At 44.5% G+C, this 72,089-nt stretch overlaps 1 protein-coding gene across 1 annotated transcript; it reads left to right on the top strand.

The window, feature by feature from the left end:
* The first annotated feature begins 8,980 nt into the window (after positions 1-8,980).
* Positions 8,981-57,466, top strand: LOC146191422 (uncharacterized). Its single transcript, XM_084600325.1, has 4 exons — positions 8,981-9,009; positions 15,381-15,526; positions 54,413-54,674; positions 56,976-57,466. Exons 1-4 carry the CDS (start codon positions 8,981-8,983, stop codon positions 57,295-57,297), a joined length of 759 nt encoding a protein of 252 aa, XP_084456451.1. The 3' UTR covers positions 57,298-57,466.
* Positions 57,467-72,089: the final 14,623 nt, after the last annotated feature.

Below are 72,089 nucleotides of genomic sequence, written 5' to 3' on the forward strand. Positions count from 1 at the left end.
CATGGCTATTTCGCACTCGTGAGTAGTTTATCGTCGAACGGCACCAGCTAACATGCGCCGTTATGCAGCTGAATAGATCAAAATAGCCGAATATATTGGCACTTGTGCCTGCTAACAAATTTTGCAAACTCATCACATCTGATTTTTGTAATGTATCCAGGCGCGCTTACTACAGCAGCCTCAACATTTGTTGACAGATTCCTGTTATTTGTGAATTGAAAGTAATACACCAGATATTTGTACTCGTTCTCCGGCCAAGTCACATACAACCCATGCACGACTGACTTTCCTGTACTGTGCTCAGAAGTTTTCTCCTGGTATTGTTGAGCAAATTCAGGGAATGTTGACTTTTCGATTAATGGTCTTTTAGTGAGAAAGTGTTCAACAAGGGCTGAGCAAAACACTGAAGTTTGTGGTACATAATATTCGCAAGCGCAATCCCACCGACGCTACAAAATGTATAAAAGGACGAACAACGATGACCAAAAAAAAAAAAAAAAAAAAACAGCACACACACTAAGTTCAGCTGTATATTTACAATGCGACATAATGCTTTCTCACAGCCAACCAGTGATGTTTTCGTGGGTTCAGCAAGCGAAATGATATGACGGTCAGGCAGGCCACCCGAGCACTTCAAACAGTCGACAGGAGCAAAGTCAACTTTTAATATGCCCTCTCATCGTTCATTACCGAAACCTGCGACTACGCGAAATTCGAATACAACCGTTTATCGCCAGACTAACAGCGACACTCTAATGCCCCCGCATGCGTTGAGTACGGTCATATTGCACCCCATTCAACTCAAAGTCTGAGCACAACAGCGAGGCTGTCGTGCTTGATGCTGAATGCGACCGTTAAGGCCTGTCTTAATGGGCGTCCTCCCCATCGGGGCTGTTTAATCTTCCGAAAAGGGTCTAACCCATGGCAGCTCGGTAGAGCGCACCTGTATAATTCTGTGCAGCATGTTTTACCTAAAGGTCTCAAAACAGGCCTCTGGGATCTCTGCTAAAGGGAGGGGGCTCAAATAACCTTGAAACCACGCCCCCTTTTGCGCAATTATCCAAGAAACCCAAGCATGTTCGAATGTGAGACCACCACTCGTAAAGTAGCTGGAAATAATGCGGCGGGCGAAATGTGCGCCTGTTCCACTGCTTTTCTGCTTGCATTCTGGTGCACGAAACCTTCCAGAGACTGTGCATACAGCATGGTATGTCAACCTTAGTTCAACAACCGAACGCTTTTTAGGTGATTTCCCGCTAGGCTGAATTAATGCGCTCTCGATGATGCATGTAATATTTCATAAGCATGCTTTGCGCGTTTCAATTATTTTCTTCTGGCAAAAATTCGTCCCAGGCAAAAATATTACTAACAAGACAATAAGCAGAAAAAAGATCAATAAGAGCGAAATAGTTATGTTCTACGTCACTAGATTACCGCGACTGCCCAATATTTCAGATTGGTTATAACAATGTAAATGCCGACCGGCGTTGCCTTGCTTCTTGTCTGCGTATGCGATTTTTCAGGTGGCATTTGTTTTGTTTTTTTATTACTTTTTTCAGCAACAATTCCAAGCAGTATGTACTTGTCATTTCAGTTTGCAACATGTGCTGTTTCCTCATTTTTTCCGGCTTCTGGAACAAAAATCTATTGAACATGAAAGCGTTTGAAGGCTATGCGGACCATGTCGTGCGGTACAAGTTTTCACCACAGAGAAGTAAAATTCTATAGTCATCTAGATCCCCACTGGAACCGAGCAATGCTTTGAGGATAATAGTTACAGATCCTTAGAAGTTTTTGAAGCACTCAATCCATTCGACGAGCATGTGCCGAAGCGCGGCAATCGCTAAATTTATGAAACGTTTTTTGCGCAATGTATGTCTCTGTTCGACAATAGAACGTTGCGCTTAATTAGCGCCTCAGTACGCCATACACGGAATGAACTTCTAAGGAAGCTTTGAAAGCTCAATTTCAGTTCCTACTGAAAAAAAGCGTATAAACATACAAAGGGTGCACAATTCTAAGTCGTGGCTTCCTAGTCTGTCTGTGCAATCGTGCTGCTGCCACCTTTGATAATCCCTCGTGTCTCAAGGTGGCAGCAAAGTGCAAAGCAAGCCTCGCCTTACATTGAGTGTGACTCAGCTAACAGTAATAAATACGCCAGGTTTACGGCAGCTGGAGTACAAGTGGCTCTAGGCGGATCGAATCCCGCCGTTCTTTGTGTGACTGTAGAGGCTTCACTCTCCGGAAGCACTATAAAATACCTACCTCCTCAACCCATTCCTCTAGCAAGGGGGTTTTCAATCAGTCCCCTGTAGCTAGGAACAAGAAAAAAGAAGCTTGATTACGACAGGCAGATGCATACGCGATAAAAAGAAAACAATTGAAATTGAACTGAAGTGACTAACAGCGAATGCTGCTCAGCTTAAGAAATGTCAGAACGTAATTGAAAAGCTATCGTCCGCAATGGCAACAGTAAACAGGAAGCTTGAAGAATTTGAAAATCGAGGTAGGCGCAATAATAATATTAGAGGAGAAAGACGATGAAACGCCCGCATCCCTGCGGGAATATATCGCTGATATAGTGAACTAGAATATTGTTCTAGTTCACTATAATCGCTGACGACGCGATTGCCTCAGAGATGGATGCCAAGGTATCAGGCCTTGGAAGAATTTACCCTGGTGGAAGGTCAAAACTGACACGATCAGATAGGTCATTATACGATTATATAACTACAATAGAAAATAGATCTATTCAGAAATGCTCACAAATTAATGGAAACTGATCTGTCACTTAGTGGGAACTACTCGCGAGAGCTGCGTGAAAGATGGAAGCACTTATGGAAGTATAAAAAACGCATAAAAAGTTATGAAAGAACAACCCGTGAAGCTCACTGACGACAGCTGTTCATTGACCAAAAAAAAAGTACGTGGAATACGCAGATGCGAGAGGATGTAAGGGTAAACCGACAATTACAAGTTTGTAAAACAGGAAAGCTGAGCAACCTTGTTGTACCTATCGTTAACTGCAGGAGTGTAAAAATTAGGTGTGGGGACCTAGCTTCTTTAATCAATACCGTTAATGCTGTTATCATTATCGGTACAGATTCTTGGGTTGATATGGCAGCCGAAGCGTTTCCTAGTTTCTGTATATCTTAATTGAAAGATAGAACAATGCGCGGTGGAGGTATCTTTATTCTTGTCTTGGTTGCTATTGGGAGTCGTAAACTTAAAGTTGGCGAAAATACAATTGAGTCAGTCTGCCGTCTCTTATTTAGAATGATAGTTAAAGCTTTGTTGTTGGTGCATTCTACCTTCCCCGGGCTTCGGAACCAGGCGTCATGCACGATCTACGTCAAGTTGCATGTGGTTTTTTTTACGGCCTTAGTGTTTTTTGAGGTGAATGCAATTTGCTTGCTGTAACATGAGACAATGGAATCTGCGTTCTGAATTCTGGCACCAGTGCACACTGTAGGCTTAAAATCGTGTTCGATATGCTTGGTTACGTACAATACGCCTCGGCCAATTCGTAATGGCAGTATCCTTCGAATTGTGTTTTGCAACTTTCCTGACATACTGTCTCATGTACGTTTTATTTCTGGCATTAGCGCTTATCATGTAACTGCCGCACAACTTACCATGCCTGTCATAAAAAAACTAAAGTATGTGAGTCCGTGAAGGTTTTCTTTTTCGATAGAGGAGGCGATATCAGGGAAACTACAAGATCGTTTATTGTATTTTGAATGCATGGGAGAAGACGCAAGCCTTAATGATATTTGGACTTTAGTAAAAGGCCGGATTAACAGCCCCACTGATGCGTACATTCCGAGTATCGAAAGCAGTAAACTCGAATAAAGGCTGAAACCGTGGATATATTGACATCTTATGAGACTCATTCGTAGATGGCAGAGGACGTATTCACAATATTGCAGAACCAAATCACGGCATGTTTTGCAGCAAGAGCTACATTGGCCACAGTCTCAGCATTTCGCCGTGCCTGTCCGAAAAGCGAAGAAAGAAGAAGTAGAAGAAAGAAGGATAAGAAGATAGAAGAAGAAAAAGAAAGAAGAAGAAAGAAGGGTAGTTGGTAGAGACGAACGACCACAGTGAGGGGCTAGGACAGAAGGTTCGTTCGAACGTTGTGACGGCGGTGTGCTCAGGAGGTTCGACGTAGAGACGATGTCATACCACTAGCAGTCTTCTACACCCGAATGAGAATGGTCAACGGCGAGAGGCAAGGGGTGCTCATACGTGAAGTCACTCCCCTATGGCATAAATAAGGCTGGAACCATAGAATAAACTACTATGTGCAAAGGCCATTACTTTCAAGCCGAATCTAAGCGCAGTCATAAAGGTTGCTCTCGCGTAACTCCAGGTTTAACCACAAGCTAAGCCACAGCTATGGATGGATGGATGGATGGCTGGATGGAATATACCAGCGTCCCCTTTGAAACGAGGTGGTAGCAATTGCTATCATGGTCATTTTCCCCCTATACCTTAATTATTATTTTAGATTGGTTAACTATACCATAATTCTATTTATTGAATTTTTCTTTCTGCATTACTAGCATTATGTCTCTTTTCTGCTTTTAAGCCGCCAATCTTCCAATCGTTTTTTGCTAGTTTCCACCGCAGGTTCATTCACCCGGCCACTAGTACCTCTAAACCCCAGAGCTTCGGGAAGAGTGACTGCGCCGGCAAATTTTTTTTTATAGTGTCACGTAGTGGTGACAATGCCGTCGGCAACAAATGAGAAGACTTGATCTTCACAGGAATCAACTCTTTAGTGGGCTGACTTGCGCCCGCAAAATATCTTAACTCGGCGGCGGCGATAGCAACAATCGGGCTCAGCGGTCTTGGATCTATTAACTCCGTCATACAGACAAACGCTCAATTTATAGGCAGCGAGAAAACATCTAGATAAAGCCGCAAACGCTGACTAGCACAACCTGGAACAGTACAGGAACGTACGCAAGTGGCCGGAATCTTCGAGACCCATCTAGGGAAAGTGATAAAGCTGCGTCTCGTGACAACGAGTATGAACAAACAAAGAATACAGAATTGATCAGCGTGTCAGAATCAGAGTGATCTGGCCGCATGCCGGCGACTGTCGAAAAAAAAAAAATATTCGAATGGTTTGCGGCATCAGACTAAAAAATAAAAATGAGAGAAGCTCGGAATATATACTTCGAATGGTGATGTCTAACTTTCGGTGCCATAAGAGAAAAGGTTTTTATATAATCATGAAGCGCTGTAGTAGTGACAAGGCCAGCATTCCACACACACTTCATGATGGCGTGATCGTAGAGAAGACAGTTAATAAGCTACGATATTTAACAACTTCTTCAGATCCGGTTTCCGCTCTCCAAAACAGTTCAGACCCAACCGTGTAAATTGATTACAAACTTATTCCCTATTTTGTTCTTTCACATGAAGGAATACTTCAGTTTCTCAACAACATAGATGAGTCCAAGGGTACAATATCACAAAGAGTTCAAAGCATTTCTCTATAGCGGTGTCTCAGTACCTTTATGTAATTTACAGCAAATCTCTTGCGCAGCTAGGGCAAGCTTGCAGAATTATGGAAAGTAGCTAATGTAGTGCCCCTATTTAAAAGCGGGGTAAAATGTGACATGCCTCCCAACTGCCTATTTCCCTCATGCTGATATGCTGTAAAATATTTGAAAACGTATTATATACGGCATTAATGCACCACCTGTCTTCAAATCAATTTGTAAATTCTTTCTATGATGGATTTATAAGAGGGCATTCACGTACTCTTCAATTATTGGGATTTTACTATGCGATAGTTTCAGTAATTGACGGAAATGGTCAGTTAGACTGCTTGTTTATAGATTTTCAGAAGGCTTTCAATACTGTCTCCTGCGCGGTTTTAATACAGAAACTATAAAACCTTAACACTGATGATGATGAGTCTACTACCGTATGGATTGCAGACTGCTTAACATCACGGAAAAAGAAGGTAGTAATAAATGGCACCAGCACGAGTCTGGGCTCTGTAACATGTGGTGATTCCCAGGGGTCTTTTCTGGGTCCTCCGCTTTTGCTTGTTTTTATTAATTATATCTCAGCTGGAATAATATCCAAAATGCGATTTCATGCCGATGATTGCGTCGCGTATCCTGTTGTCACAAATGTGACGGGTTCCACACTGCTCCAGGACGATATCTTACGTATATAACAGCGGTGTTGGGTAAATTATTTGCTTTTAAACAGCAAGAAGTGTTTTCAAGTTCGCTTCACAAATAAACGTAAGAAGCACTTAATAGATGTATCTTGGATATTCAAATATTAATGATACAGGTGAATTACAAATATCTGAGTGTAATGTTTTCTTAAGAAGTAACGTGGGCCACACATATAGATAGTATAGTTAGTAAGGGTGGAATAGCTCTGAGCTTTTTGCAACGGAATATAAAGAATGTTTTTACGGACGTAAAGCAGGCTGCGTATCAGGCATATGTGCGGCCGATACTAGAGTATGCCCGCCTTATGTAGGACCCTTTTCATCGGATGCATGTTGGCGCAATTGAGCGCACACAATCTGTTGCTCCTCGGTTTGTTAAGGGGAATTTTGATCAATCTCTCAGTGCTTTCAGTATGAAACGAAAACTCTGTTGATACCCTTTAAATGAACAACGCAACATCGAAGACTCAAATTTGCTATTTTTAAACTTTTTCACTATCAAACACAAATCAGTGCTTCCAATTACTTACAGCAACCACACTATCTTTCGTCTAAATATGACCATATATTGGAGGTTCGTCGATGTCAATGCCACGCAAATTTTTTGAAACAGTCACTTTTCCTGCGTACTATAAACGACTGTCAACGCATTACCAGACCATGCAGTTTGCCGCTAAAGTGTGGATTTGTTTTATGATGTTTTGTGCCCCCGGCTATAATGCCCTAGTCGGGCTGCTGGTATTGTACGAATAAAAAAAAAAATAAAGAAGTCACTCCACTCCTTGTCACCCCTTGTCCCACCTTGTCACCCTACTCCAGTCCGCCTTCACTTTCCAAAAGCATCACTCTCAAGCATCCAAACAAACCCCACAACATCACCTCTCTCCCATTTCCAAAAAAGCGCAGAAAACAGTGAAAAAATTAAAGCGCACTGCAGAATCTGCATGGGAGTAATGCGAAAGCACGGATACTGCTGTTGGCTGCTTATGGTTGCTTCTAATTGCTTAATTCCCTTCTTAATTGCCCATTTTAGACTTTGGTACTCTCAAATTGCGCGCCAATCACTTCCTATGCCCTTTTTCGGCTCTACTTCCGGCTTCGTGACGTCACATTATCTACACCTCATTGATCCCCTTCTTGTTTTCCCATTTTAGTCCTCGGTACTTTCAAATTGCGCGCCAATCTCTTCCTATGCCTTTTTTTCGGCTCTATTTCCGGTTGCGTGACGTCACATTCTTGACGTCATATCTACTACGGCGCCCCTTTCTCTCTTTCTGCTTTCACTCCCACCTTCCTCCCTTTCCTTACGCGCGGTTAAGGGGTCAACAGAACAAGTGTGGCAGATACTGCGCCTTTCCTTTCCTGTGAGCCAGTTATTCTAATTACCTAATTAACTTATCGACCAAATTTTTTTTCGGCAACAACATTACGTCACCCTCTATACGTTGCCACAACTCATCAACCTATACCACTTCTCAATTACTCACAACTGCTACGGACACGATTTTACGGACACGTTCTGCGGACACGGTCTGCGGACACAGCCTGCGGACACTGTCTGCGGACACTGTCTGCGGACACTGTCTGCGGACACTGTCTGCGGACACAACCTGCGGACACTGTCTGCGGACATAAATTTGTGAACATAGCGAAGTAATGCTTTCGCATTAATAAAACATTTGGAAGACACTTAAGCTCCGTCTTTAAGGGGACGATGCGACATTGTTAATTCCCGACTGCAGCTCCTTGTTGGCGTGGATGAATTTTTCTCATGAAAGTCTGTAATCCCTCAATATGTTCCCCTGTTAAATCATTAGCGAATAGACGTAAGCCACCACTTTATGCCAAAGACCCCGCCGAGGTTGATACGAAGCCCCGATTTAACCTGTAGCTGTAAGCGGGCACAGTGATGTGATTCGGGATCCAGCTGTGAATGACGATTTCAATTCCCCTTTCACAAGAGCTTTTACAATTTGTAGTTCCTGCGAAGTAGGCCATGACACGTGGTCTCTTGACGTCACACAAACGAATCACTAATCAGGGCTCAGCCATGTCACCTACCAACAGGGACACGAAAGAACTGCACATGATAAAACAGCACACACAAAAAACGGTATTGAGACAAAACAGCACACGAAAAGAAGCACAGAAATAAAACAGCGCACGCACAAAACCGCAATGTGACAGAAGCAGCACGCGAAACAAACAACATGACAACAAAAAAGCGCAGCGCAGTAATGTGCAGCACTGCGGAAGAGGCGAATTGTTATAGTTATAACAGCGGAGGATAAAGGACAAAGCATACCGCAGCAGAATGTGGAGTTAGCGATTGTTGTTTCTGTTTATTAATTAAAAGAAAAGGGTATGATTTAATGTCTCAACAGAATTGAAAGCTTGGCGAGCGGGGGGTGGGTACAAAAACTTTGCTCTTTCCGCTTCTTAATAAGACGTCTGAATAGAATTGAACCATGGGCGGGATGGGGCTGTTCGAGACGCGGCGATGGCGCAGCTCTAATGCAGTAGCCAGCGAAGGTTATCTGTTCCAGTCGGCCAAAATCCAATTAAGGCCGGAACGTTTTCTTTTTTTTTTTTCAGCTCATTTCATTTCGGTGACACTGGCTGACGGAGGAAAATTACAAGGTCTACAATATGAACTGTCTTAGAAAAGGGACTCCAATAGATATCCCGTTTAAGAGCTGTTTAAGAACGGCTTGATATGTGGGCGATAAATAACTATAATTAAGTATCATTTTCATTTTTGGGTGGCATAAAATAATGCGACATTTAGGCAGTCAACATCAAAGGTGAGGCCCCTTTCTATAATTTCTTATTTGACAGTGTGGTTCGAAATATCGAAGGTTAGAAATACCCATTTGAAAGCTCGTTGGAGTGTCATTCCGGCATAGCGAAACGAAAGCAGCTATCTCTGATTCCAAACGTCACTGGCATATAGCTTGTCATTTAGCGTTCGCTGTTTTCTCGTGTGATGTTCTTTTATGGCGCCGGTATGCCAACTACCACTTGACAAAGGCTTACTCGAGATTTTTAGCGCAGGAGGGTGACGATGACAGCCCGAAGCCAGCCGGATTTTCTGGTGATTGTGACCTTTAACGCTACCGCAAGAAAGAGACAGCAAAATCGAATTAAAAAGAAACTAACAAATTTTCGAGGTTCTCAGGGTGACTTAAAAAGCCGCATAAACCTATGAAGAAGCTAATAACAACCGTCTTTCATAACTTTCCAGCCGAGAGTCCACTGTGCAGGGGAGCGGTGTCTGCCAAATTTCTAAAACCTCTCATCTTGCATAATTGTGTCAAGTCAAAATGGCGCATAATTTTTTACCCCTGCGGTTACTGCTTCATCATTCAACAAATCGCTGCTAAAACATCCCCCGACAACACTCGAGTATTTTCAATGTTAGATATTCTATTTCAGGCAGCGTGTTATCCGAAGAGATGCAATATACATATGTTAGCTTATACGGAGCATTAAGACAGCAATATACATCTGGTCATTATTCTAGTTTCTCGGTTTAACATTTTACTCGCATTTTGGTATTTAGGCAAAGTGATCTCCACAAAATGCATTTAATATTACTTAAACTTGCCTAGGCATTCATTACTACTCATTTTGTCTATTATAGTAGAATGTGAAATTCCTTCTAAACTATCCCCCCCTTCAATAAACGTCTGCTGGCTAACTGGATAGAGGATGTGCTGGGTGTCATCGTATTGCTAGATAATATCGCGTGAGTTTTCTGGTGGGAGCAATACAGAGAGAGCAGGGGAACCAAAAGCTGTCTCGGTTTAGCGGAACGCTGCAAGAAAAATTACAGCCCACGTTCTTATCACGCATCTAGGGTACATTTATAAGGTGATGATTTGACTGGCTTACGAAGGATTTCTAAAAAAAAAGAAGAGGCGTTGTTTTTTTAAATATCGATCACTGAGCATATGACTAATAGGCACGTTTCAAACACTATGAATTTATGCGTCTATCAGTCTGTTAACTGCGGGACTTATTGGCGTTTGCGTATGATGACAAGACGCATTGTAATTAATAAATATAATTAAATGCATTAATATTTCACAGGAATTCTAATTCATTCTGGCTTTCTATTTGAGTATTGGATTATCCTGAGACGTTACTGTCGCAAGAACCGGTGAGACAGACGGACGGATTAAAATATAGACCGAAAATAATTATATCATAGTGGTCTTGCATTCATTCCATGCGTGCATCCACTGCTTATGAACCGATCTCAGCGCACAAGGCATAATTAAATGGCAGTGCGCGGTAACGGCAGCCTTATTAGTGTACTAGAACCGAATGCCGCGTTCTACGATACGCCGATCTTCCATTCTTTGTCTTGCCCTAACTATGTTTGACACTTTAGTTGAGGCTGAATAAATTATAAATATATTATGGCCGCGAGTTGGTTTGGACGCCGCCGCAGCGCGAAACGATTAGCTTGGCATTATTATTTGCAGATTTGATAAGCTAGCATTGCCTTAAACAACTACGCCATCGGCGCAACCGACCACCCGGTGAGTGTAACTGTGCTTGCTACGACTACTGACCTAACAACAGATGGCATATACGCACATAAGAGAGTCAGCCATGTATTGGAGTGGAGGAGGGCGCGGGGGAGGGGCAAATATAGATTTTTATGTGTGCATTTGCTTGGCCGAAAACAAAATAATTTGAAGGACATAGAAAGTAAAACAAAATGTGAAAATCTGGAATAAAACCTAGAAGTCAAAACGCATTCGAGAGCGACACTGTGGGATTTGTAGCCAAATAAGCCTTTCAAACTGCCGGAAATGCACGCCACGGAACAGTTCCCAGCGGGTAAGCAGGAGCATGGAACAATTAATATTCGTTTTATATATTCCTTTCTGAAAACACCTTTTACAGACTATTGCCATTGTTTCAAAAACCCCATTTATAAGAAAGCAAGCATAACGTTATACTGCAAAGAAAAAAAAAAAGAAAAAAAAAACGAGCGGCGTATACATCAATTCTCTGTTTAGAGTGTAATCACCACATTCCCATCGAAAGAGAGTAAACCATCCAACAGTAAACTATCTGCACAGTACACAATGAAGACATCGTACAACCCTTATCAATGTTCTCGCCCGAGTCTTATCGCTCATCGTTATTGTTTTCTTATCCCGTGCAGCTTCAAAGTGTGTAAGATTTTTTAAGATTCACTGCTCTTTGTCGATACCTATAAATCGACAAGGGGGGGGGGGGGGGGGGGGGGGGGGCAAACATAGCACAAACTGCGAATCTCCAACTCTTGTGGTTTATTTTAAACATGCCACTTAAAGTCAACAATAAACGCAATACAAATAGTACATATCATGAATCACGCCGAGCAGTTAACGTCAGTTTGAATGGTGTAGATATAGCCTTTTCGCCGCATACGTTCACGACGCAGTGTGTGCGCTATACCGCTAAAGAGGCCTTCATTAATTACGCTCGGCGGAGAACACAATCTGCCACTGCTGGGAACACCCGCCTTGTGATGAAGACGAAAGGACTCTTCACTGCATCAAGTCAAGTGTCTCCAACGACATCCGCTGTTTAGGTTAGCTGCTGAACCACACAAGGAGAAGCCAGCAAGCCACGAGGAAGGAGCTGTAGGTGTAGATTCATTTGTCCACACCCGGAAAGAGGGCAAAAGAAGAAAAAGTGAAGGCGCGCACTGAAACAAGCACTTAGACTGAACGAAGAAAAATCGCGATTAGCTCGACCAGCTGCAGACGCGGCTTGTTCTTCGAGTCACGCAGGCCATTGGTTGGAGTTGTCTGGCTCAGCAATGCCTTCTGGCGCGGTTGCAGTATACACGGCGGCGTTAACTCTGCACAGCCTCCCGAGGGGGCTATGAAGCGTCAAATGAAAATTAATAGTTCCCGACAACTCCGCTGTGCGCCTGCAAGGGCTGTCAGAGAAGGGCTAAATGCAAGTCGACGGGCATACATCACGCCGCCATCCCAACGGCAGTCAAATTGAAAACCGCCGAGGCAGCGGCGAAAGCGAAGTGAGGCACGCGGTGCCTAGGCGCCGGCCGCTTATTGAGGCTGCCCGAAGACCTAAGTTCCAATGGCGAAGGAAACGTTAAGCTTTGTTTTTTTTTTACCTTTATAATAATTTCATAAACGATTTAAAATTTTCAGGACGTCTTAACGTCATCATACCTAGTCCCAAAAGCATGCTTAACAAAATGAAATAAAAAAAAAGGACTAAAAGCTCTGAACCCACACTGAATATTCAAAACAGGCATCAGAATAAGCATGATAAGCACTCTTGTTTTCATGCAGTTTTTTTTTTTTTATTGCTCTCGGTTCAGAATAAAGACATCAAGTTCAGTACCGGCGGATGGTAGCGCCACAGACGTACAGTAGTCTATTGTCACGCCACCCGATTGCACTACCAGTTATCATCAACATTCAACACATTAAAGCTGCTAACATTCAGCGGAATTTGTTGCGACTGCTGGGTGCGTTTTAATTCCGTGCCCAATAACCACATAACCCTCTGAGTTCATGGAATAAAATAAACAGTTCGCAAACAGTGATAAAGGTTTGTGTGCATTACTCGACTGAGCACTTCTGAGTGGGTGGCCTCATGAAATTCCGGTCAGCCTTCAAGCCGATGTCTACAATCCCTAAACCCTGATCTGAAGCTCCAGTTTTCACCCGGCCTACCACGACATGAAGGAACTTTGCCGTGTTTCTTGTGTCTTGGTGCTGCCTGTACAAACCACTACAAATTTGTTATCGGCATGGCTGATAACTCTACGTGCGACATCTACGGCAGAGGAGCCCATCTCACATATTCTTCTTGACTGTCTTTAATACAGTGCCTCAAGATAACCTTTAACCGAATGAACTCGAGAACATTGGCCCACGCCCGATGAGGGAAAGGAAGATGATCGGATAGTGGCCACGGCGATCATCCGCAGGAAGGTCTGCCAGGCACTGCTCCGTTTCCTGAGAGCGTATGGCTTGCACGACAAGCTGTGACATTTAAGTGCGCTTTTCGCCTCTGGACTTCTCTCTTCTTACTCTTTCTCTACTCCTTCACCTTTATATGCCTTCTTTCTTTACCCCGCCGGTGTGGCGCAGTGGTTACGGCGCTCGACTACTGCTCCCAAGAATGCGGGATCGATTCCGGCCTCGGCGGCCGCTTTTCGATGGAGGCGAAAAGCAAGGCGTCCGTGTGCTGTGCGATGTCAGTGCACGTTAAAGAATTCCAGGTGGTCGAAATTTGCGGATGGTCGAAATTTGCGGATGGTCGAAATTTGCGCCGTAGTGGCGGACGAAATTGGAGGACGGCGTCTCTCATAGCCTGAGTCGCTTTCGGACGTTAACCTCCCCCCCCCCCAAAAAAAAAAAAACAAAAAAAAAAAAAACATTCTTTCTTTTTTCGCCCAGTGGAGAGGAGCGAACCTGTTTCTTCCCATGTTTACCTTCCCTATCTATCTTCCTTTCCTAATTTCTTTCTTTCTCTCCTCTTCCTCCTCCTTCTGAATGAGTTCGGCCATAATTCAGCGTAGTTTTGTTATATTACAGTTCAAACTGGTTTTTGGACGAGTTTATCATCGGACCTCTTCCATCCCCTCAGGTACCTTACTCCCACAATTGCGAGGAGTGAAATTGTGCTTTTAGCCACTAACGTCGGAAGCATTTTTAATGGCACCGACCATCAGACTACATAATGAAATTCCTCTCCTACAAAGGAACTCTTTGAAAGGACACTTTTTGGTTGGCATATTTACGTTATTCAAAACGTCTATGACAGCAGGGGGATGCATTTTGTAAAAATTCAATATCAGTTTTGTATTTCGGATTCAGATGACCCTCTGGTATTAACCACTACTGTTCGGTGACGTAGCTGCAGATTTCTAGCGACCTTGGGAAGAGACCGGACCATTGGCAGTGAGCAGACCTCGGCACTGACTGCATACCTCAGCCGGTGGTTAACCAGTGCTTGGGGCGAGTGGCGAAAGCTTTATAGTACCAAAGCGGGCACTCTTCCTTGTGATTTCCGTGATTGGCTGCTTGCTGCTTTCGTGTGATGGTCCTGTCAACCTTGCAGCACGTATAATGCAACGTATCTTTAAGGTAGCAAACCCTGAATTTTTTTCCTTAAGCTATATCGGAGAAACCTGTCTTAGCACTGTTGAAACATATGTTCTCCTATGGTGCTTGAACACACGCGTGTTTATTAACAGCTAACACTAATCATATCCTCGCCTAAATTCATCTTCACTTGATCACTATAGGCTGGGACATTTATTTTCCACTGGTACTTATTTTAGCCTTCCTAACGACAGCTCCGGGGAGCCACCTTATCGCATCGTGTGGGTAGTTGAGAAAAAAAAGCCGCTGACAAGAAACCGACCTGTTTTCATTTTGTAGCTTTTGTACCCCCCATGGCATGATAAACCGGATTTCAGCGCTGCCAACTTGCTGTCGTCAAAAATACTATGCAAAGACTGTTACCAGCTGAAATTGCTCCCATCGGCTTCTGAAGAGAACGGCATTCTGAAAATATATCGTTCTCGTTTACCCCCTTTAGCCCTTGCTTAGACGAAACCGTGCGCATTGCATACCTTCATTCGACTGAACCAACCAGAGCCATAGCTGGACGACTCAGTCAGTCACATGCATGTGCTTCACAGATGGCAGTGAATCCGCGGAGACAAACTTCGTTCCCTACTTCATTAACTTGGCCGGCTTCCTTTAACGAAGGCGATTCAGGGAAATCTCGTTCAGTGCAGAATTCTCAGCAAGGCCATGTATGACTGCCAGCCAGAGTCGATGGCAAATTGAGAAAATGGCGACGGATCCTTTCGTCTAAGGCCCGGATATTTAGGTTCCCATCAAGCTATTCTCTCGAACTCCTGTGGCTCTAATTGCAGCTGAACATTCACTGTGAGTGCAATTATAAAAACCCTCTGCTTTTCCCCGTTCCACCCGAATGTCGCTGAGCCGCTGAATAAAAAAAAAAAACATAGTGGGAAAACTTAAGCTCCTCCTTTACAGGTATGACTAGACAGCGATAATGACTTCCGCCTGTGGCTTCCCTTGAGAATTCTCTTTCGCCTACATGCTGCTCGATTAATCAGTGACTCAATAATTGGTTCTTTTATTTTGTGGTGTAGACTGATCAGCACAGAGTCGCAAGATCCCACATTATGTAAAAGTCAGCACGAGGTATACATATTAATTCCCACTTTAACAAAGCCGTATACGAACGCTCCTGCGCGACTTAGCATTAGCGTGTCTGTTTCGGAATGCAAGGTATCCGGTGAGTTGGATTTCCATCTCATCTTCCCTTCTCGAAGGAGCTGAATTGGGGTGGCAGCTCCTGCCAGCTCTATCATAAAGTGTCGTCTCATCACTTCATACAACTCGCCAACTAATCCCAGGAATGCTACCTGCCACATGAAGTAAGGCTAACCGGCCAAGAAGACGCACACAGGAAAAATCGACACAGAAAGAAAGAGGCCTCTTTCTTTCTCCTCTTTCTTTCTGTGTCGATTTTTCCTGTGTGCGTCTTCTTGGCCGGTTAGTCTTACTTCATGCAATGCACCAACTAGCCCAACAACGTGTTTTACTGAACTACCTGCCACCTACCACCTGGGCGTGATGCACCGACTCCAACAACACATACTCTGTCGACAGAAGTTTTGATGAACATGGCCTTTAATGCATGCTCTCGAGTTAATGTTCAACGCTTCAGAAAATTATGTAAATAAAGTTCACGCGCATATATTTGTATAAAAAAAAAACAGACGAGGACAGAAAAACAGTAAGTACGCATATTGCCGGCATCGTGTTAGTGCAATAGGATAACGAGCACATTAATTATTCATTATTTTAAATACTTTCACGTACATGCGGAACTACACAGGAGAGTGGTTACACGAAGGGTACAATAGAACGGCAATATGAGCCAAATTTTAAGTAAGTTTGCTGGTTATCTAGTGTTGTCTAGCCCATTATTGAAATATCATTAATTAGTACCAGTGGTGAAGCAGGTTGATACCATCCGTCATATGCCCAGGGTAAAAAAGGCTTAAAGCAGGTTTCCTTTCTCAAAAAGAATTCCGACCTTGTGATCCTTGCACGACGACATGTACTGTGCAGGTGAAATAAGTTCTTCCCAGTGGTAAGAATGAAGAAACATTAGATACACTTAGTATAGCGTAAACAAACACACGCAGAGAAATAGTGCACGCCAAAAATATCGTGATGTACACTGCGCATGCCCTATACGATAGCCGAGAACGAGCTCTCGCTTACGATTGGTCACCGTACACGACATTTTGAGTTTACGGTTTCAGGCTCACACGTACGATGGGGAACTAGCGTTGAAAAGTTTGCTGCGTCGAGGTCACCCGCTTCAATGTGACTGTCTTTGTTAGCATGTTTTTGGGCATGCTCATGCCTATAAATGGTACACGGAGCTTTCGCTTTGCGTCATCTAACCTTCAGCACAAACAGTTGATGATGTATACGTTGTTTTCTTTTCGTTTGGCTCGGTGACTGAGCAGTCTCTATGCCTGACAACTGGCGTTGTTTCGCTGGCATGGCAACGCCACAAAGTGGATCGTCTTGGCTTGATTGCTTACACGTTTGTTTTCGTGAGCAAAAGTCGTGAACGGTACTCACCATAATAACAATACAAAGCTTGACGCTAAGTAAAATCGGTAGTTTGTAATGTGTTATCCAGCTGGCTCAGCATTCAACACAGCAGCAAAATAACTGGCAAAAGTCCCCAAGCGACTTGGCTAGTTTTGGCTTCCGAGTAAATTTCTGGTTTCAAACTTTTAAATACGGTGTTTCAAAACTAGATGTCACCCCTGCAACTTGGGTAGGTATGAGTGTACAAAGTTTAGAAAAATGTAATTAAGTTAGTGCGAAGACAGCTTATTAGTCACTCGACAAATACGCCTCAATTTCCATTTGTTAACATTGAAGTGCTTTAGCTTTGACTTACATCAGTTTCAGGTGAGATTGAAGGTCCGATTGAGGTCAGATTGAAGAATAGGTGTATCACTATCGCTTTTATTTTCATAAAGAGAATCGCGGTCGTCTGCGAATAGGTGAATGTGAGGAGAAACCTAGAAAGCTAGGTCGTTAAAGTATGTCAAGAAAATAGCTGGGCGGACCAAGCAAGGAGCCTTAAAGGGGTTATGAAATGCCTAAAATGAGGTAAAATAAATCGGTCGAGAGATAGGTAATCCCTCACAAGTCAATTCACCACAAGAATTTTTCAGCTCGCTTCAATGACACCGGAGATACCGGCGATTAAAAATGGCGCTCCTCCTCTCTCCCCTCCACATACCTCCACTCAGCACTCGAAGACACCAGAAAAAAAAAGAAGAGAACAGCTCGGGAACTCCACCCCGCTAGCCCCGCCCACGAAGCGTCATCGGGTGACGCTCGGTAGTCAAACTTCCGGTTGCCGCGCCTGTTTTCACGAGTCGCCCACGCATTATGATTCACCTTTCACGTCCCGTCTGCGTTTGCGTGGCTTTCAAATTTGTCTGGTGTCTTCCTCGGCCGCTGCTTTGTTCAGTTTCTTGACCTCTGGGAATTGTATGCGACAGTAGTCGGAACGACTCGGGTCGTTCGCGAGCGCATACCCGCAGGTGGGCAGGCCGCTGTCCACACACACACCGGCGGCCGCCGCGGAGGAGCGCTTTACTTCTTATCCCTGTCCCATTCAGCGTAAATTAGCTTGCACTCCTGCCGAGCATGGCTTTCTACAAGACCACTTTCCTCTCTGGCGCTGCCGGGGTCAGTCTCCGATGTCAATAGGTTTGGTACCGTCTTCTGCGGTTTGACCAACGGCGGCCGGTGACCCCTCGTGCAGTTGAACGCCATAGCATTGACTCTGCATGGATTCTGGCAGATGATTGAGCGTGCGAGTTGCCCGCGTGCAAACATGTCGTCGTCGTTTTAAGCCAGTAGTGCTTTCATTATGGTCGGCGAGAGGAATCTCTTCTGGTGCAATACGAATAGAATGTATACGCGTATCACCGACGAGAGTACGGAGTGATGATCGATGCAGAGTTTGGATATCAGATTACAGGTGAGCACGGATTATTCGTCCGTGAATCTTAAGAATTGAGATTAACAAAAAAGGTAGTGTAGTGTTGTTGTTTTGTTGTTGTTTTTTTCGAAGTCCTTTCGCACATCATTTAGGAAGTGCCAATGCGTAACGTGCACGCGTGTTTTATCTCATGTGTACGCATCGTCCGAGTTAAAACTGACGGCGCAAAACATCAGCAAAGCAGCTCACCACGTGCTGTTCGGCAGAGCGTGTCGTCGCCAACTTCCACAGCTACAGGCAAGAATCGCGCACAGAAGCATGCGAGCCGCTACGCTAGAGACGCAGCGAAGCGGGCTATTCCAAAACGCCGTCCGCCGTGGCTTCGATGCAGAAGAAACAAGGCCTAGCATCGACCAGGGAGCAGCGCACAACCGGAGTGCCGTCGGCCGCAGCTACCGCGGACGGCATCTCAGCGGTAACATGGCGGCATCTGTGCTGCACATAAGCGGTGCGAATTTGTGTACTTTGGCGATGAAGCTGTGGGCTGACCTTTTTTGACACACGTTCCATTTAATTAGTAACATGCCGCACATATGAGATCGGACTACGAATTACAAGACTCGCACGAAGGTTGATGCTGCCTATTTAAACGCTACGGTGTTGAATCGGACCAGTTGGCGCTCTTTTCGGACTCCTGCACCGACGCGCACTTTCAGTCGGACGCCACCACCTTGTCGGTTAACATCGCGAACCGAAGCGCCAAGCTCGGGTTCATGCATGCAATGAATGCAGAACTCAAGCAGACGACTTTCACAGCTACCGGAAGTGTGCCCGTGATGCAGTGGCCGTCGCGGCTTCAGCCAATGGCAGCCTGTCGTGACCTGTAACTCTTGGTACTTGTGACGTAGGTACTCACGGCAGAATAGTTCCAAATATCACCGCCACGCGAGAACCGAGCAGCCCGCGAATATCAAAGAACGCAATTTTTTTAAAATTAATAATAAATCACTGCCCTTTAAAGAAAACCGTGAAAAACACCTGGACCAAGTGAGGTTGTTGACTGATGCAAACTGTTCACGGTTTCTAAGCAAAGCTTCAAGCCAAATTATTATATCGAGGTCTACGGCAAGCTGGTGTCGTTTGAATAATATTAATGTATAAAATATTTTATGGAACACTTTGCCGTGGTCTCTGAACGCGTAGTCAGCTAGTGAATTACGATCAAAATTTACATGCAGTTGCGCAGATGAAGTGCGACTAGCAACGCCAGGCATCTCGAAGGTTCACCCTCGCTGCTTAGCGACACATAACGGGAACAGAAGCCTGACGACCTTGACACGAGTCTTCCGGGCACGGAATACCGGGGCTCCTTGCGTTACAGGGACGTCGCCTGCCCCATGAGGGCCATTTGTCAGGAAAGCCGAGTCCAAATTATCGACCGGCAGGCGGACGCTCGCCATGGTAGCCGGGCTGCCGTTGTTTGCTTCGTCGGCCTCGAAAGACTCAGAAATTGCTGCCCAAGGCATCACATTTTTATTCCATGCTCAGATTATGATAACGCGCCACATGTACTTGCTGGAAATAATTTTAATTCTTGTCATTGTGTGCTATTGTTCATCTTGGGGAAATTTGTAAAGGCGACACGACTACATGTGGTGACAAATGCTTTAGATGAACTCTCTCGAATGCGACAGATTTCCTCTGTGCTAAAGCAATTATATAGATATTACATGGTATAGCCAGAGATGGCCCAATCTTTCGCATACTTTTTCCAGCAATAAATTAGGCGCAATGCGACATACCATGATATGATGTCTGGGATAAAGGTAGAGCATTACATCACAGCATTGCATTTACGTGATTTCTCCAACATAGTTAAGCCAAGTTACATAGAAATCAATGTTTATAAAACAGCAACATTTATAAGCTGATTTTACTGAAGACTTTTCCTTGAATTTTGTTGTATAGTTAATCATTTTTTATGCTATAGTAATTTTGCATGATTTTCATAGTGTCTGTATGTTAACGAGTGTTCAATTGTTTATGTCACTCGGCAATTCTTCTGTTTAAATTGTGTGTGAAAGAGGATATTTAAACTCTGTCTGTTTTGAGTAATTGTGTCAATGGCTTTTGAAAATATCGCAACCAAATTTACGGCTTCAAAGCAAAACCAAAACACAAACTAATTCATACCGCGATCAAACAAGGCCTTTTCGAGTAAGTGCAAAGTACCAAAGGCCAACAATTCTATTTTCGTTGCCCAACGTCCTTCGCTAGCTTAAAGGGACAGAACACTGAAATTTTGCCGCAGTGGAAAGATTGATGTTTAAAATGTTCGATTGCATAACGGTTTTGCTAGAATTGCTGTAGGAAATTTTTACCGGGAATTTTTCGATCAATGCGTGCGTCCGTTTTTATGTAGTCCGATGCTGGAAACCATGAGCAGCGACCGTTATGACGACTGGTGGTCGACAAAAAAGACGTACCGAAAACAAATATAACTTTCACTCGCCAGGCAGTAATCAGACATTGTTTGCGTCGAGTAACGTCTTTTTCAGTTTCACACTCCATGCTGTTACGGCACAATCACGCACGCCCTCGTCCACGAAAATTTTTGTGGGCACTGTCATTGCTTCATTCAAGAAATTGCAAACACTGTGGCGCCATCTAGTGGCAGGGGTGTTTTTTTTTTTTAAGGGCGCACTGAAGAGAGCTCAAAATATAATAAATTTTGGCAAGCACTCCTAGAAGAAAAAAGAACAATGTGCAGTCACGAAAATCAGCGATATTTTGCTTGCATGTAATCACGTGGAAGTCTACACTGAAAGTACTAGGGTTTCTCCGCTAGATAGCGCCTCTGTTGTTTTTATGCGATTTTCAATGGCAAATTAAAATTGTAAAGCCTCTTTTCTTTGATATTGTACTGCTCGATCAGTACTATACGAGGCTAGATCGTTTCATCTCCACCATAATCTCATGACACATTTTGGCCAGTGTTCTGTCCCTTTAAGTCATGCATGTGATACTTCCATAACACGTTTCTAAATTCCACATCACGGTCGCACAAGAACCGCCAATTGTAAAACAAATGATTTTTAGCAGCGGAAAGAAACTTCCGTGTCTCGGACGACAATAATATTTTCTAGAAATTGCAGGGTCAGTACGTTGTTTCTAATATTTAGCAATTCGTAAGCTGCTGAAAAAGTATACTTTCATTCAGTGTAATAATTCTCAACTAAATTAGAGGACCGTTGAGTATCCCTAAACGTTGATGAGATAGTACTGGCATTCGGACGCTATACATTGTATGAAATAACCTTAATTTGTTGCGCTAACAATTTGTAATAACCAGTTCTGCTAAGTAGTAAGTTTAAGACCATGAAATAGGAGTGCTACTCAGTAGTACAAAACAGTAGAAGTAATAGTACTAGCTAGTAGTGCTAATTAGTGGTCATGATTTTGCCCTAGTCTTGCTGTGATGCAATGCATAGATGCAATTAACCGGTGGTTAATAAAACCTCTAAACTATCATACTGAACGGACACTACGCAATGGCGAAGAGGACGCCAATCCAAAATTTCATTCAAAGGGGCATCGTGTCAATTCCCTTCTCAAACCACGTTCCCTTTTTCGGAAGAGTGGTTTTGTTTTCTTTGAGGCGCCTCGCAACGAAAGCGCAATAAAATCGACCCTTTGACCCCCAAAAAAGTGTTTTGTTGTGACGCCGTACTTTTCAGCGAACGAAGGCTCTAGAGCATCCCGTAAAATGTCCATTATTTTGTAATAAGCTTCAAATTAGGCATTTAATTATTAATGGTAGTCACAAACCTCTTTTCGCAGGAAGCCATGATGACCACGCATATAATAACGTTAAACCGGGGTAACAAACCTAAATTTGACAGTTGTAGAAAGAAGGGGTCCACATTAAATGTTCCCCTGCACGTGTTATGCGTCCTCGTATGGCTGGACAGCGATAGGAGCACGCAAAAGTTTCGTTCGATGCTTCAGTCACTGATACGGGAAAAAAATGCGGATGGGCAAATCAGCCTTTCGAAAAGAAGCATATGCAGGAAGTCGCTCTGCCGTTGTCACATTACGGAACGGGGCCAGCAGCACACAGCTGTCCCATTTCACCTAAGCTTAACTTCGTTCGGAGGTATTACTACAACATGCCTCCCGCTGCTTAACTTTGCGCGCTTTGTACATTGTGCATGACTATAGATAAACATCTGTGTAGTATATTTTAAAGAAATCCCTGTGAGCTCGAAACAAGGTTGAACCTTGATCTAAAGGCTTAAGGCAACAAGGTTGGTTATTACTTTTTTTCGGGGGAGGGGAGGAGGGAGGAGGGCTGTATAGCGGAACACTTACAGGGACCCTAAACTCAAAGGCATCTTTTAAGGGGAAAACCTCGGCCTTTTTTTTTTTTTCGCTCTCTTTTTTAAGGTTGTGAGCTTCAAAGGTACCTCTGGATAGTCGAAAGTTCTACTATGCAAAATTATTATCATGGACTAAAGGTGCACTTGTAACGTGGGCTGGCAACTCAGACCCGGCGTGCGCCAAAAGATGCAATACCTAGCATATTCTAGTGTTTCGACTTAGGACCAATCTGGTTAAATTTCTCTGAATATAACAGCCTCCTTTCGTTTAATGACCCACTCTTGCGCTATATACCTCGACATTCGGAGGGTGACATTTTTTTTTTTTATTTTTCGACTTTCAAAAACACGTGAACTCTCAACATGCCAGACTAGGTACAGCCATCCTAATGTCCCATTACGGATAGACCTGGTTAACTGATGGGCATATTGCACTTCTGCGTCCTGTTTCATCTTTTGGATTATGTTATAGACAAGAGGCCGGACCAGGAATGCGCCAAATCTCAGGACATCCTGGCTTTAAGTTCGCGATAGAAGCCATATCGAATCTTACCTTTTGTTTGCGCTGTGTTGTGCAGCCGATGTTGGTACAGAATGTGCAAGGATGTAATCCGCAAAGAAGTCTAACACACTTTCACTTCAGGGCGGCGCTTAGCTGATTGATGTTCCCGAGAGAAGAAGGCCGGCCATGAGAAACCGTCCGGGAAGAACTGTGGAGCAATAAAAAGGGCAGGAAAGGAAGGGAGCAGTGCGTCAGAAATGTGCGTGGGAAAGCAGACCGACACATGTCCCCGTTTGCGACAAGCAACGAAGACTGGCGTGCACACTGGCTCATGGAGTATACTACAAACTCCGCCTACAAAAAAAAAAAAAAAAAAAAAAAAGCACCTTGTTTCTTGCCCGTTTTTCTTACGTCGTCCGTCGGCGCTGCTCCGTTGATATGAATATTTACCAACTAGCCCAATCAGTCGCTCTAGTGCAAAATCTACTCTTGTTGCAAAAGAAGACAAGACGCATTAACTGCCCTCCAAATCGTAGATTGTCCGGTTAATCCACGAAAGGACAAGGAAAAGCAATAGTACCGCTTCGCTTGCGACGCACAGTAAGCGACAACTGACCTCGTTGTGCCCGCTTCTCTAATAAAAATAAAGACCATAATACCACGACCAGGGACCAACGGAGACATCCTAGGCCAAATTAAATAGCAGACCTTTGTTTTCCACTGGATAAACGGGGACTGCGAAAACAGACCTAGTTTTGCTGCGAGTTTGAAATGTCCAACACCTATCATCTCCTTATTTGGAGGGCAGCTCTTAGGCGTTCTTCGCTCGATCACGCGTCGTGTAGGGGTCATGTCATCGGCGTATTATGCCACTGCCAGCCGAGGCAGGTTGTAGGGTTTTAGCTTGGCGAAGCGCTACCTGAAATGACTAGCAGGTAGCAGAGTGTGCTGGAGAGGTGAAAATCCCTTTCCCGCATTTAAGTGGGGAGGGCACAGTGAGATAGTGTGAGAGGCAAACAGTGCTTTAGTATCTTGTCCTGCGAGGCGAAAACGGAGGAATGGCGCAATCGAAAGGTGACTACCACGGGAAGAGCCCGCAGTGTGGTTACCGTGTAAGGAGGGAGCTATGTCGAGGGCTGAAGAACCCAACATGAGGACAGCGCTGCGACAAGAAGACAAAGCTTGTTTACCGTGAAAACAGAAGGCAAGGCGAAGGCACCAGAATGTTACCCGCAAAAGGATAAAAATGAAAGCAGAAGGATGGGCATGCACTTGAGGTTGAGTAGGCAGAGGCGCAAAAGATAATGGGGGAAGTGTACGATGTAACGTGGAGGTGCAAATTGCGGCGGTGGCGGTGAGCCATGTGAGAAAAAGTCATGAATCAGCCCCTGGCACCTGGTTATTGGCGGGAGACATGACCGGGCGCTGATTGGTCACGGGTTGTGTGACGTCACGAGATCTCGGGTTGCTACTTTGAGATGAGAATAGAACACATGGGGACTCTTGTATCTGGAGTTAGACACGCTGCTCCCATGCCACCCAGGCCCGTTCGCGCAGAAATTTGGTCAAAGCGGTGTATTATATAGCTATCGTCATATCGAATGGTCTTTTACATATAGGAATCGATTACTTACGATTGCATGCTATGAATGTGTGTAAAATAACAGAGGGAGCACATAAGCGGTTATTATTTAGCGGGCAGCAAATGACGTGCACGTGAACGATAGTCTATACGAAACACATCGCAGAATTGATGGAGCCATTAAAGCTTTTGCATCGTCTCTTAACAAGGGAGCACCACGAACTGCAAACTCAAATGGTAGCCAGTACCACCTCCGTGCCTGCCACCCACGCGACTTGCCAACCCTGACGTGCCAGAGTCATGCGCGTCATCACAGTGCTGACAACGCCAGATTTTCTAGAGAAAGGGTCATTTAATTAACTCTGTAGCCTTAACTCCTGGAGTGCTACGCTCAGATTTGATATTATAAGGCATTACAATCGGCGTTCTTTTTTTACTTTCTTATAGATCATACGCACGTGTTTCCAGAATATGATACCTGTGCTGTTTATTCCCTTACCATGTACACCACATGATGCTGCAGTGCTTCCTTTAAGCAATTCTGACGCAATTCTCATTATTATTTTGTGTTGGTCATGATTGATTGATTCAATCATTCAATCTTTCAATTTCACCTGTGGCCCACTCGTGATCATATCAGCTTCAGTTGAAAGAAGTATGCCTATGAAGACGTTAGTGCCGCAGAAGCGTCTGCTAACTCCAGCTCGTCCGCCACCACAGCGATCGGTCGGGTGGGCCTGAGGCGCAATGCACCGACATTTCGTTACGTAGGCAAAAGAGACCTGATCTTTGTCTTTTCTTGGAATTCCGGAGCGTCAGTTAAGGTTTATTTGCGTCTCTACCGTACATTTTGTGGTTTTCTTGCGTCGAAACGTAAGTATTACTTGTCCTGTACATATGTTTATGTCAAAATTAGGCAATGTGTCGTTAATGGCTTTGAATACCTATAAGAAGCTTACATGGGCGGAAAATCTTGCATGTAGTAAATATAAACAGGTTATCAGTTGAAAAAGCTGCCAAACATAGTTTGAAGAGAGTGGCCACAAACCCTAGTTATGCTAATTAGTGGTGTGGCCATTAAGGCACTAAAATAGGTGCAGCTTAGGGGTCGTTAGAGCACTTATTGAAGTCGCTTTCACCGAAAGGGTTTTAGTTTTTTTTTTTTCCTTTTCATATAGTTTCCAATTTGTTGGCTTTTCAAGGATATTTTAATGCTATGGAGCCACGGTTCTATTTTTCGTTTGATTTAACATGCGACGTTTTTCATCAGAAGCCATATATACGGCAGCAGAACGTGCGTAAATGTCAATGCAAAAGACCATAATCTCAGAAATATACTAAGAGTAAAAGCATAAAATAAATATATTATTGAGTATATTCCACCAAAATACCCCGCCTTGCCCTAAGGGTTGTGCAGGCTGTGCTGAACACAGATTAGCATCGACCTACTTGCTTCTTCAAGCGCGTAAAAAAGCGCGGTAGAATTTTTGCACGTTAAAGGACTCATTAGGACTTATTAGGCAACCTTTCTTTCCTATGCTTTCCCTTACACTTTAGCCTTCCAAACCCGATGGGATTATTTTTGCTTGACGGTCGTCGCAGCGCGTATGGCGGTTAACTAAATCATCTCTAAATTTTAATGTCAAAGCAGGATTTTGCTTGTAGCTCAACTTACTTTAAGATAAATATGGTATGCATCATATGGAAATGTGAGCACGAGCAGTTGGCTTATTTGAGCTTCAGAATTTGGGCCTTCTAACTTTCTATGCACTATGATGGTTTCCAAGAGGAGCTAGAAAATGATATTCGTACGATCTTTCCTTACCTAGTCCCTGCGTTTCGGACGCGGTTGCCAGTCTCAGTAAAACATAATGTAGCCGCAATACAAGGCATGAAACACCTCGGGATAACTTCAGAGCCGGAAATAGCTACAGGGAGCAATGTTTGAAAGCAAATAATTCCTAAAACACGTTTTATTCTCATACTCAAGCAACGTTCATCAAGCTATGGGGAAGTAACCTATATCACATTTCGCACACTCACGTAATGTTCAGACCATTAAGCCCTCGAGGATGTGCAAGAACAAATATTATTTTGGCATGCACTGATATATACGTATCTCGCGGTCCAACGCGCCGATTAATTTCTTTATCTGCTTTTAAAAATAATTCAGTGTTTTGGAGTTAAATATGGCGTCAACTAATAACAACAGATTTCAATAAACTATTTGCACACAAGTACTGACATACCGTTTGTTAACCGCGACAGCCAACGATGAATGGTATAAAAAATAATGAATATTCTTTATTATTGGTTAGCAAATTGAACTTCAGATTAGATATAGGCTTTTCATGAGTACTAGCAGCTAGCCTCTCCAAACAAGTGAAGGCCATGACGTTCAATCGCATTTTTAGCATTCGAAGGCTCACCTACTTTCATGGCGATGAGTGGAACGGGGAAATGCACTATATTACGAACTGCAACGCCACCTTTTTCCAGATAACTGGCATCGGACCATACTTCTAGCAGCTACGCCCTCGATGGATCTGTAAGGCCTTTTAAGATCATTCAATTTTCTTCTGGTTTTCACATTCCTTCTATCCTGTTTGGTTTTGCGTCGACTTAATTTCTTGCAGCATGTTCGTTGTCTCGGAACATCCGTTGTCTCCGAGCCGCTGTCCTGCACTGTGTGATCGGAGGGGTTCTGTGAAATAAACACTACAGTAGAACCAGCCCCAAAGCCTTTCGCGTTATCGCTATTAAGTCTTAGTTTCTCAAAATTTTTTTTCACGACCTGGTTGCTAATCTCTCATGAAAGAGGAGTTCAGATGTTTAGAGACAGAAAATAGAGTATAATTAAATAAACAAGCACGTATTGAAAGTACAACAGAGCAGTATTATTCAGAGATCAGGAGAACAGAGCTGACTGCCTCAGCAGGGCTCAACTGTCACCCATCACGCCACCCCACTCATTGGGGATGCATGAAAATATTGACATAGGGGCACAGACATGGTACATTTATAGCTCCGATGTGCTTTAACGGAAGAGACAAATAGAAAGGGCGGAGGGGGTCATTTAAGCCAAACCTGTGTTGCGTTGTTTGGAGTCATTCTTCGAGGTGAAAGTAGAGTACCAAGATAGGCAGCGGAAATCTGCTAATGCAAGTCATGTCTCACATGACTTCTCCCCACATCGTCGTGCTATGCAAAGAAGCCAGCACGTTCTCGCTGATTTTGATAGATACTTATTTGCCTTAATGGCTGTTTCGAGCATTCTATAGATTCGTTTCACAGGACGTCACCGCATGGTATGCAGGCTGTTGACAACCATGAAAGCAAAGAGGGGAGAGCGTCGTCGGCCATGTTTGTGGTCACAGCGATCGGGCACGCTGTCCGCTCATCGCATGTCGAGTTCATGTCTGGTGGACTCACACGACAGACTAAATCGCAAAGTGCTCTTGCGATCCGACATGACCTGACTATAAAGTACCAGAACACTCTGGCACACTGTCGACGTGCATCTACGTCAGTGATTCCGCTACTTTGCTTCAGTCCGTGAGCAGCGCTTTCACAGTTCCAATTCTTCATGATAAAGCATAATTTGTTTGTATTTGCCTATCGAAAGCTTTCCAGCCTTCCCCTTGGTGCCCAAGCATGCACAACGTAACATGTATTGCGCTGAAACGCCGTAGAAAACAAAGAAAACAATTTCAGGGACTAATTTGTCCGCAGCGAATTAGGCACGAACAGGCGTCACACTGCTCAGTACCCCGATCATCCTTGACCGATGCTGGTACTGCGCGCAGTGGTATGTCTGTTAGCTACAGTCACGTAAAAATAATAGCAAGCGCTAATTGGTACACTGCGATAGCTAGAAGGTATTCGTCGCTTTCGTTTGGTGCTTTAGCGTGCTTACTTACGCTGCTAAACGTACCGCGAGCACAGGGGATCTGTCCGGATGGTTCTTCTCCAGTGGGTGAAAGTAGCGTGTTTATGAAGTTGGCACTGAGTAAGTGTGATAGCCTGCACAGCACGAAACCGTCTGCATATTATATCAAATTCGAGGGGGACAGTAAAAGCGCATGCATGGAGGAATAAAAAGTGCAGGTGACGCCGCACACAACTTACAGCAAATCTGGACAAAAGCGCGCCCGCGCAAGGCTCTCCCCTAGCGCACTGCTCTATTTTTTCCTGCCCTGTGATAGCCTCCTTTATACCCTCCATGCCCGTATGAATGCTTGATGCGTACGGGCGGACCGCGCTTCAAAGGCGACTAGGTTCGCAGTATGATGAACAAGACCCTATTTCGTCCATGTGCTAACGCGGAATGCATGGATCCTACGGGGAAAAAGCGCTACGAAGACAATCAAATTGTGCGGTTGCATTGATCATCTGCTATTTGAAAGTGATGAAATGTGCTTTGATGTAGAGCTTGTGCCGAAATTTGGGCTTTCGGACATCAAGAATTATTTGATTAACGCTACCAGCTACGTTACTCGTGGGCAACTGAAGGCGAAGAAGTCGCTCGAAGCCCACAATTATCTGACGAGCGGCTTCCTTCAGGAGCCGCTGTTGAAGAAATGAATGGCATCTTAATTGTCCGTGGAAAAGTAAGGATCTCTGTTGAAACTATAGCTTTTGAAACCGCTAAAATCTCGATCATCGGTTAGCGCTGTGCCGAGTCACCCTTCAGGTGCGGTGTCTTAAAAATGCGGAAATATGCTCTTTCTGAGGATGCGGATGTGTGAAATGTTCAAAAGGCAGGGAAGCTTCTGCTCTCTCGATGCGCGTAACAAGTCAACGCAATTCGAAACGCTGCTCTTTCACAATCTTATGTGCGTGATTTCTGCTTCCCCGATTGAATTCACTAGTGTAGTATGCTATTTTGATACTTTGACGGACACTAGTTCCGCATGTTTCTATGCATGCTACGATATGCCTGCATTAAGCCGCACACCGCGCGTCTCATCTCTTCCGCTCAGCTGAACGTCTTTTTTTTTTAATTCTTAGACAATAGACGTAGACAGCGCAATTCACCTTTACTGCAGCAAATTATAGGGTTCACAGCTTCTTAGATCCCCCAACGCTCCCCACTACCCGAACGAAACGAAGACGCGGCGACGGCCGAGGCTATATGGCGGACCGGAAGCGGAAAACGGTTTCATTCTGCCCGTTGTCCTCAGCGTGGGCTAGATAGCAGCCGACAGTGAATACAACCTATAGGAGGAAGTAGGATTACGCAAACCTATGCTACGCATTCATTACCTATATATAAGATGTTAACATACGGAAGCCGAAGACTGTCAGCGACGCCAGAGCTTTTCGCAGCAATGGTTATTTGCGCATCGGGGCAACGCGTGGAGGATATCAGCACGCCAAAGGCCCAAGAACAGTGACGCATAATCATTCATATGAGGTTTCGTCTGGTTTGTGGGGTTTAACATCCCAAAGAGACTTGGACTATGAGAGACGCCGTAGTGAAGGGCTCTGGAAATGTCGACCATCTGGGGATCTTTAACGTGCACTGACACCCCACAGCACACGGGTGCCTTGCTTTTAGCCTCAATCGAAAGGCGGTCGCCGCAGCAGGAATTCGATTCCGCACTCTTGGGCACAGAAGTGGAGTGCCCTAACCTCTGCACCACCACGGCGGGTTTCATGCATATGAGGGGATAATTATTCCTTCCTTCAGCACTCCACTGCGCTCAATATCTGGTGTTTGTGAGGACGTGTATGCAGAAATTCCCCTCCGACGCGCTGATCATCGACCAGTGCTGCTGGTATCCGACGTAAACTTACCCTTTATTCGCTGCATGTATTATGTCGCCCCTAGGTTGACACGGCTCCGGCGTCACGTGGCGTAAACAATTTGTCAATTTTTTTCAATTACACAGTTCCAGTATGCATACTTTGAACACCTATACTTGTGTACTTGAGGGCGCGAGTGTTTTGTGTGCTTTAGTTCCACCTTTTCCACCCTCTCTATGGCAGCATTCATATCCTGAGTCGCTTCGAAACAATAAGTCCTATAAAGAATGCTTTATGTGAGGTAACCTGGCACGTAGGCGATCAGGAAAATGTCTCCAGTAGCCATTAAAGAATGCCTCCTGACCCTCTAAAAGAAGTACGCGGATAACCCGTCATGCACCGCTACCCATTAGCGATGAGGAGTTGGCGCAAATTAACGTACTTAAGAGCCCCTTCAGTGTAACATGTTATTACGAAAAATCGAAAGTATTGCTCAACAAGTTCGAAGAAGACACCTTTTTCCAATCCTTACAATAGGCAGCGAAGCGCTTGACGTGTTATAAGACGGCACCGACTTAAACCAGCTATTGACCACTGATCCAGACCACGAGGGTAAAATAAGAAGGGCTGCAAAAATAGGCGTATTCATTTGACAGGCAGAGTCTGCTGATCAATAGCAGGTTGCCAATATCTGCCCACAGGAAAATATATAACATTTATACCTTACTTGCGTTCTCCTACGCGGCGGAAATGTCATCAGAGGTACTGACCTAAGAAGATGACCGCGCAAAGTGTTGTGAAAAGGAAAATGAGAACTATGACGTTAAAAGAAAGAAAGAGAATGAAATGGGTCAGAGCACAAACTCCAGCTACCGACATTCTATAAAAATCAAGAGGAAGAAATTGTCATGGGCTGGTCATATAATACTAATACAAGATAACTGATTGTGGTTAGCGGTAACTAATGGATTACGAGATAGAATAAGCGTAGAACGGGACGGCAGAAACTCAGATGGACGGATGAGATTAGGAAGTCTGTGGGGATAACGCATCTGTAGCTAGCACAGGATATGACTAATTACAGGAATATTGGAGATGTATTTTTCCTGTCCTGGCTCGTAACGACAATGTTATTGGATTATAACAAGAGCGCTAGGGAACAAAAAAAAAAATGACTGTGGAATAGAATTCAGCGAAAGAAAGGCCGACAACGCGTGAAACAAACACAGCCCGGAAGCCCCACATTAAAATAGCGGAACTTTTATTGCACAACTAAGACATAAACCAACCGAGCATCGTGTATCTGAAGAACACTAGCACTACAGATAAATAGGGTATCTAATTTCTTCGGACCGATGCGCAATGAGTGCCCACATTGCTCTTTGCAGAGTACGTCGCGGTGTGAGCCTTATGACTCCGGCTTGAGGTTTTATAAATATACAAAAACACAGACCTTTATATACGCTTTAAAGTACCAATTGCAAAATTTCGAAAGTTTGTTTCTCTGGAAAGAATGTCACACCCCGCGTAGACATATTGTCAGAGAAACTTTATATTTCAGTGATATGCGTGTTCTGGTTCCGCAATCTTTTGCTTCGTGTCGATACATTCAGGCGGAGACCCCTACTACAGCACCTGTTTGATTTGGTTCCCTTGCGCACGGTGCAATAACGTTAAGCTAAAGCTCTTAAACAGAGGTCAGAGGCGGTGCATGTAATGAAAGCAGCACACAGTATTAATCTGCATACCAGCTAGCTTACGGCGGGGTAAATTTATGATGAAAGAGTGTTTTGTTCGCTTCAAGCGTGAGCTCAGTAAAAAAGCAGGCAAGCGAAAAAAAAGAAAGAAAACTCCGATGCCTAGGGGGCAATAGACAGCCTTCAAAGTCCATGGGAATAAGAGCAGTATATGGAGGTTCTTGGACCACAGCCAAATATTCAAAGCGCGCAAAACAAGGCTTGTAGGCTAAAGCTCTACAGAAAAAAAAAAAAAGAGGATCAAGCGGTTTTCTTGTTCTCTCGCCGTGACGAATAATGGTATTGAAGACGCACTAAATATATTCCTCATACCCCAGCCCTTCTCAATTGTTCATTCTGAGGCTGCACTCACCGATTGTTTTCTTGTTCAGAGTTTTTGCTGCGTGATTGTCTTTCTGAAGCACGTTTCAAGGCAATGGGCAAAAAAAAAAAAAAAAGGAGGGGAGGGGAGGGGGGGAGGGGGTCAGTAGCGTTGTAGGCTTTCCTGCTTTATTCCAGCTATTCTGTCACTTATCTACTTGATGGAACCGAGTGATGTGTTTTCTACTAGCTTCGTGTGATTTAAACGCGCAGGAACTATGACAGGACTATAGTGAAAATACATGAAGGGTACGCATTTCAGTCAAGCGGAGTCGAATCCAACGTAGTAAGGAGCGAGAAAGGAGAGCAGAGGAGGAAATAGAAAACTTGACCAATCGTTCACGCTCATTTAGCGGAGTCCATCGACGTCACGCATAACAAAGCATCATGCTTATTAGTCTGAGCTCAAAAACAGTAGAAGTAGTGAAATAACTGCACTTATACTGGGGAACAGCGCAAAAAAGGTGGGACAAGGCCGAACAAAATGTTGTGGGAGTGGGCCGAGACAAGCGCTTACTATCAATATTGAAAGATGGCATAAGGGAAATACAGAAAAAACCCCAAGCATTACATCAACATTACATCGCCCAGATTTCAGCTTTACTTAACTGCAGTGAGTTTAGCGCTGCCCACACCACCTAGCCAGAGCTACTAAGAACTCTAACCTACATGAACATTTCGGTCCCCAAACGCTATAAACTGCGCCATGCCGCCATGCCACGAATTCTTCCAACATAGTTCTTTCAGAGCACAGACAACATAAGCTGTACATATGTCAGCTGGGACTCTACGCCATACTGTGTGATAACCCACTAATGTCAGCGACCCATGGCTCACTTCAAGACAGCATCGAGGTTCAAGGAGTCCTAAACTCGATGTTGATATAGAGGTCCTGGTGTGCTGTGACGTGGGCTGTTTCCGATTGCGTCCGGCAACTCTCGCCCCGCCGACCAATGAGCAGAAAGGCGTGTTACCGATCCGAAGAAAAAACGGGCCCTACAGAAAGAGCGGTCGATCCCGGGCTTGCTTGTCGCCTCTGGCGGCATAGCGTACAGAAAGGAAGAAATTCATCCCGCTGCTCTTCCGCTTCCATGTCTCGTTGCCTCCTCATCCGTCGGCGGACCGCTAAACACACAGCATGCGACTATATTATATAGAGCAGTAGAAATAACAGGATTGAGTTCAGAATTCTTTTCCTTAAGAGCATCAAGGTTCACCTTGCTGTTGTCTCAAGCGCCTTCTCATAAAAAAAAAAATAAAGGAATACATATAATTCAGCTCCGTCTTTAAGGGTACAACGAAGCTTTATTTGTTCCCGCCTATACTTCCTCTTGGGGATCATCGTTCGCGTATATTCACTTTGCATTTCGCTAATTCAATAATCGCTGAATTCGACCACTAATATATCTAACCTAACCATCAGCACACAGTCCTAAGATACCACGTTATGGGAAAATCCATAGTTGCATAGATATCCGGCCCTGATTTGACCAATCCGTACAAGCATGCATGCGTTGTATAAGCGTAGCGGGGACGTATGTCGGGATTCGACATTACAGGAAGGCTCTAATTCCCTCTCATCCTCTAATTGCAGTGGCGTCATCTAAGTTCAACTCGGTCTTGCCATGCAGCGTTCTGACGTCAAGAAAGCACCGACCAATGAATGCCCGGCAAAGTTACCTACAAACTGCCAAATCCCAGCCAACGTTACTAGTTCTAGTAACGTTGATCCCAGCGGCGTGCCATAATTTTCGCTCACAATGCCGATGCGAACGCCGCTATTTCCGCAGGGTAGTTTAAGCAAAATATTTTCGTTGTCATTTTGCTTTGCATTATTGCAACGTCAGCGTACAGCTAGAAGCAATATAAAAGGGAACACGGCAGCGCGTGACATTTCGCAAAGCGCTGCCACCAACAGAAGAGAGTGGGTGGCACTAGGCGCATGCTCGGAAAGAGCAGCCGACTAAGCTTAATAATTGCATGCGAATTTACCGTTGATTTTTCTCGCTTGTCGGTGGAAGCGCTTTGCAAAGCGCGGAGACCATGCACTACCGTGTTCCCTTTCATTTTGCTTCTAGCTGTATATCTTCGTTAGGAAGGGCATCAGTGACCGTCAATCCCAAGCCGATATCAAGAACGACCAAATACGATCGTCCGCACGCTAGCCGGCCACGAACACCGTGAAGAGCCTTCCCTGCTGTCTCGTTTGTCTGCGGATGAAGTACATCTTAACCCTTACTACTTGATGTATCAGTTACTTTAGCAGCACTATTCCTTTAACGCGAGCAGTCGCTGTGGAACTTTTAGTAAAGTAAAACGTGCTCCAGACACTCCTATTCTGGAGCCGTGACGGACCGCATACTGTCCGCTACCCGATGGAGACTCCGGCCCCGAGACCGGAAATCTAAACCTTATTCCCTTACGGCGCGGTTCAGATGTCCACAGAGCAAGTGTGACGGATACTGTGCCTTTCTCTTCCCGTGAACCAATTATTGCTATTATTATTAATATTCATGAACATGGATGGGGATACTCTTATCTGCGAGTAGGCGAAAGTGTAATCGATTCTCTATGATCAATCAAATTATCATCCTGTAATACTTAAGTAGTGACGCGATGGACGTTTCTTTAACTCTCGACATTAAAGTTGTGGGTTACCAGAACGCTCTCCTCAGGTCTGTACAGATTTTCCTTATTATGATAAATCTTGACTGCACTGGTTTCTTCTAGTGGAAACAGTTTCAGTAAAGACAGCTAGGACTATAATGTAACAGGGTAACTTGACAAAGGCCGGGCAGTTAAAACGCCTCGCCCAACTGTGCTATGCAACGTAGCAGTCCACCATGCTATACTTAACCGCCGGCGATAATTCCTCCGCTGACAAAGGCTTCGAAACAAATCTTAGCAAGAGAGCCAAACGATCATTTTGCAGGGGACAAGACATCTTCCCATTGAGTATGTACATCAATTGTCTGAGCAGCATCAAACAGCTTGGCGACATCAGCGTCCGAACCCAAGCCCTGGAGGGAAGCGACGCCACAGCCAGCGTCATATTTACGACGTCGACGTATGGCATCTGGGACTCCGATATGCTATACTACATGCAGAGCTCCTTGGAAGTTTAAATAGGATCAAACTGGTTTTACCTCGCAAAGCACTAATCCAGAGAGGCTACTACCTCGAGCAAAAAGTGGTCTTGCTTGCTTGTGCAGCTTCATAGCAACAGCTGCCTAGCAACGCCGCAGTACAGCAATGAAGACGAGGGCGTAGAAGTGAGGTGAATGATTCCGTGGCAAAGCGTGGGATGCAGCGCGCCATAAAACGGCATTTATTTAGTGAAGGTTGTGGGTCTCATTTCTGCACACCACACAAACCTATGGGCGACAGAAGAGCAAAACATCTGGAGCACCACTTTAGCACGTTATCAGAGCTTTAGCCAAAATTATCGGCATTTTTTTTTTTGTGCTAGGAATGCGATCCAGTGTAAGTTAGACAGGGCACTTATAACACGTGGTTAGGTATTCCTTGCAAAACATTGGTCCAGTGCCAAAATGTAAGGGATACCGGGCCCATGCATAGCGTTTGCAAGTTCCCCATCGTGTGCCCAAGGAGTGCAAGGAAACACAACAGCAACACCTGCCTCACAACTGTTCCTAAGTGCGCCAATTATCATGGTCCTCATGAAGTAGCCACGAATGGGCAGCCGCCCCGTCAGGAGAGAGACCGGAGGTTGTTAAAACTATTGGGCATAAATAATTCGTAGTACAAATAGGCCGCCGCTAAATCACCGACGTCGTCAGCGTCACCTAAATTGTTCAAAATCCGCAGTAGTCGTTTTGAAAGATACGCCAGCTGCTTTTGCAAGTTTTCAATTACCTACACATGCTGCTGCAAAAGATCGCGGAACAACAACGGCTGAAATGAGTATGATTGCAGCAAACGTGATTTGGCTATCCCTTCCGGTGTCATGCACATACGCAACGACCAAGCCGTTGGGCACCACCAGCGGCCCGAGCGAAGTGCTCACAGAGCACCAGGCCGAATACACCTCAAAGCCGAGACGTGCAAGTGGTTTGGCTATTGCTGCCTAAGCCAAGCTCACCTTTAACGATGGAGCAAGTATACCTTTTCCGGTGTTTTAAGCGTGAATGTTCCTTTTTCCCAGACTTGTGAACTGGCATAATTGAACGTTTTTCTTAATTCCTCAGACACTTTAAAGATCTGAACTGAGGTTACATCAGCCGTAGATATAACTTCGCAACTGATTCTTCCGAACGATAGCCGCGCGCACTTACGGTTATGAAACGGAAAGTTGAGCTAGTTGGTGCATTTCTTAAACACACAGCGCAACAGATCAATGACAAGCACCTTATCAGGACAAGCACTTACGGTCAGTTGTTGACGGTTAGTGGTTATGTAAAAACTATGTTAAAATTTTCAAATGTTGTCAATGTCTTGCACTGTAGGTCGCGACCGAGATGTTAATAGTCTAGTTTTTGGTTTTGATATCGCTCTCTACTGAATTCGATCAGGCTATTATTTTCCTCTCTGACATGGACGAAAAACGCCCGTTTTGTAGGCGAGACCATTAATTCCTTACACAGCAAGAGCTCAGCACGGCGATCCTCTATAAAGTACAGCTGTGCTGCCAGTAAGACCATCACCGCCTGCTCAATGTTCTCATGGTATTCGGCCATGTGAAAGTCATCGGCATATGCCGCAAATGCACTGCGTGAAAGTGTACATACCTGACCATGTCGGTAGCGCTAGAGCTGTAATTATTAGCGGCAATTATATTTAGCTCCTCCCGCTTCCGCTGCTGCTTTCATTCCCTACATGTCCTATCCGGACTGATCCGCTTTTCTAACGCGTAAACTAAGACTGAATGACTTCACCTTTCTACGCTCCTGCAGAACACGGTATACGTCATTACGGTTCGGGATAGTGGAAGCAAACAAGATTAGAGCCTGGCTCGTTTCGCCATGGCCAGAGCGTTCTCATTACCCGGTCACTTCTTGTGATGTCAAAAATGTGACCGGCAACGACGCATGAGCAGCCTTTTGTAGCCACCGTGCGTGATATCAGATGGTTTCTTCAGTCTCAATTTTATTGATACAAGCCACGTCGGAGCTCCCTGATGGCGTCTAGCCGTTGTTCAGATAATGCGGTGCAATATTACGGTGCAGTTAAAAGCCTCATTCGCATTTAAAGAAAAACAAATTGTAGAACCGATAGGCACGGCATAGTTCGCGCATTAGGGTTACCCTAGGCTCAGAAAACTCATTAATCACACGAACCTCGAATAAGCAGCTCTAACGCAGTGTGGTCTCTCAGGCTACGAGCCTTATGCAAGAGAATTTGCTCAGAACACGTTCCTTCAATTGTTTCAATTCTGCCCCCTTCCTTTATATTTATTGATTTGGCACTTTTGGACAGCCACAAAAAAGAGGCTTCTGCAGAGCGTGCTAAATATAGTCCCTTTATTCTTGCACTTCACGCCGTTGAGAACAAACAAAATGTCTGTAATAAGGGAGTGATTACTCATTGGCATCAATCTGTGCACTTTAGGCGGCCGAAATTTTTGAAACCCTGCACTACGGCATTCCTCATAGCCATAGTCCCTTTAGAACATTAAACACCAAAAACGAAACCAAACAAAAGAAAGGGAAGCTATGCAGCGTTATTGAGAAACTTGGTTGCTAAAGAAATATTCGTCCTGGTCTGGTGTTCGAAACTGGGATCACCGCCTATCCGGGGCAGTCGCTTTAACAAGTGAACTAACCAGGGCCCGCTTGCACAAAACAATCTTAAGACTGTCTTAGCTAAGTCCAGACTTAACTGGAGTCTAAAGAATAGGCCAATGGCCGCTTAAGACTGGAGTCAAGACTGGGCTTCAGTCCTGACTTGAATAAGTCGCTTGTATGATTACGACTCTAGTGCTGTCTTGGTTAAGACACAAGGACGCCAGGGCCCGCTTGCACAAAACAATCTCAAGACTGTCTTAGCTAAGTCCAGACTTAACTGGAGTCTAAAGAATAGGCCACTAGCATGGCCGCTTAAGACTGGAGTCAAGACTGGGCTTCAGTCCTGACTTGAATAAGTCGCTTGTATGATTACGACTCTAGTGCTGTCTTGGTTAAGACGCAAGGACGCCAGGTGTCTAAGTAGAGAAATTAGGGAAATACAGGGATGCGCTGGCACTGTCCCTGCTGTAAGATGTACACATTCCGTCAATTTTGCGTTGTGTAAAATCCGTGCCATTGCTTTTTGCGGCTGAAGATTGTGTTACGAGGAAAAATGCCCCACGTGGTTGCTGAGGCCGTTCTGGGAAGCCACTCTTGTGAACATGAACCCGAAGCGTTCGACGTTCGGAACACGAGCCGTCTTAAATAAGCTTGGTCTTTCTAAAGACACCATTTAAGTCTGGTCTTAGCTCGGACTTTATCGTGCAAGCCGGTCCAGAAATGCTAGCAGATGATGGGGCTGGATCGAATTGATTGATAAATGGAAGTGAGAATTGGTGCTGGTCGGATATTTAGGAGAATCCTCCAAGGTGGAGCAGATATGTATTAAGGGACTGATTACTCATTGGCATTACTAATTGGCAGGAAGAAACAAAATGTTACTAGCTGATATGGTGCTGAAGCCAGCAGATACACGCCGGAACATGTGCTGTTAGAGAGCCGGCAGAGCGCGATCTGTGAGCAAACTGCAAATATTAAAAAAAAAAATCCTGCGTATGCTGTTCATTCAGGGGTTTCGAGTGGATTAAGTACGCCGGCAAAAAAAGCGAGCGAGCGTTTATTAGCGTATGTTTTTTGTTCCTGTTTATCGTCCCTCGCTTCTGCCTAGCTGTTCACAACAATTCATAAATTCACAAAAAATTTCACATCAGCAAGCGTCGCCGACGCATGCTGTGAAACATGCGTCTCCGACGAGCTCAAGCTGCTGCTCAGTGAACTAACACAGGACGGCAATATTTTTTTTTTGCCCTTTAAGTAACTTCATAGGGCCGTTTCAATATAATCACGCTACAGGAAAGCATTCCGAAAGCTGCCGGAGAGCAAGAGCAAATATTTGTAGGCAGTTCTGAAATTGACTCCAGTCGCTCTACCACGCTTCCTTCGCCGATTCTGTAATTTATTTTGCTGCTGTTGTCTATGAGGACGATGAAACCCTCACGTAATTATACCAGTCTTCGGCTGTCCGTCCGCAGAACCCCCGCCTGCTCGTTTAATGAGCGTCACATGAACCCTCGGCGCTGAAATTACTCGCCGAAACAGGATTGCCAATAAGGCGGCTCTAATGTCTGGGGCATATCGTGTCCTCTCACTCGCGCCAGACTTTTTCCCCTCTGGACGGCGCCATTGCCGGGCTGAACCTACGAAGCAAATAATCAAGTTGTGCGAAGTAAGCGACAGCACGGCAGCGATTTCCTGAGTTTTCGTTCCTCACATCTCGACACCTTGACGCTTCCTTCGGTTTGCTGTCGTTGCCTACGAGCTCAGCAAAGCTAGTGGCCACCAGCCCAGGATAGCGCCCTGAAAAGGCCAGCCACCAAGCAGTGGTGTTCCGCGCAGCTGAGACAGCGCCTACTGACCTTGCACCGAGTATCCCTTCATGCGGAATTGACGGGGAAGGATCAGGGTGACCCGGAAGAGGTGACCTCGCAGACGCTGTGCGATCAGGAGGAATTGCTTGCCGGAGCAGTTCTTCTTGATGGGTTCTTCTTCGCCAAGGTGACCAGAAGCGACAGTCCCCCAATGTGTGCTTCGCTCTGCTCGATGTCACCAGGTGGTGTTGCAGTTGTTTTTTTTTGTTACTCGTTGTTGTTCCCCTTTTCATTAACCTTGTACTTACTTCGCTTGTTCAGACTTTCATGCGTCAGCTTTCATTTACTTGTGGGATAACCTTGGTACCTATCTGGATATTCGCTTTTGTTATTTTATTTTAAATTTTGTTTCCTTGTATGCATCTGTGAATGTTGGTTTGTATACAATTTTAAGACGCACTGCATTACACTCTCTTGGGATTCGTGGGGCTGGAACTTCTTGGGACAGTTTCCGACAAATGTGATGTAGCGGGTAGCAAGAAGGTTGCGGTATCTTTCTGTTCTTTGTTTTCAATCCGATGTGCCTTCACGTCCACAACTTTCGATAGAAGTACACCTTTTCTGTAGACCGTAGGAGGGCAGAAACACCCGTAGCCAGCCGCTCTGGCCAAGCCAGCGCCAGGTTTATTCTTTTAGGCACGGAAATAGTCGAGCCCGCGCCCTGTAATGCGCGGATTTTGCGACTTCATCCCCTTCCGCATTCAATGTCGCAAAGCTAGAGCCGACGACTGTGGAACCGCGCCGCCGCTGCAACGAAATAAAGACTCGCAACGTTCGGCCTTCTCTGTGTCTCATCACGAAGCCTTTTTATTCCCCGCTATTGGACTAAGCTTTTGCTCTCTTTTATATTCAGCTGTTCTTTCTGGAAACTTTACATCTAGAGATTAACCTTGTCTTAGCTAGTTTTGAATTCAACTTCGTTCCATCGGCATGCATAGCAAGCCGATTTCGACTAGTAGGCGGCAAATTGCAGAGAGAGAAATCCCGAAAAGCCTATTGAATGGTAGCGAAAGGGGGTGAAGGGTGGGTAGCCTAGTGTCTTGAGTGTCCGCCTAATCTCCCCTCCCCACGTCAGCGAGAATTAACGCCGGCTAAAATCTCTTTTTCATTAAGGATTTTCTCTCTCACTCTCTCTCGACTCGGCTAAAGAAAATTGTTGTTTGGAATCCCAGCACCGGGAAAGAACGAATACAAGCGTTCCCCGGCCTGACGCCCAGCTTTAGCGGTGTGCGCTTGCAACAGGCGGTGTTTGCGGAGCCTGCTTGGAACAGGCTCCGCAAACACCGCCGGTCTACGACCTCTTGGAAGCAAATAATTTTTGAACACCTCGGCCTGAAAATCTGGTTCTTCTTCCGTCTTCACACGAATGTTCTAGTTCCGATTCATACGCTATAATACACGTCTAAACAGACATACAGACTACCCTGCTGCTCAAAGCAATCTATCGAAAAAACTTCACTCTATAGATTAGCACTGCAGTCTCTGGCATATTCCGAACCGCCTCTGGCTGCCTGATTTATTGAGAGGAAAACGCACAATACACATGTAAAGATTATTTAATGCTTAGTGGCCTGACTAGAGCAATGTGATTCGAGTGACGACCTAAACAATAAAGATTCTATCTACCCCCCTTTATCCCCATCCATGGCCAAGAGCCATCCTATTCAATAAAGGACATTCAATCAATAGATCAATGACGCACTCCAGCTAATGGTCAAACAGTCCTTCCGTACATTCGTAACCGTCTTGCGAGATTTATAATCCATATGAATTAGGAGTGTCTTGAACAAGAAAGCTATCCGACGAAACAATCTGAAGAACTAAACCATTTTGGAAATGAACATTTAATGAACATGCGCACTACAAGTACTTTTATCTGGAGGGGAGCAATGAAAAACCAGAGCACAGTGGCTACGCTAGTAGATAATACTTCCAGTTAAGCTGCTTGCTTTGCTGTTCGTCGCTCCTCATGGAAAAATAAGCAGTCGAATTTTCAAAAAAGTAGACTGCGTTCGGTCTGGCGCAGTTCAGGTAGGGTGACTAAACGACTATATTAACAAAACACTAATGAAAGAATCGTACGAGAGCACGATTTTAATTACTTTTAAACTCATTTTTTTTTTTTTTTTTTACATTATGAACCCCCGTTAAAGAACCAGTCAGGATATCACAAATAAATATGCTGTGACAGCGTGACTTTCGCATTTCATCCCTACAATATCTAAAGCAATTTAAAGCACAAGAGAGAAGAGTCTTCACTTAAGCGATTAAGGTCAATCGCGAAATAGCGAGCAGTCGGCAGGTCGTACATCCATTGCCCTACAAAATGCAGCGGTGCTGAATGTTGCATAAAAACTGAGAACTGCTATCGTTATTGTGATGTAAGCGCGTCAAGAGCGCCACAAATGATAACATAGCTCTGACTCTTCGTTTCCCTTTCTAAAGGACGCACTCGTATCAGTGTGGCGTAGCAGGAGTAACACACATTCTCAAAATGACTAAACACAGGAGTATATAGTATCACCATGTCACTTTGTGGTTCCAGCAATACACGACTTATCTTCTAGTACTATGAAACCCGCCATAAGACGCCATGAGAAGCCAAACCACTATAAGATGCCAACGCTCGAAAATTTTAGTGACAATATTCGCTTGAAGTGTTAGACTTTCTCTTTAAAGGACGCAGAAATGCTGCTGCTCCAGAGACTTCTTACAAATTCTTTCAGCAGCTTATCATCCAACAACATCTTTGTTTCGGCATTCTGTGCCGCTCAACAGTGTGCACGAGATCAAAAGACGTTGAAGGTCAAACGAAGTAGAGGTAGAATAATGAGCTTTCTCTCTATCCTTGACAAAAATGAAAGGCTTTTGCTTGAAAAGTATGTTTTACCAGATACAGTTCGGCAGCACGGTTGGCGAGCTAAAAGGGCTGTTTCTTAGCCCAGCTTTGAAGGTCGAAAACATGCAAAGTAATGTGCATGGTTTGGAGAACTATGTAAATAACAAGACATGGTGAAACAAAAAGTTGGGTTTCGAAAATGGAGCTTGAAATGCGAGCACGGGTGAGATATTACGTTCTCGTGTTTGCCATCGCTTCCAGTCATTCCGGCCAACGATCCCGTCAGATCAACAACCTTGGATCCGAAATTCAATTGCGGCAGAAGTTGGGCTGAAATTAAATTGCCGTCCGCTGCACCCAGGCACGAGACTCGGACTATGAAGAGGCACAGAACTTCTCCGTTACGGCTGTGAACCGCAGTCCCACAATTACGTATATGGACCCTCAGGGGCGAAACGGGAACTGCGTTTTCATATTTGTTATGCCTATTCTTCAGCCATGTTATGTTTTACCATTCCCCTCGAACCGTATTCCAGAACACTTGAGGCTATTTGAAGGTCGCACAAAAAAGAAAAGGATCTTGTTTTGATATTATATTGCCAGTATTTGTTTTTGGTTTCTAACTAAACATTGAAAAAATATACATGAAGCACAACGTAATAAATTTCGCTATTAGATTGCCCTGTTTCTCTTGCTAAAAATATGATGGTAGAATGAAGACACAGAGGGATTAAGAAAATATTCACAACGTGCCAGAGTGTACCAGAGTGATCTAGAGGAAACGAGGAAAATAAATTTTGTTTGAATTGTATGTTACATGTGAAATTGGCCTGCAACAACAAGAAGCATTTTTTTTTTTCAATTTTCTGCTCTAATTACTCACTTTATATTATTATTTCACATCTACTGGGAACCAGTGAAAAGTACTCCATCCTGATAAACGCGACCATGTAAGGTACTTTCGGCTAGCTGCCAATAATGAATACCCTCTCCCTCTTCACGTCTAGCAATTTTTTCCCTACGTTCTTAAATAAAATATAGCCTAAAGAAAATATGAATAAGAAGCATAACGACATTTTTAAAGCTGTTCGTTCGAGCTCATAGCAATTACAACGTTGATGTAATCCGTCTATAATCGAGAGTGTCCTACTTCGAACACCGATTCAATGCAGCCTCAGTTCGGAGGCCATGTTCATCGCCGAAAGCAATGCTCAAGACCGCCAGAGGAACAGGACTGCACCGCTGTAACTTTGAAGTTTTCGTGTGCTCTGGGCCTTTTATTCAGTCGCCAGGAGATGCAAAGGAGAGTTTGCGATGAACAGATTGTTTCTTCTCCCTTTGTTTCTCACATTCCCATTGCTACGTACACTAAAAGATCATTTATTAATAGCTGCACGTTTTATAATCACCTTAGTTATTGAACTTGCAATTAAGTTTCGTTTCGAGCTCTCGTCATGAGGCAAGCTTGACGACATGTCTCTGTACCTTTTTTGCTGCCTTCGCGAACCGCTTGGTGACACGTTTTTGAAGCCCTCCAAGGTAATTGCGGTGCTATAGGTGTAATAGGACGCGCACCAGAAGGAAACTGCCGTTGTGAGCCAGAAAGCAGCTTTGTCACTCCTTGATGCCGGTTCGATGAACTCTCTTTGCGCGCTCATAAACATTGCGCAAAAGATTTTATATGCGTTGCGCTTGAAATAAACATGTGGGACATAAAGCATGGCATGTTATAATACGATTCCTTTAAAATTACTCGTTTGGCAGTCAACCTTAGTTGCCTGCTGCCCGTGATGGCAAGAACTGCAGCCATGCTTGTCGCTGGCTTTGGTAACAAAATAAGACTAGACCGATGGTGTAAAGTATCTGTGCAGTGGGTCGGAAAAAAATGTTCTTGCAAAGTAAGAGTTAAGAACGCACAGTCCATGAATATGAAAACTTTGCAGACGGAGCACTGCAATCGGTTAATTCTTAAAAGCAATGATTAAACGCCATGCCATTTCCCGGGGCTGCGCTACGAATAAATCAGAACTTTTGCACCCCCCCCCCCCCCTTGCAAAGCATAAAGACCCAGAACAATACATACTTATGTAAACGGCATTCCGATACCAGAGGTGAGCACACTTCGGGTATTGGGATTGCAAATTGATAACCGGGGTAACAATGCCACAGCCCTGAAAAAATTGAAGTCCACCTGCGAAAAAAATAGTAGGATGATTGGCAGGATTTCCGGCAAGCGCGGTGGACGTCTCGAAAAAGAAACCGTTCGCCTGGTTCAGGCGTTCGTCGTTATAGTCGTGTGGTGCACATGGCGCCCTACCTCAAGCTGAGGAAGAGCGACCGTGACACGCTCGAGGCGATGATTCGGGCGGTTGTAAAAAAGGCTCTAGGACTCTCGGCCAGAGCGTCTACGGAGCGCCTGCTCCAACTTGGGATCCATAATACAATAAGGGAGCTCATTGAGACCCACAGAACACGCCAAATTTCTAGGCTGTCAGTGACCAGCATCGGCAGGCAAGTCCTTCGAGGCCTCAATCTAGGGCTTTTCCACACCGCAGAAAACAGAGTGGACATCCCGGAAATGTGGAAAAATACTTTGACGGTTAAGCCGCTCCCCAAAAACATGAATAGGTAGTATAATCAGGGGAGGCGCGAAGCCAGGTCAAAATTTATACAAAATAACTATGGCAGTAAGACCGGCACATATTACGTGGATGCAGCGGGTCCCACCGAGGATTGCATCTGCCCCATTGCTGTTGAGCAATTCCGCTCATAACTTATGCGGACATTACAAATTATTTACGCCTCTGCAGAAGAGCACTACCGGGATCCGCCAAAGGTCTCTACAGATCTGAGGAGTGCCACGTTAGACAGCTCCAAACCGCGTGTTTTCTAAAGCCCGCCATACTAAAACACATGAACCCGACATTCACGGGTAGGTGCAAATTCTGCGGGCAGTATGCTGACTTATACCACATGGTGTGGACCTGCCAGCAAAATACAAAGCTAAAAGCAATAAAACAGCCAACTAGGGAGGGCTGGGAGGCGGCCCTGTCCAGCTCGGACCAGGAGACCCAGCGTGTCCTGGTCCATAGAGCTCGGGCAGCGGCGGCGGCCAATGGCGTCCCGGAATAGGGTCTGCCACTCAGCTCCACAACGAAACGCACCCTCCTTCCCAAATCATATCATCGTAAATAAATGTTTTCTCCTCCTCCTCCTGTACAGAACCGTGCTACTCGCTTTATCCTATCAAACTACTCAAGATATTCTAGCATATCTGCATTAAAGCTTCAACTTCAACTTACTTCTCTCGCTTCCCGTCGCCAAATTTCACGCCTCTGCCTTTATCACAAGTTCTTTCATAGTTCACCTCGTGACAGCCAGCTCATCCAACCTGTACGTCGAACATCCCGCACAGGCCATTCTAATAGCGTCATCCCGCATTGTGCCCACACTACTACATTCCAGAAGTCTTTTTTCGTGTACACAGCTCGCGACTGGAATGACCTTCCCAGCAGCCTTGCCCTAATCTCTGACCCTGCTCATTTCAAGACTGCCATCGAAAAAGCCTCATCATCTTTGTAATAACTTCACAAAAACCATTGTTAATCGTCATTCAAGTGCCCATCCCTTATGTAATGTCCCATCTGGGGGCCCTTGAGGTTCTAATAAATAAAAAAAAAAAAAAACAGGACAAAATTTCAATTATTGAAGCAGCAGGTGTTGAAGCCTGCCTGCAGGGGACTCATCTTTTTTCTAATATTCAAAGTAAATCAAATTATGGAGATTAATGTCGTACACCGGTTATGAGACGGCGTGATGTAGGTCACTAGCTTGATCTCCGGATTACCCGGAGTTCTTTACAGCACGCTGGTATCACACAACGCACGGGCTTTCTTATATTTTGCCTACATCGGAATGCAGCCACCTGAAACTCATTCAGGTTTGATACGTTGAGCTCTCTGAAAGCTGTACATCTACACCTTATATCCCGCATGGTTCACTGCATGGCGTCATGTTAGGTGTGGCGACATATATCTACCCACAAATGGTTATCGCTGTTTCAGGGTCCAGTACGCTTAAAAGGCGTCATTTGCCTTCGAATCCTTACCTTCGTTTATCTTTTTGCGTGTTTTTAATTAGACGCAGTATTCCATGTTTAGTATGGCATTATTGTATACATGTGCCTAATGGGTAAAAATGTCTTATGTGCGCAAGCGGTAACTGTACTTCACATCGCACGTACCTCGCTCACAGGGTTCTTTACCAGGACCGGCAACTGATCTGATTGTCATCCCGCACCTCCAGCTGCATGACACCAGTCCGGGTCATTAAGACAAAAGTCTTAGTAGGCTATCCAAACAGTGTATGCGAAAAGTGAAGCCACGAGGCATACTGTGGTGTTGTAGTATGACTTTCTGTGACGGCGCGGGTCAAGTGTTCACAAAGTGTGACATATACGGCGCCTTCCCTCCCTGTAAACCGATTTCTGATGTGAAATGCAATACAAAACTATATAATGATAATTAGTGTTGATGTTATTAATATGAAACTTATTATGATGATTAGTGGTAAAAAACAGTAAAATTTGAAAATAACACGTAAAATTAAATACCACAACATAAATATAAAAGCAAAAATAAAGAAACCGAAAGTAAAATAAAAAAATGAAAAATTAAACATCAAAGTAAAGAAGTAAAATTACAAAAACGTATTCACCAAACGCAGTTTCGGCGGTGACCTCTATTTTTTTACAGGCAGTATATTTATGCACTTTTTGATAAGCATGCCTAAATTACAAAGGCTCTAAATACCTCGTCTACCTTACGCAACAAATGAGAGTTACTCAGTCTCACATAAACGAGCGGACGGCAATAGAGAATACTTCAAGAACTGCACTTCAAGAATTTTTTTTTTTTATCTATTTGACCTCTTCGGATTCCTTCTACAGCAGCACTACGGCAGTACAGCACCAGGTTGTTAAAGCCTCGAAAAGTATAGCTGCAGTTCCTTTTTTCTAAACTGCTTTCAGAGATGATTACAGTGCAGGAAAATTCGAGGCGATTTATTAATCTCCCACATCGCGTCTTCCAATTTTGTTTTATATTACTTTCTGCCCAAAGAGCTGAAGCACAGTCGCATTAGACAGCACTGACGGCTGCGGACGCCTCTTCCACGTTTTATGCTAGGGTACTGTACGCTACACACGGTAGAGGTCTTGAGCCCACTTGCGCAACAACTCGCAGCGTACAAACGGCGAGCAGTCTCGGATGGCCGAATATCGCGTTCTAAATTTCGCTCACGAAGTAACACGAGTATGCGTCCAGGTTTTATTCTAAGTCCTTGCGAATCCAATTTGCAAGGAAACCGTCTAAAAGGCATCACACGAAGGCTCGAAACGGTCCATGCTCCTTATAAGCTTCGCTTTATTCGCATGCAAATTAATCCCGCACTGAGAGCCCTTACCGTTCGTTTTCTAAGGAGAGCGGCGTTTCACGGTAATCTTCTCACCAGTGTTCCCGTTATGCAAAGCGCTGCCGTTTCGCCTCTTCCTCGCATTTCGCACATGTATGAACAGGCCTGCGCGCACGGTCGTCTGAAAATGCTTCGATCCTTGCGAAAAAGCGACACGTTCTAAGTCTCCCGAAAAAAGGCAAACATGCAAATTCATCGCATTTGATTAACCAGGAACTGTTGCGCACAACACTAACTTTGAACTTGCTCTGTTCTACCTCATCAGCTTTCTCTTTTCGTCTAAATGCATGTTTCAAAAATTAATAGGCAGTATACATTTAAGCTCCACCTTCAATGGCAAGGCTCAACGACGTCAAAGGCTACCGACTGTGGGTGTAAGTAAAAAGCGTTCATCATTGCAGCTCGCCACGGAGAAACGCAGTCTACTTCCCATAGCGCAAGACTTCAGTCCCAGTTCGGGGACATTTTTTACTACTCCGCAAATAGGTACATTTTTTCCGGGGACGTTTCTTCCGGGCCATTTTTTTCCGGGGACATTTACTCCAGGGACGTTTTTTCCGGAGACGTTTTTACCGGATCCCACTATCTGTGGCCTCCCTTGCAAACGCCCATCCGCGTGCATGCACGTTCTTACTCGCCTAATTAATATACAATCCCTGAATGTTTGCCTATAAATAATACTTAAGGACACTACCGAGAGCTTAGGTCGCTGGGGTTTGCGCTTGCAGGAATACACATTTGATATTGTCTACAAGTCAGGTCGATTGCATCAAGACGCTGACTATTTGTCCCGTCATCCCTTAATCCTCCTGAATTACTTGGCTGTACTGCTGACGACTACATGTTGTTCATCACAAACTTTCTGCGCATAGGTGCCGAACAACGTCTTGACCCTTCCCTACGACCCATTATAGACGAGCTGCGCATCGATGACTCCGATTCTTCCGTCAGTATGTTCGAGATGCGTGATGATACATTGTTTCCACGCAACATGCGCCCCGTAACAATATATTATGCTATCCTATTTCATCAAATAAGACTGGTTTATTCCAATGATGTGCTTAATAGGGAGCTCAGTGGCTTATTTTCCCGAGAACAAATTCAATAATGTTTGATGATAGACTGGCGCATTGCTATTCCATCTATTGAATTCCTTCCGCGTAAGACATTAGCCTATAAACCAATTCTTCTTTCATTTATTTGCACTTCAACGAGGCTATTGTTCCATCAGAACTGCACACACACTCATACAGGCTGTTATTTTAGCTTTAAAGAGGGAATTTTGGAAGAACAAAATAACCTCGTTGGACGCCCACAAGAGCCTGGAAATGGAAAAGAAAAATATGTTTCACAGCACGAATGAAACCAGTCCGGTTCGCATAAGACGGAAAACATACAGGACAAGAAAACGCTTGTTATCAAGACAATCGCGCGCAATGTTTGTTTCGGCGGACGACGCAAGCACTGGAGGCGCAATGGAGAGTGCCAAACATCCGCTCACCGGCGTTGTACAATGGCTAAGACGATGCAAGGCTTCGTCGAAATCTCTGCCGGCATTCACGACCAGATCCGTTCTCAAGGGAACCCTTCATTTTAGGCGACGACAGAGACGCCGCACATGTGCTTGCCTTGCAGAAAGCGCGAAACGTGCTTTGCAGGCTTTCTAAGACGCGTGAGTGCGCATAGTAATGAGGCTGACGTCACATTGATTTGTTTTATTTGAAGTCGCCTTAGTTTGCTATTCTGTCCTCTACCCTCCCAAGTCTCTGATGTATCCATTTTTATGAGCTAAAAGGGCGGGGGGGGGGGGGGGGGGGGAGTAATTAGAGAAGCTCTGACATTTTTTATTACCAGTTTCAATTTTTCTGTCCCTGTCAAACCTCCCACCTTTCAGTATTCTTATGTAATAGTGTATGTCATGGATGTGCGTGTGCGTAAAATTTGAGTCTCTGTGGTCTCTGTGCATGCTTTGCGGTAGAGGGTCTAAATAATTACCGCGGAAATATACAGTTTCTTTAGTGGTAGCATGGCTCCATTCAGAGTTATTTTTTTCCACATTAAAATACACATAGCGGTTCAATGTTGCATAGGCGCTCCCGACTAGCTCTGCCAGACTGTTTAACTCCCTCATTTCTGCTGTTACTACGCTTTAGATTTCGGCAAATGTCGATTCTCGCAAATATTTGCAGAAAACAATGTTTATGACTTAAAAATTAGAACGAACTTGTACACAGCAATCTCAACAATCGTCAGTTCTGACGCCAGCCTATTTGGTAAAATGCTGTAATAGCTGCTCAGCGCTGCTTATGTCGCATATGGGACAGAAATTAAATGAGCTGCAAATTGCTACTACTTTGAACTAAAAGCAGTACGTTGTAAATACACAAACTCAGAGTAAGCAATGGATAAAGAGGAGTTTTCGGCCGTTTTGACGGCGACGCAGTAAGAATAACGAACAGATAATTGAAATATAGTTTGCAGTATGTTTTTTTTCTTTAAGGAAACGTGCACAAAATTCGCGCAAGACTGCTTCCAATGATAATACGTTTGTAAAATAAATGGTAGATATAATAAAGCCTTTCTTTCTGGGATTTTTTTTTTTGTGCTGTTTCTTGCAAAACTGAGGGTGATAAAACGTTAGTGTGAATAAGAGTGGAAAATTAAGGTGAGTTGGCTACGGTGCCGCTGGCCGTGGAAAGCTTTGATGACGCCGGCCCATTTGACGGCCTTGGTCTGAATATCCGGGTCATCACTGAACCTTAGCTTATCTCAAGTTTATTTAGAGGGATCAGGCAAGAGTTCTGAGGGAGGCTTATGGCCTGTGTATACCCAGCGAAACCCAAGCAGAGTGATGGCATTGCTGTAGCCCTTCATGCGGTGATTGAAAAACATTGCACATTTAGTGGCGCCTGATATCAGATGTGACACGTGGTATTACACACTCAACAGCACATTTTTCGATAGGCTTACAAGGCTACTTACTGACTGGAAGTGTCAGAATCACAGGCTGTACGGACACAATTTTCCAAACATTTCTTTTGGCTGCGCCACCACACGCTCGTGTTTTTCGGGATAACACAAGGGTATAATGAGAGAAAGAAGATGGCTACACAGTATGAAAGAGCCCTGAACAAGGGCAGAGGGGTGGCCTCAGTTCGGAAGCTGGGCAAACTTTTCGTTCTCTTCGTCTACGCATTGGCCGAGGCGGAAAAGTCCCCTTGTCGAAACGCTGGCTCGGCTTGCGAACTGAGATTTCCCCTCAACCCTTCTTCAAAGCTCGAAATAACACTGTTAGATTTATTTCTTCTACGATTTGCGTTTGGGCATTTCTTTTTCTTTTTTTTAGTTCGCAGCTCTAACACGGAAACGTGCACTTCCATTTTCAAGCGCCGGTACGGCGGCAAACACCACTGAATCTTTCAAAAACACATGCAGGTGGTTCGGGCTTTGTGCCTGCGAGTAAGGTTGCCATGCATGACTCATTATCCGACTGTGCATATGCTATGAAATCTGTTAAATACGGTATGAGAGTAATTTCGATGTGCGATAAGAATCGACACAGCTGCCCCACGAACTGAGAATCATAATTCATTACAAAGCTAACGCCTGGACCAGTAGCCTTATTTATTTGGTGAAAACAACTATTTCCAAATGGACGACATTTGAGATAAAACTACTTCCTCAAAATGTATCCTTACTAATTAAGCTAAGAGGAGGTAAAATTATTTATATGAATATTTGTAACTATTTTTTTACTACAAGTAGCGCGGCAGGACGTTATAATGCAGAGCCAGAACGCTGAAAAAGCCAAGTGGGCGATGTCTCACAAGACTGTTTTCTTTCTGATATATTTAAAGCACACTGTTAGTCACGCTAAGCGCCCTTGGTTGTTTTCTATCTCATATTTCACTTCCCCCGCAGAGGGCAAAAAGACTACCGCCGTTCTTCAACCCTACGCACAAAGGGAGCGGTCCAGGTGATGACCTAGGCATACTGTGAGTCACTTGCGGGGGTCGGGCGTAGCCGCGAAAGTTGTGTGCCGTATGCCAAAGCGCTCTAAGCCCTGAACGTCTCAAGAAGCCTCAAGCTTCGATGTATACCATTTTCGCTTGACTGTTTTTGTAACGAAACATCTACGGTCTCTCTAAAAAGGATGCGATATTCTTGCCACGAAGCTGTGACAGGGCAAATTGTGATTCACATTTTATTGCGTACATAATAAATCGGTACTTTACTGAGGCCTCTGTTGTCAGTGGTGCACAGTTTTAGACAGCCGGAAGCAAGAACAAGCAAACACGTGTCGCTGCCCAACACCCATATTTAAGGATGGGGTCGGCACAGCGTGGGGTCCTTAGGTAGCATCGCGCACGAAGCGTCAGTGACCATAGTTTGCTATTGCGGATACTTTGGTTACACCAACCATTTGGATTAATATGGTGACGACTCAGTGTCTTTTCCGGGTCACACTCGTTGTTTTCATTAACGTCGTGTACGTAGGTAAGTGTAGTTCTCCATTATATTATTTTGGTTCATGCTTCTGTATGTTTTGCGTATTGGGTAGTCGCTGGTCGCTTTGGAGTAGTAGTACTCAATGAAATTGACAAGCTTTTGGAATAACTTAGTTTGGTAGTTGAATACCTTGCACCGCATATTTAAATACATACGTTCAGCCAGGCTACTTTATCACAGCCCCATGAATCTTGGACAGTCGTAATTTAGAGTTGAGTTTCTTCGCAAATTCCGCTCATTCCGCTCCACTTTTGTTTTCAAGTCACACAATGCTGTTTAAACTTCTATTGATGGCGCTCAGAATGCACAATGTGTTGATCTGCGTTGATCCTGTGAAAATTACAAATCATCGCTTCACCTGGGACAAAAGAAGTTAACGTTTTTGTAAAGTGCATAATTGTTTTGATGATAAGTAGATTTTGTTACAACACTAGTTTTTCAGAGATATGTATGGATTAGCATCTTCTTTCGCTATGTGCCGCCCCCGCTATGGCTAATTTCCTGGAAAAAATATAAATAATTTCTGTCATTCTCCCCATCTCATGACTAAGCGCGAAATGACGATTTATCGAACTAAAAATTCGCTTAAGACTCATTAATTGAAAAGCCCGGAGTTCGACCGCGACAGGTGGTGCCATAAATCGCCGTGACATCAGCTGTTTCTCCGATGACGTCACAAGTAATAAATACGATAGTCAATGGTATATAAATCAATAATGTTACATGTCCTGCTACATGGTCGCATGAACAAGTTATGACGTCACGTTACATGATCGCCTGACAGACGCTTTTGAATTCATAACAACCAAGCAGTCTTAAATCATTTCAACTTTTTAAACTATCATATGGTTGCTAAAATTCGTCGACTACCAGCTTGCGTAACTGAGTTCATTATATGATAGCACTCTTATTTGCAAGATAGTAAATTGGCCTAAAAATAAAGCACATGACTGCTGAGTGCAGTGTGAGCTGTTAGAAAAGTTGGAAGTTCAGTCTATTGTTAATTGTGTGTACATAGCATTTCTACCGGTTTGGACACAATTCAACAAACAATTGAAACACAAGTGGCCAGCAGTGCCATTACAATTGTCAACGTCCCTGCGAGAATAAAGCATATAAACCTCGGTGCACGCATAATACTTTTGCCTCAAACGGACAAGCAGAAGCTATAAGCGGTGTAGAAATATACCCTGTCGAGCGTGTTCTTTCAGCTTTCACATCTACCATGTGTTTTTGCATGGTTGCGAGCAAATGCCCGGACCATAAAAAAAAAAAAAAGAAGTGTGAGCCCGTGCTGACAAAATAGATTGATACGCGGCTGTTGTTTCAATCATATTTGTACATAAGTAAAGTTTAACTCCACTCCATGCAGGTGCACACCCTAATGTGCGTAACACAGAGGTGTCCCAAGAGCTCACTTCGCTACCGACTGCCCCGAGTTCTGTGACCGGGTGGGTCGAGGTAGAGGAAGAACAGAAGCCCTGGCGCCGGGGGGTGTCTCCGCCACCGTTCAAGAGTCGGCGTCCTCCCACGGCGGTAATCGACGCCGGCTGCCGGAAGCGTGTAGTCTGCGAGGCAGCCCGGACACTGACGCACATGGTCCCCATCTCTAACCTCTGGCAGAAGATCGTCAGGTGCGCCATTACTGTTCCCGTTTCATTGTATTTTAGTGCGGTAGCTCCGTTCCGCTCACTCCGCGGTTTGTAGGCGTTGTTGGCGCCGGCGTCCGCAAAGCGCTTTGTAAAGAAGGCGGTGAAGACAGTATGCAGCCGGACTTCTTCCTTATCACTGATCATCAAAGGACAGATTTCCTGCGCGAGGTGCCCGCCTTCTTTGCTCATTGCTCCCTATTCTGCGTTAGTTGCAATGCGCATCATTTAACCGCATCTTTCAATAGAAAAATTTATCAGTTCATTAACACTTCTTAGCATGTTCTTCAGATTTAGCGGCGTCCGCAGCTCGGATTGTAGCACAGGCCATAAAGCTTCATTCTAGAACTTAGCAGCGGGCTGGCCGCGTACCTACGAATGTATGGCAAGGAATCGGGTGAGACTGCGGAAGGAGCACCGTGTACGAGGCGACACTCGAACTCGAGTACCGCTGTGGAGCCTGATTTTTTAGGCGAGAACTGTGTAAAAAAATATTTACCCCCGCACCTCAGGTAACGATAAAACTCACATTCCCCACTCTTAACCGCCCTGCGAAGTTTCTGCTTTGCTTGCACGTTTTAATCTCGCACAGAAGTTTGTGCCACCTCGTATCTTGCACTCGAAGAGGTGGCATACTAATTAATGAAAAAAACAGAACTGCGCCAAAAGGAGGGGACAAGTAAAGAAGAGCACAGGACCTGTGTTCTTCTTTTCTTGTCCCGTCCTTTTGGCGTAGTCCTGTTTTTCAATAATGCCTTACCAACTAGCCCCCCATCGCACTCTATTAGACATACCAATACACGCACAAATATTAGCGACAGCTTACACAGCTCGTTCGGTCGAATAGCCTTTGGCGGAGTCCGCATCATCTGTCAGAAATATTCGGGGGCTGCGTAAAAAGAATAAAAATAAAAATTGATCAGGGTGATTTCTGGTTTTGTTGATTGATGATTAATCGGTAAGCGATAGGCGATGAGTTAATAAAATCATTGCAATTAATTGATGAAACGAAAAGCCCCGCCGGGGTGGCGCAGTGGTTAAGGCGCTCGACTACTGTGCCCAAGGAAGCGGGATCGAATCCCGGCCTCGGCGGCCGCTTTTCGTTAGAAGCGAAAAGCAAGGTGCCCGTGTGCTGTACGATGTCAGCGCACGTTAAAGAACCCCAGGTGGTCGAAATTTCCGGAGTCCTCTACTACGGCGTCTCTCATAGCCTGAGTCGCTTTGGGACGTTAAACCCCACAAACCGATCTGATGAAACGAAGACATGAACAGTTGGAAAGGGGGGCTCAAAGGTGTCAGAATACTCATAATGAAAATTCAATGCTTGATTATACCAATTAAGAAACTTTAGAGTGTGTAATTGGTTAATTATTTAAATAAAATTATTGGAATAAAGAAAAATGCGTTCAAAGCAATCAAACGTCTTAGGATGGAAAGCCAATATTTGCGGATGCTAAGAATCAGTGTATAAAAGAAAGAAGAAAAAATTAAAACGAATAACAAATAAACAACTGCAAATAAACATCGTGTGAGTGAAACGCTGTCCCGTCATACCCTTAACGGCGGATTTTAAGTGTCCCTCTGGCTTTTTGTTACCAAAGTAGGGAAGAAATTGAGAATTGCATTTCAGGCAAACGCCCAGAAGCAGCGGCTGTTTTTGTACGGAAATGCTCCAGACTCATTTAGATTACCTGGAATGTGCAACTGCTCCCGTTGAAAGTCACTGTTACCGAAATTGGCCCCGCTACGAGACTGCAGCGAGAAATGAGTGGCTATTTCAGGTCAGAAAAGACAGAACCATGGCCAATTGGTCAACACCTTCCAATGAGTTGAGGAGGAGGAGGAGAAAACATTTAGCTCTAGAGCTGTTGGGCAAAAAATAGGCCTTGACTGCACTGGTCATCGTCGTCGAAATGAACAGCTAAGTCAGTCCAGCGCGTCTATACTGAAACCACAACCGTTATAATTTGTCCTGTGTCTGTCGCATCACTCCATATGCGACTGCGGCGCACACGTCTTCCTCAGATCATTACCGTTCAGCCAACCCGGACGGGTGAAAGGAAGTTACAGTCGACAACACTGTAAAAAATTTCTTTAAACTTAGAAATTCCTCAAAATCATTGCGCATGCAAGCCTAATATAGTTAGCATCACTGCAAAAAAGTTCAGCGTCAATTGTTTTCGAGAAGTATACAAATAGTCAAGCTTTATGCATGCCTGTTGGTGAACCAAATCTCCTCAGCTAACTTCTCTCTCATAATCTTCCATTCCCCGATATATTTTGCAGAGGAAGGCCTGAGCCGAAGAACGCGTACTTCGCAGCCTTGTCCAAGGGCCTCTTGAACAAGGACTGCTCGGAGCTTTACCCGGACTGCACCGACAGCCATGCGGGAGCGGTGCTTCCGCTGGTCAGCGAGGTTGTGGGACCCAAAGGGTTCTTGAGCTCTTTCTTAGAGCGCCTGGCCATGCCTTCAGCACCTCACGTACCCAGGGATTCTGGGACTGCGGGACCCTCGGTATTCATGGACAAGATACGAAATTCCAAGCGGCGGTGGAAATCCCACGAGTCCTGGACGTCGTCAGAACACTTTGCCCATCGTCACGCTTAGTTCTATTTTTTCTCAATCACCAAGAGAGAAAACATTAATAAGAGAAGTAAATAAAAAAGTTTCTGCATAGCGATGGTTTAAAAAAAAACGAATACCCGGAATGACTATGGTGGTGTCCTGATAATTGTTGCGAAGTCTAAGACTCTGGAAACTTTAGACTAAACTCTCAATTATTCTCCTCATGGAAGGGGACATATAGGGCTCAGAGCGTGTGCAAGTTTAAAAAGCGAAAATGATGTATTTCTCTTCGAAATCTACTACACGGTATCATATTTTTGACATAACCAGTCGTTTAGAAACATTTCATTTAGTACGAGGGCTACATATCATGCATTTTAATCCGCAACCTGTCTCTGCAATAAACTAAAACAGAACAATGTAACATTATTCCGAATAGGTATCAGTGCATACTTCTAAATTGGGAACTTAGTGTCGCTACGCCAAGCCACATAATTTCGACATTTGCCATTTTGTTCCCTAACGCAAAGTGAATTGATAATTGAACAAGTGTGGCACTGGTAGGGGAGCCACTTTTGTCTTTTTTCACGCTATAACTTTATTGTTGCGAGGCTAGTCATTCATTTCTGCAGTTAGGAAAAGAAAGTTGATTTAGAGAGCACAAGGGCAAAAGAAAGCATGCTTCTACTTAATTGCGACCAATCTCGTTTATATCAACGCAAGCCTGGATGTGGTTGATGAGTCATTCCTATAGATAATTCTATGCGAAGTTTTTATATATACATAGGCGACGCTCGAATCCCGCCGTGACAAAAAAGAATGATCAAGGCTGCATCTCCAGCCGTTGATATTGGTTTTAGGCGAGTTCCTTGCACACCGCGAAAGTTTTCTCTCTGGTACAGCCGCGGAAATACGAGATATTCATTGAATTCCAAGGCTATACATTTATATGAGCGTATCTCATCTGAGGCACTCGAGATTATTTCGTCAGGAATCTACGAGCAAGGCTGGGGTAGATGAGGAGGGGAGAGGGGGGAGGGGGTGGCTATTCGGGTAATTAGTTAGCATACCCAATCTCTTCACCAAATCACACTTGGCTGTGATCTCAGGCCAGCGGACGGGCTAAATAAAGAACAATTCATTTGACCATGCATGAACGGAACTGTTCCGCGGAAGCAATTGCGAAGCTCGCGGAAACAGGTATTGAAGGCAGATGTCACGGCACTAGGCAGAATTCTAATTTTGGCGTTAGTTTCGTAGTTGTCTTCCGTGCATAATCCCAAACATTCTGATTTACATTAACTAATTCCATGCGCGCGAATGACAACGTGAAAAAAAAAAAACTTTCTTGGTCGCAAAAAGAGCCATGATAGAGCTCGCCATTCATCTGCAAAAAAAAAAAAAAAAAATTGTACTGCAGATTTTTTACAATAAAAACAAGCGCCAAAAAGCAAAGTAAACTGAAGATAACAGCTACCCTGCACACGAGGTCAACAGCGATGGCAACTTCACTCAAATGTCAAGGGTGAGGCCATCTATGAAATGCAGCTTCGATCGCGGCCCCTTACAGAACTTTCAAACCAGGTGCTTCCTTTTTGAAAATTAAGAAAAAGCAGTCTTGTAATACAAGGAGAATCAAAGTGTCCTATGCTTGAAACGTAAGGCATATTATCTAGCTGACTCTATTTTGCACAAAAGTAAGTCAGCCAAGCTTAAAAAAAAAACAAAACAAAATACCACCACCATGTAGCATGCTGCACACGTACAACGAGCGCAACTGCTTCATAGTATAGTGGCCATAAGAATGGATTAGTTAGGCAAACACTTGCCGCCAAAATGCAGCGTAGAGTCTGACATCGTAAATAAAAAATGAAGATTGGTCATGGTTCAAAGCATCGCTCAAAATAGCGCCGTGTCATTCTTTTGCGTCTCATTCATGTTGAATTTCATTTGTCGCGCCTTCATTTCGCTTCTTCATGACGTTAACAACCTTGCAATTGCTAGGCATTCTCAGTCTGGCTTCTGAGAATTAGCACTTCATTGAAGATATCGGTCCGTTCAGCCACTGCCATTTCCAGTAGAGTAGAACGGATGCGGTTTCACTCACCCATTTCAACGTTCCCCGTCTTCAATGATAATCAGTATCGAGCGGAGTTCTCCTCAAGGCGAGCAACCCCTGCCAGGCGCTGTGGAATTAGAATTGGTTCCCTCACCTGTGAGTGGCGTTAGGACTGCCGCTACAAATATGCTCAGATCATACGTAACAAAAAGGGGACAGTATATTGTAACTTCAAGGGCGTCAGAGCAGCATATAATATCCAATTCTAATTGCACTTTCTATCCTCGAAACAAATCGTGAAAAAAAAAAAAAAAGAAAACACACACAGGTAATATTTGGCCCGCCTAATTCTTCTGACCATGAGGTTAACAATAAAATGAAAACAACAAGAAGGAAAGGCGGGGGCGGGGGGGGGGGGGGGGGGGTGCACTTGCGCTTAATGGCGCCAGATTACGGCTCCTCATGAGGGCCTTCTCTCGCGTACACGCGGTTTGATGCTCGTTTGATCACTAATCTTTGAATCTGCGCCTCTAATGTACCAGCGTACAGTCGTAAGCTGCCAAACTATATAAAAGAAAATGCGACTGAGATATAAACGCCAGTTTCAACCCAGTTGTCGATCGTGCCTGCGTGACCAAGTTCCTGCATGCCTGATTCGGTATCCAAGGTCGCGGATGGTAGATCTAACCCTTCTATCGCGATGGTGAAACCCTGTTGTCAGCGCCTGCTAACGCGACCACGTCATCTGGACTTGTGACGTCACGACATCGGACGACCAATCAGAGTGAGGCCAGGTCACTTACCAGCTACCATTTGCCAATGGGATGCCCATGAATTTTCGCTCACAATGCCGACAACATCGACACCGAAATATGTGCAGCGTAGGACCTTTAACGCTATGCACTTAAGACTTTGCTTTGTACTGAACGCAAGAACATTTAATTCATGATGCATAAATATTCTCTCTCATTTCTGTCAGCAATATGCTAACTTAATATGTGTCACTAGGAAGTGGGTCATTTTTGCAACTGCAGTAAGCAAAAAAACTTGCTTTGCGCAATGCATGAGCCCACGATTTTAAACTTTTTTTTTTTCTCCTTTTTGATCCGCACTCTGTGTGGTCCATGTACGGACACGCAGCATTTAAAATAAACAAGCAAAAATTGAATGCTGGTGTCTAAACTAAACGTTAAAAGTACCAGCGTAGACTTTAAGCTTATTGGTTGCAACCTAGTTTTTTTCATTTGAGGCATCGCGGACGTATCAGCGAACTCAGTTTCACTAAGTTCCATCAGACAAACGCCACCGAATCAACAAATTATTGCACTTATTTAGGGTGTATGATAGCTGCGGAAGGCTCGCTTTTATGACTGTTGTATATACGTAATCGCAGCAGTACAATGCAGTCGGAAATTTGTTTTTCTTTGGCAAAGTATTTATTCGAAACAATACCATGGTGAGTGCCGAATTGAAATATTTGCATTGCACTCCCACATTACAGAAAACAGAATATTTATTATGCGCGTAATAAAAATTGTGTTTCTTGTAAGGTATGCGAGCAATGCTGTTATATATAAGTATATAATATATACAAAAGGTATAATTGACTCAAATATTTTGTATTCAGGAATGACGCATTAGGATCCCAAAGAAAAGTATAGTGGTAATGTTTACGTTTCCTTCAAAGGCGGAAATCATCAATCCATGCGTCGCTGCTGAAATTCACTTCGAAGCTATCAAAATTATGAGAACTATAGCATTAATGGCCCCCTCGAGTTTCTTTAGCTGAAGAAAAAAGAAGGTAAGATGGGAAAGAGGGGGGGGGGGGGGAGGGGGAGATGGGAGCGGCAAGATCTTAATGAGGTTCCGCTCAGACACAAATCAGACTCCATTGAGAGGCGGTAAAGTAACAACCGCCAGAAACATGAGAGCAATTGCGATCGCACTGGAGAAGAACAGAGGAGTAGGGGCTGTGAGGAACATTGCAATTACTCTTAGCTGTTGCAATCAGTCAGGAGTTCGATGCTGTCGAAAAAGGTTCCTCCGTTTCGCTTTCGTATTCATTTCTTTATTGGAAGCATGAAGACGCCCAGGGTCACGTATTATGAAAAGCTGGGAACAGCTCCCTATCTCGGTCTTGTCGATATCTACTTTATGCGCTTCGTCCTCACTCTCACAAAGAAGCGCAACCACTCCCCCGAGCGGCGTGCGGTAAATACGGAGCAGCCTTTCGCCGCGCGTAATTCAAGTGATCGACCACATGGTTTCTTACCGGCGTGGTAGTGAAGGGGTTAGGGCACTCGACTACTGTGCCCAAGGATGCGGGATCGAATCTCGGCCTAATCTATCCAACTTGTCCCCACGCTACAACGACGTTGACTGGGAGCTCCGACGCGAGAACTACTTCCGCTCGCTGCTAATAAGGACACTTATTGCAGCGCGCCTCCTTCTTGCTCCTTTGGTTTTTTTCTCTCTCACTCGTTCGCATCATCGACACGAAAGTGCCTCGACCCAGGGTTTCAGTCGCAATGCCCCGTAAAAGATTTTCACAAAACAAGGGCTATACTGCTAATGCAGCAAATTGATTGCCTACGCCTGCAAGGCTGCCAACGCTTAGGCAACTTCATTATCTTTGGTTCATCTTTCTGCGCTCAGAAACGCGATTTTTTTTTTTCAAACTTTGTATTTGGAAGAGGAGGAAGCGAAGAAGGAAAACATTCCTATTGGCAGTCCTAATTTAGACGTCTTTTATATCTATAGATAACCGAACCACGGCTCTCTAAAGGAGCTTCTGTTCTAACCTTTTCGTCTCGAGCTGTTTTTACTTCACTCGATGTCCCTTCTAAGAAATGTAACCAACTCTGCATACCGAAGCTCTTCGTTCGCTCCAGCCATGCCGCGGAGACACGAGGGAAACCATTGTCAAATAAACCGGATCCAACGAGACGTTCCTTGCTATCTCTCCAGAAGACCCTTGGTAACCTAGCTACAATCCTTTACTGGTCTCGGCGAAAGTCCCCTTCCTAACCCGGCCTGTCTTGTCGGGGCTATCCGAGAGCGCGAGCTGTCATCGGCGCGCTTTTTCGCCGACCACTGCCAAAACAATCCTCCCCCCCCCCCCCCCCCCCCTATCTCCCGCTTGTCGCCTTCGCTCCCCTCCTGGGTATCAATGCCGAGATGCGCTTCTTGTTTATGTTGGCTACGCTTGGCTTATAGAGCCAGAAAGTGTTGTAGCCGCTATCATGTCAATGCTGTCGAGTCAGTCATCGCCGGTGACTGCTTTCTTCAGGGTGCATGTAGGCACACTGAATGACACAGGCGTTTGTGTGGTTCAGTTAAGAAAATGAAACTTTCCTCTATAGAGCATTCTACCAAAACCACAGATGCAATGGCACAAAGCTACGTACACTCAAGTATACACATGCACGCATGAATTGACCGCTGCATGATTCACACAAACGCGCTCATACATACGATCACACAGTCTCCCGCGCACCTTCACACAGCGTGAACTGCATTCTTTGGACGAATAACTTTTTATATCGCGCTTTAGACCATCCTTTAGATCAATAAATTGGTTCAGAAGTGTCTAAACGCTTTTGTTTTTCAGCTTCAAGTCAAGTAAAGCCGGGGACTCAGGAGCAGCTAACGGGTCAATGTTCAAACATACTTTCACGTTCTCAGCAAGCAGTGTATCTTGCACGCCAAACTCGTGCATGAAAATTTTCACAGCACGTAGTAAAATTAGGTCAAAGAAAAACAGAAAACATTCAGCTCATTAACCTACCCCTTGATGCAGTGAATTCTTGAACTGATAACATTGACGGTTATCCCGTATTTTCTTTGCAAACTCCGATGTTCCTGCTTGGCCAAAACCCCTATTGTAGTTGAGGCGAAGCCTGTCCTAAACCTCGGTTGCACTGCTGAAATGATCTATGACATGCCTTACATGTCGCGAGCACCAACTTGGTGCTCAGCCAGCAAATTGCCAAAGACAGCGACAAGTGCAATCACCAAACGAGCAAGGGACATCGAACTGAGTGCGTTGCTGCACCTAAAAACTCCGTTCATGCACTGTTAAGCTTAACGCTAACCGCGGGCGTTAAGACATTAAGCTCAATAGACCTCTCGTCGCGATTGTTCCGTCTCGCAAAAAGCACTCAGTCTATTGGAGCACCTCCTTCGACAGCTATGCAGCTGGCCGAAGCAAAATGTGCAAAGAGGCCAGTAAATGAAAAAGGTTCGACATCAACGCTTAAATCAATGATCTCCATCCATAAGCGCATTCCTCCAAATTTACGCAATGGCATTATTCAACCAAGAAGAGTACAGAACACAAAAATACATTTTAATCACGACCGACGCTGGCTACGCATACAGTTGTACTCTATTCGTGGAAATTTATCTTTTTCTCTGTGCTTAAGGAGTAGCATTACATGAAGAACTTTGATGGACATGTCGAGAACTTAAATATTGAAATTTTAGCCAAATCGAAGCTGATTTCAAGCCCCTAAAGATAAGAACTCAGTTAAGATGTTTTGGGTAAGAATTTTAGGCCGAGGCGTGCAATGCCACTGTGCCCATGCAAAGCACAGATGGCATTCTGAAAGAAGAGGTGCACAATGTACACAGAGTCGCGAACATACAAAGGCCTACAAAGCTACATGCAACTCTCATGTGGTATGTGTAGACGTCGCATAGCCTTTTGAGCGGCGAATCCTCGCAAGTCGTCACCTGCAATGCCGCATTGCATTTTGCGCGGTGCCGTGCAAAAGGTGATGCAGCATTGTAGATGACGACTTGCTACGGTTCGCGTCCTCACACCATGAGGACCAGCCCCTCTCGTGGTAACTTTTCGAAGGGTGAAGCTGTCGAAAGGGAAGGAACGATGTACCTGGCCAGTGGTACCGATGCGCTGCGCACGATGGTGCAGCGTGGAAATGAAGTGTCCTTGTTTCAGGCTATTAATATGCGAAGGATTTTTCTTTAGCTTCTTGCAGTGCATACATTTTTTTAGATGGCACCGCTTGAACTTGAAATACAGCAAAATACGGAAACCGCTTGTCTACTTCATGCCGTAGAAGCGCTGAACAATAACGCGCCTGGAGAAGAGGTTTTAAAAATATGCATAGTAGAAGCCAACCCTGCTAGCTGAAGAAAACAAATGAAATGCTTATTTTTGAAGTTAAGTACGTCGAAATGCATGGTGGATAAAGAAAATACATTAAGTGGACTCAGCTTCTGTGTTGGCAATTTCTCGATATAATGTTGGCCCTTGAAATCCTAAGTGAGAAGGGTGATTACTTAAATTCTGTTAATTAATAACTTTAATTATAACTGAGATCTATCGTGTAAGTAATGTCCGTCTTGCTGTACAATTCACCTGCGCAAACCTCACCGACGTATTTCTCACAGGTTTAAAATATCTGTAACACTAACAAAACACCTGATACACACGGCCATGAGTTGTGACGTCCGAGTGACGGCTGCCGCCATGAAGCAGAGAGTTTAAAAATATCCCAAAAATTATCCCCTGTATTTTCTGTTTAAGAAAACGCGCTCGCAGCACCACAGGAGCAGTCGAACGAGCAAATATGCAACTGAAATATACAGCTCATGTATACCTCATGACCACACCAAGCCGAATATTATCATGCCAGTATTGATTAATTACTACATGTACAAATTAAACAAACGTAGAGATATCATGGACCGCGTATAAGACGAATGAGAAAGTTTTTGGTCGGAGGACATATGCAAGAGGAAAAAAAAACATATATATATATATATATATATATATATATATATATATATATATATATATATATATATATATATATATATATATATATATATATATATATATATATATATAAGCAGCGACCCGCAACAAGACAATTTTCTGGGGTTCATCCCGGTTAAGCTTAGTCTACAAAGGGGAAGCTCGATTAGGCATAGTCGGGCACGGTTTGTTGTCGTTTAACTCCTCCATGGCTGTGCGAACGTTACGGAAGCGCAAACCGAAGCGCTGACCCCGGCGCGCGACTCCTCCATGGCAGTCTGCGAACTTGAAGGACACCACAGCTAGGTCTAGACAACACGAATGTGCCGAAAGCATTTCGAAGGGGTAAATCCTAGGGGCGAGCCTTACCCCTTCAAAATGCCGTCTGTGTGGCCTTATCAGGCAATGTTTTATATTTGTGGAGATATGTATCGGTACGAATAAAGTTTGCCAAGTATGTGTATGTGTAGTATGTGTATGTGTAGATGAAGAAGAACCAGTTGTGTGAAGTACAACAACAAGCGAAGCAGCAGCAGAAGAAATGAGCGCCGTCGGCTCCTTGCACCCCACCTGAGGTCACTTCTGGAAGGACATGATCTTCAGTGTTGGCCCTGGAGAATAGAGGTACGCTAAAGAATAAGTTTGACAATGTTTCAACGTACTTAAACCGAGTAGACTTCCGAAAGCATGTATTTAGCCTTTTCGGATTTTGGTTTTGAATTGTGAAAAGTGGCAGCAAAAAAAAAGCGCTACGTTTTCAATTGGGGCAATAACTGCGAGGTTTACCGGCACGCTTCCCAGGAGAAATTCCCGGCTTACGAATCCGCTCCGCTCTGACAATGGTTCTTTGTAATCTTCTATTTTTTTGTTATTCCTATGCCTCTCGGATGTGAAAGCATCAGACGATTTTTCTACGCTCTGAACCTCACGGGTAGTGTCAATAAACATATTGAATTCGCATCGCTTCACCCTGCGGGTCGGCTAGCACTCTCTACTCGACGTAACCAACTGATTGGGTACTCTGTTATTCGCACGCAGCGGTCGAAGACCCCTCCACCACACACAGAGGTTGCGCAGGGGCTGGCGCGTGCGATAAACAAGCTGCTGCTCATCCCTAATTGCCTGTAACTCGAGAAACTCGAAGCACAACTGATGCCTAGCGCCGTGATAGAGGAAAAGATTTTTCAGGCTATACCAAACCAAAACATGTTGTTAAGAAAAAAAAATAGCGGAAAGAACAAAAAACGAGGTTCGGTTATTGGCTGTCAGGTCGAGCTATTATTCCACAGTTACCCTCGCACGGAAGAAGCGGTTAACCTCTAGTGCCCCGCGTTACGAGCTCGATGTCGGACATTGTTTTCCCCCTGCTTTTGTTAGACGGGCACCGGACCAACGACGCACCGCCCTGATCGTCAAGACGAGAAGTGCCAGCATTAGCTACACGCGTCGTTTGTGCTACTCCTCCGCTTTAATCGTGCGCGCCCTCGTCTTTTGCTTCGTCAAAGTGGCGTTCCTTGTTTCGGCTACGACGAGGACGAGCCAGCGCCAGGGTCAGGCGGGCGCTAGAGAATGGCCTGGCAGAGAGAGGAGACATTAAAGACAATGGATCTTGGGTCGCAACTTCCTACGGGTGTCATCCCTCCCTCCGGGACCTATTTTTGGGAGGAGAACAGTTAGTGGTATCATCATCGATCTTTAAGAGCCTTGCTGTGCCGCGTCGAGCAGGGCGCCATTGAGCGTCGTTTGCAGGCTGCGCGTCAGCTAGGGTAGGTATGCGCTACTTGAAAAAAAAAAAAAAAATAACAAGGAAACAGTTTTACGGTGAAACTACATGTTTTAATTTCATTTATATTTTTAAAGTTCCAACTCCCTTGAAAGTGCATTTGAAATTAAGTATGTGTTAGCAGTGACAGTAGGAAGGACACGTACAGTTGTCCCTGCTTAGCAGAGGTCGGGTATGGGGAGGTCGGGTATAGGTCGGGAGCAGAAAGTACAATACCTGTGAACGATCTTTAAGCGAGCCTCAGGTAATTTAAAAACGAGATATGTAGTGTGGTACAAGGGTATTTTGGTATATCCTGTTATGTATGTCACGGATCCTGTAAGCCAAGCTACATGAAAGGCTTGCTTGGGCGTACTCAACACTATTTTGTACTCTTAAAGTCATGTTCTGACATCTGACCTGGGTGTCAGCAAGCGGCAGCTCAAAGGAATTAAAATTTGCTCCAAGTGGCTATCACCTGACATTGGCGTCGCCGCGAACAACGTTTTATCATTGCGCGGGTTTCTTCTTAAGCCGGGTAAAAGAACTGATTTACGTGAATGGTTGCTCGATCCAAACATTTCTCTCAACAGTCATTCAGACAATCTACAATTTCTCAATTACACCTTGTTCCTTGCCCAAGAATCTCGGTCATATTTAACTTCAGTCGCAGTCCTAAACGACGAAACGTTAGCGAAGCGACTAGGGGTTATGGTGGTCACGGCTTATTAAAGCAACAAAAAAAAAAACCTGTCTTGCATCCAACATATGGGTTTCTATGTTTCATCCCATATTCTTGCTTCTTCGCTTCTCTTTCCCTTTGAATAGCCGGGCAGATCCTCTTCATCTTGAGCGGGGCGGTCAAGATGAAGAGGTGTTGTGTACAGGCTTCCACTCTCTTGTGGAGCCAGTTATATAGGTCAAACAGGACGATGTATTATTAAGAGACTACAGGAACACCGGAACAACTTGGAAAGTGGAAAGGACAAAACGTTTCTGGTATCACATTGCCATTCATGTGAAATAATGAAGAAGGAGAAGAAGAACTGCATTCCTAAGTTTGACAAGGTTAGGATTTTGTATCGCCACAAAGAGAAGATGACGAGAGAGATAGTGGAATCATATTTTATTTCAACGGACAATAAGTGTGTCAGCAAGTCTCCTCTTGCTCTTTCAAGCAAAGAGGTGTCTTATTTAAGTGATATCTTGTGCAGCAGGTGAACCCAGGGGTTGTTTCACGTGACTGTTTCGTTTTCTTCATGTTTGTTTTTTCTGGGCCTTGGAGTAAAGGGCTTAGGCTTAGTTGTGAGTCAGCGCTTGTACTGTGGCTTTCTTTTATCTTGTCCTTTGTCTTCGTGTTCGCGCTGTTTATATTGTTATGAATAAGTACCAACTCGCCCAACAAAGAATCTTGGTGTATAGCCCTGCGACGCACCTAAGGGCTGTTGAGAGTCGCGTGACATAATCTGCAATAATTTCCTTCCGTTCTACAAGGTTGAGCATTATTTAGTACTAATTAGATAACGTATCATCACTGGTTTAAAGAACAAGGTGTTAATTGAAAAACTGTGAATCATCCTAAAAACAGTTCAAAGAAACGTTTCAATCAAGGAACCGTTCACGTGAAGCAGTTCTTTTAATCGGCTTATGAAATAACCTGTACAATAATAAAACTTCGACGCTTAAAAGATGCGACTTAGAGAATAAAATTCGCTTTTCTCGGAAGCGCTCTCCACGATGCGGCTTTGCGTGTCCAATGCCAGCAGCTTATTACCCGACAGCAGCCTTTCAAGGCTGCTATATAGAGTTACGTGAACGGTATCTTATCGCGAACATTGTCGCCAGATGTTTTCGAGACAATTTACAATTCCTGAATTTTCACTTCTCCCTTCAAACAAATTAGAAATGAGTTTGGCAATTAGTGTTTAATAAATAATGAACTTCTTGGAACAAAACATATACTACTGACCAGGCCGCGCGACTCTCTGTAGCCCTCAGTTTGTTTGTCTCAGGAAAACCGGCACTAAGGAAAAAAAGAAAAGAAAAACCATGCCTACGGCCAGCTGGTATATGCACCAGGGCAAAAACTGCCTCGTTAGACAAACGAAAATTTAAAGTCAAAGTAGAAGGAGATTAGAAATGGTTGGGACTACAATCAAGTAGGAATTACACATTGACATGCAGCACACAACGGTCAATTTGATAGCAGTAGCCCAAGAAGGCTCTGCGCAAGAAGTTTGTGATTAGTGAAAACTGAGCAGATTTCATCGAGAAGGACGGTTTCTGTTGCCATAATGAATTTCAAACATTATCCGGTGTTCTAGTGTTGAACTCAAGGCCGCGGCATCAGATCCCGGCCACGGCGGCCGCTTTTCAAAGAAGGCGAAAAGCAAGGCGCCCGTGTACTGTTCAATGTGAGTGAACCTTAAAGGACCCAGTGGCCAAAACTTATGAAGCCCTTCACTACGGTGTCCTCATAGCCTGAGTCACTTTGGAAAGTTAAACCCTATACACCAAAACAAACTAATTTAATGGAAAAATAATGTCGGGTTAAGGGAAAGAAAAGCACGAGATAACGACTTTTTTGCCTGAGAAAAATCCAAGGAAATGAGCATTAAAGAATATTATAATCAGAAAGACAGATAAGCGATTGTGCTCTCAGATAACTGAATAGCCTTAAAACGCACAGGGCGGTAGGTAGCCAGGTTTGTAAATGAGATTTAGGAAGTTTTCAGGCATAGGTTGAGTCCCCAGCTGGAGCAAGACAGGGTATGGTGGCGATCTGTAGTTGTCGCCTTTTTTTTTTTTTTTTAGGATTGGACGCAGGTGAGCTGTTCATGACGACGACGCTCATCCTTCACCCTTTCTGCTGTCTCTCTTTCCCTTTGTACACTGTTCGGCAGAATTTCTAGTGCTATCTAAGCAACTTTTCAAAAGCATTTCTGCGCAATGAGCTCCATCTTTTTATCATGATCTTCAACTGCACATACGAGACAGGAATACTCACAAGGATAACAAAGTGTGCTCCCTCATGAGTTCGGCTCATTACTGAGGGAACACCGCGGTCGGTGCACCTTCGTACTCATCAGGGCTTACGCTGTTTGCCTCAGCAGATTATCTCTCCAGCAACCCAATTGACGCCGGTCGCGGAACTGAAGCGCTAGCGACACAGAAGGCCCGATGCTTCGACTGCCCGCGGTGATCACCCCATAACGAGGTCAGGAAAACCGTGTCTGCATCAAGGCTGCACTGTCGACCCTATCATTCGCTAGGGCATCTTCTGTTTCTGTCAACACATGTAGGCTGCCCTAATTGTGAATGTGCAATATGCACCTACTAACGAGATAATGAAAGAAATGTGTTCGTTTGTTTGACGTCCAAGTTCAGTCGAAGAAGTCTACAGACGCTTCTTAGCCTGCGCTTACACAATGAGGTGGAAGATAAGATATCTTCCGCCTCATTGTGTAAGCGCAGGCTAAGAAGCGTAAAATAAAGTCACTTTTCTGTTCGTGGGTGTTGTACGTACTGCCTGAAACTCGTATTCACGCGCATCGTTTATTCCCTCGCTGTAAACGTTTGCGCATTTAATAACCTATCTTCGCTGCGTAATAGTGAGTACCCTAATCGAACTAACGGTTATTCATCACCGTAATGCAACGATATAATAGCGGATTAAAGGCTTTTCCCTAATTGGCTACTTTGGCTGCGCATGTTTTATTCGGGCTTGCTCACCATAATACTATTACTCTGAGTTAACTGGAAGTACAGCTGAATTTACGGATGTAAATTTAGCTGTTCTGTGGACTCCCCAGTAAAACTCCTGTCTTCTCGCTTGTGTCCAATCTAGATGGTGCGAAATCCCAGGGCTTCAGTGGCAATAGAGTTTGTGTGTGTGTCGAAGGGGGGGGGGGGGGGGGGGGAATAATCTGAACAATTTTCGAAGTCAAACTTTGGCGCCGGTTTCTAGCGACTGAGTTTACAAGGCCGCTCATGAGCGACAATACTATGCAGCTGAGGTCCTTGTCAAATCACAAATCAATCCACTCAAACGTTAAAGCTGTACAACGTATCACTGGTTTATTGAAAATTTGGCTTGGCGAGCACAGACGCTGGGACTTCCTTGTCGGGTACTCAAACAGCGACTCTTCGAAGCGTGGGAGCACCACCGTGATCGATGGGACTCAATGATTCCTGAGGCATTGGAAACTGCGCTCAGATTATGCTTCAAGTGGCCGGAACACCATAAGCTCGTTTCTGGGGATCGGCCCACATGTCGCTCTCCACCAAAACTGTGCAGCTCCTTGAATGCTACAGCCGGTATTAGCTGATTCAAGTCTATAGCCAGAAAGAAGGCTTTAGGAATGATCGGCCCCTGTAGCTGGCCGTTCAGGGTTGCCGCCAGTACAACAGCCAACATACATATCCACCACCAACTATTGTTGCATACGAGCTTTGCTGTGAACTCGGCATTTAAGTAAAAGAAGCTACCTCTGGCTTCTGCAATACTGCACATTCTTGGGAAGAATTCGAACACACTCCTACGTCTCCCTAGATTTCGTGGCTTGCCCGCCAATCCACTGTCGAGAGGAGAAGGTGATCTTAAGTCCTCGCCAGCACGGGGCACCGGTTTGACGTGTGCCCCTACAGGCCAGTGCAGCTACAATCACAGGAACCCAGCGTTGGACTTCCTTGAAACCTTCAGTGTGCTCTACGCTAAACAAGGTTTCTCCGAAGTTGGCCGCTTCATAGCGCTTAATTCTAAAGCATTCGAAGCATCGCTCGAAAGGGCTGACAGCGTGCTCTGTAGGGATAACTTGTCCAAGGACACTTTGACAAATAACAGTTGGTCTCTAAATGGTGAAATTAATTATGTTTCAGGTTTAATTGTCACAATCCTCAAAGTAAGCTAGAGAAGGAGTATGTGCAAGGACAGAAGTAACTTACTTGACAAAGCTTTAGGTATAGATATGAGTGCTTATCCTGAAATATAAGCAATGAAGAAATGTGACCTCGGGCACTGCTCGGCGACTTTAGTTTCAACACCTTTTCATCCTATTGAAAAATCACAAAGGAACAGTACCAAATGTTCCGGGCCCTGGTCAGGCTTATACAAGACAGAATGCAGTGAAAAAGCGAAGTGCTGAAATAGTCATCGACGTCATCATCATCATCAGCATTTCACGCAAAATGTACGTAATCAATGTTCAAATAACCTTCTACTTGGGCTCTTA

This window comes from Amblyomma maculatum, chromosome 4 (assembly GCF_055883805.1).
Source record: "Amblyomma maculatum isolate TAMU_Amacu chromosome 4, ASM5588380v1, whole genome shotgun sequence".
Taxonomy (NCBI): domain Eukaryota; kingdom Metazoa; phylum Arthropoda; class Arachnida; order Ixodida; family Ixodidae; genus Amblyomma; species Amblyomma maculatum.

Bases quoted from the DNA above. Each gene is read 5' to 3' on its own strand.
- LOC146191422 (XM_084600325.1), top strand. From the start codon at position 8,981: ATGCGACATTTAGGCAGTCAACATCAAAG. The intron at 9,010-15,380 runs GTGAGGCCCCTT...TTTGTGGTGTAG, and splicing joins TTAGGCAGTCAACATCAAAG to ACTGATCAGCACAGAGTCGC. The intron at 54,675-56,975 runs GTGCGCCATTAC...TATATTTTGCAG, and splicing joins CTCTGGCAGAAGATCGTCAG to AGGAAGGCCTGAGCCGAAGA.